The sequence below is a fragment of the Aythya ferina genome (assembly GCF_964211825.1).
Source record: "Aythya ferina genome assembly, chromosome: Z".
Lineage (NCBI taxonomy): Eukaryota > Metazoa > Chordata > Aves > Anseriformes > Anatidae > Aythya > Aythya ferina.
Window position 1 is genome coordinate 74,298,134 of NC_140299.1, and position 63,219 is coordinate 74,361,352.

Consider the following 63,219-nt stretch of genomic DNA (forward strand, 5'->3'; position numbering starts at 1 on the left):
GAGGGGACGGCATGGAGCTGGGACAGGGGAGGGTCAGGATGGGGGCTAGGGAAAGGGTCTGCACCCAGAGGGGGTCAGGCACTGGGACAGGCTGCCCAGTGCAGTGGGCACAGCACCGAGCTGCCAGAGTTCAGGAAGCATTTGGACAACACTATCAGACATCTGGGTCAGATTTCTGTGTTGTCCTGTGTGGAGCCAGGAGCTGGACTCAGTGATCGTTGTGGGTCCCTGCCAAGTCAGGATATTCAGTGATTCTATGATATCCAGAGAGCAGAGGGCCGGTGTTGTGAAATCAGGTCTCTTTTAAGGTAATTTCAATTTCTGCACACTGTAACTAAGCAATTCAAACAATTTTTATGTGGCCATTTTCCCTGTGGAGAAGCATATCCTGACTGCAAAGATTTTATTCATATAGAAAGGGCACTTTAAGATATGACTAAACACAGGAAGCGATTATTCAATACCCAAGGCAGACTTATGAGGAATATATCTGGGAAGGGAACTTCCAGGTACCAAATAAAAAGCCTAGAGGCAGAAGTATTTCACTATCATACTGATTTACTGTCATCTGCTGGGACACGTTTATGGATAAATGCAAAATTGAGTGACATCTAAGTGGGATTAAATTGGATCATTTCTCGTATTAAGGCAGTATTGTTGCTTCTTGATGGGCTCTCTACCAACTGTTCTGGGTTCATCACCCCTGTGATTATGAAATCACTGTCATTTAAGTCGTATTTTATCACTCTAAATGCAACCCTTTTCCATGCATTAACACTGCCTGTTGTTTTGGAAGTGAACCTGCAGAAAGCCTGAACTACTGTTAGTATCAAGCCATGCTATTGTATAACAAATGCTTGTTATACCTGCTCAAAGGCAGCACAGCTTCTCATTGCAAAATGCCCAGTCACTGTATGAATACATGTTCAAAGAGTCTGGCCTGTTTGAAAAATATAAATCAGCCCTGCTGTGATAATTACTGGCAGGGATGTGGGATGAAAAAAAAAAAAAAAAAAAAAAAAAAAAAGAATTCCCAGGAAAAAAAGCACAACTGGCCAACAGGATCCCAAACTAACTCACTCAAACAATAGTACCTATTCTCAAATGCTGTTGGACTCACGAAGAGAAAAATCTTTTAAGAAGGAAACAAAAATAGGATTAAGTTTTTGAACAAGACAGGGCATCACCGCAGAGACAATGTGCAGCTAGAATTTCCCACCTACCTCGACTCACACTAACCTCCTGTGTAGACAAACAATGGATAAACAACAGTGCTGTTAGAGAGTCACTGTACATTGCTGTGGCCATACTAGGAAACATTCTTGCAGCTACTGCTTTCAATCTCCTCATGAAAATGCACAATGCATTTGTCTCTATGGACTCTCTCTCTCTGTCTTAGGTGAAAACCTAGGAGCAGATTCTAAACTAATGTAAACACATATCATTGCACTAAATTTGGAAAAAACAATGCTAAATGACACTGGGTGGGAATGCTGATAATTCCATAATTTCATGGGAATTTTATGAAAATCTGGGAAAGAAAGCTGAACTCCTCAGAGTATCTGATTATGTCCAATTAGAGCCTATTTTTCTGTAATAAAAAAGAAGTATCTGGCAGATTAAGGTCCTGAAGAACAAAGGGAGCAAGGCAGTATTTAAAGGAACTGGATAAAGCCAGATTTCATTTAGCCACACAACACCTATATCATCATTCTGAAACATGCTGCATGATCATACAACAATCTTACTCGTTTGCCAGTATGAGGCTGAAATGCTATGTTCCTGCCTCTCAGGAGGTATCTATAATTGCTACTTATTTGTCATTCCGCATTGACCTGGCTCGGTTTTTGTGAGCTTGAATTAATATTTCGGGTTATAGGAAAGGACTGGCCAATTGTACATGTGGAAATAAAAATATCCAGAATGAGTCAGAAGTCACAGGAATGCAAACCGAAATGGAACTTGCTAACATCTTCATTAGCCAAGAGCCAAACTGAGTAGGTCATTTTACACAGTTAAAACAGAAAGCTGAGAACTGGCTTCTACCACCTCTGCTTCATTGTTATGTTAGGCTTTATTCAGTGTACTGGCATAGCTGATCTGTGCCCATAAGCTTTAAAAATCATCATCAGGCTACTCTCAGCCATTCAGCTTTCTTTTCTCTTGTCCCAGGATGGCTGTGGAAAACACTTTTATATGAATTATCACTAAATTAAACCATCCAGGCTTAAAAGCTGCTCAGGAAAACCAGGGCCTTTGGAAATTACCTTCTCCTGTGAACCGTCTTTATTGCTACAATCCTTTTTCTGTTGCTCCCCAGCCTGTAAATTATTTATTTTATACTTGTGGGGAGAGGGGGAAGGGGAGGACGATGACACGACAGAAACTGAATGTTCCCACCTATGCTGTGAAATTGTCTGTACCTTCAGACACTTCTAAAGTAAAATAGATTAAAGAGAAGAAACTCCACATAGACATATATACAAATTACACATATATAACATATGCAGTATTTTACCACGTGCTGATTATGTAATATGGACACCAAGGAGCATAAACCAGCTGCAAGTGACAAACACTAACCGTGCTGCCTCAAGGTGGGAAAACACCAATGGAAAGTCACACTTCCTCATTCAGCTGCAAGACTCCAAGGACAAAGGCAGCATTTCTGGAAAAACAAACACAAACAGTGCAGGGCAGGGAGTGGAGCAGAAGAAAAAAATGTAACTTCAGAGCAGGTTCTCCTTTCGGTGACTGTAAAGTTGCCATTTTTGTTAAATTCAAAATGGAAATTGCTACATAACAGCTATGCCACAAATACTGTCGTCAACCTTTGCCTCCTCAGACCTGCCCCCTCTGACACAGCTGAAAGGAACAAGTGTCTGTGCATCCACAGAGTCATTTCTACTCTTGCCAGGAGCTGCAGTTGCAGAGGTGATTTTGCAATGCTCTGACACCTGTTTCTTTCCACTACAGCTCAGCACTGAGATCACCAACTAATTTCACAGAGTCCTCAGAATGTCACAGGAAGGCACCAACTCCATCCTTGAAAGCAACTCAACAGGTTTATCTCTGTCCTGTAGAAGAGATTTGCACAGTTTCCTAGGAATGCCATCACTGGACAGAAACAATTCCTTCTAAGCTGGAGATCATGGGCCTACCAGCTCATACTAGACTCTGGTTGAATTCTGCTGGATATGGCTCTGCAATATAATGGAAAACCTGGGAACAAGAACAGTGACTGGAAACAGTTAAAACTGACATCACATGCAGAAATAAGGAGCATACCTGCCCACATATCTGGTCCTGTAGGCACACAGAGCAGATGTTAGCATCGCGATTTATTTTATTTTTTAACCCACACATTCAGTTAAGTGGGTCTTCTGTGTGATTCTGTGTGTCCTGGAAGCTTTCTTCTGATCTAAACTTATTTTTACATGGAAAGAAAGTGATCAAAGATGATTTAAGCAACTACATTTAACACCCATTTCCTAAAATGCAATTGATTGACGCCAGCAACACTGAAAGAAACAAAAACGTCCAGATGGCTTGTTGACTGCCTCTATCCTGCCCAGAACACAGAAATACAAGCAGAAAGATTAAAAGGACTCATAAGTGACATGTAGCAGGAAGCATGCCTTATAATAATGTTTTTTTCTTTGAAACACCATCACAACTACACGCAGAAATGCTGCGTTTTTACAGGAACCTGCATGTTAGCTTATCATTACATAACAACAGATTAAAAACCTGTTTACCTTGAACTTACACAGAGTGTGTTACCCAGTGCTAACAATTTCCTGCTTCCTCTGCAGAGGAAAACACTTCCCAGATAATGCAAACATTCATATATATCTGAAACAGTTGCAAAATACAGCACCATGAACATCTAACAAACCAGAAGTAAAATCAACACACATCCAAAGAATCAAAGCAAAAAGCAACACAAGTAGTTCACTGTTAACAGAAGGAACAGCAGTTAAGGATCATTAGAAATGTCTCCTAAGCCTCTTGAATTGTAAGGGCACTGTTATGTCAGTGCTGCAAATAGATTGGCGGGGGGCTACATATAAAATTCAGGGCGGCTGTGTCTCTCCATGAATTTCATTATAAGGATTATAAACCCGAATAACAGAAGTACCCCTGAAGACATATGCTTTTAACTCAAAAGCCCCATTAAAAAGTGGCATCTTTTAGGACTACCTTCTGAGAGGAATTATTTTTGTAAACTCGCTATTATCTGATCAGAAGCATGGAAGTTCCTACTTGCAGTGAAAACCTTTCTAGCATAATGGCATACTTCCTCCTAATGGATATACCAGAGCGCTGGCCTTCATTAGCAGTGCTCTTAAACCACGTTCTCTTTATTGTACAAGCCTGTTTCCATAACAGACAAAAATAAGTATGGCCAGTAAAATTTCATGTTGTCTTTTTAGTCCATTTCAGCAATAGCTGTGCGTGGAACTTTTAAGAACCTGCTTATAGCTACTTCTTAACTTCCCACTGTTTAAACCACTTGCATTTTCCTGAAATATACTAAAAAGCATTGGAAAGTTTGGTCGCATCAGAGGCTCTTACGAGAGAAATGTTAACACTTAAAAAAATTATCTGAAGAGGGCAATGCTAAATTATTTTTCTCTATGCTTCCAACACTAAATTGTAACAGATGTACGTGGAAAAAAAGATAAGTACACAACAGACAAAGACAGGCTCCCAGCCAGAGGTAGGGCTGCCAGGAGTGACAAGGGAGGCAGAGAGAAAGAGGAAATCTTGCAGGGCTGTAGCTGTTTTGGAGAACTTCATTGGCAGGCTATCCTGCCTCATCGCCTCTCCTTTATCAGTCTACTCATGGACGTTAGTATGATGCACCACTCTACTGTGCAGAGATGTCCAAATGAATCATTAAATACAGTATGTAATTGCTAGCAGAAGTGTGGTGGTTTACTAAGAAAGAAGACTTGCTCTGACAAAGCTCATATCCTGAAAAGACAAGCTAGGTAGAGATTAGAGAATATTTGCCCAAGGTTACATGAAGACCCCCAACTTTCCAGACACCAACAAGATGAACTTCATGTTCCTGGTCCAACACAACATACGGTAACTGCTGGTCTTAGCATGTGTGCAAGAAGTTTTCATTCACAGAGGATGGCGTGTCATGTCTCTTTTAAATTGTCTCCTGCCTCTTCAGGTCTCTCTTATTTAGGAACAGCTGCTTATGAATTCCTGCTGGACAAGAGTGTCAGGAAAATGAACCATAATGAAGTGCTTCACTTTATACAGCTACACCAAACCTTGGCAATCGAACCCAGTGAGAAAGGGAATTAAGAACAGAACGTGTGAGAATGAATTCCACGGGAGAAACCGCAAAATTAAGTGACAGTAGCCCAACAAGAACAGTTTTGTTATTCTTTCTCAATCGGTTTAACCCTTTATCACTAATGCACACAAAGGCATTTTTACTCAGCTGCCAACTACTGAAAACCTACTGACTTGATGGGCAGATGTAGTAATCAGTGGAAATGGTGGATAACAGAAGTAATACCCATGTATTGCTACTGCCCTGATCACAGAAAAATATTCCTAGCTATTTGCAATTTTATGTTAATTCCTCTCTGCTTTGCCAACTACAAAGTCTGCTGTTACACTTTAAAATATCCCCTTTGAACACCAAAAAAGAAATTATACCACCCAGAGACTGCATGCCTGAAATAAGTAAAAATTCAAAATAAAAGCCAACAGGAATCAGAAACATTTAGAATTCCAAAAAGGGATATCACATATTCAAAGTGGTGAGACACAAAACATAACTTCAAAAAAGTGACTAAATTACTAAAACTCAAAACTTCTTTTTATTTCACCAGTTAACAGAATGTTTTTTCTAGTATTACCTCAAAGCATCTTCTGAACAGGAGTGGAAGTAAGCACAGACAATTGATTCTTTCTACAATTGATTCTTTCTTACAGGAGGGAGAAATATTATCTGGGAGGATGCCATAGGAAATTGGTTAACTGTACTTTATCAACTGACTTTAACCAGATGTTACATATCTGTGAAGAGAATGATTTTTATATCTTTATTCCATTGAAATTATCAAACAGAGATGAATAAAACTGCACTTAACACAGGTAGCTCTTGATTTAAAGTAGTTTCACATGACACTAAAGCTACTTTTTCTTTTTCTTTTTTTTTTTTTTTTTTTTTGCAACTGCAGTTTTATAAATTGGTGCACTATTTGCGATCATTCCTAATTGCCATGAGCAATGATTGCAATACCTACGGAACATGTGTTGGTGACACTATTTCACGTGACAGCTTCACTCTGTACTTGTTACTGAAGTAGCATTACCCACGAGAGACTGATGAAATCTACGTTTTCATTTGGAAAGACAGTAGGCACTTAATCTGAGGTAAAAGTTGATCTGTGTTTTCTCTCGTAATGGGTCAGTTTGTGTGTCCTAAGGCATCTGAAGTAGCAGTTAATCCTCAGACAGTCTCAGTTGGATCCGGGGATTATTCACGTCATCAGGTATGATACAGACACTTGCTATCAGGCATCCATGTGGCGGGAATAGCTAAAGCCTGTGGCCGACACATGAGATGCATGCTAACGTCTCTGACACATCTTTGTGACGGAGGGTTTTTCTTTACACACCACACTGTCAGAAAACAAGGGGACGCAATAAAAAACTCAGTAACAAACACATTTCAACTGTCAATGCTATAGCACAGGTGTGCCTTACAGCTACATCCTGACAGGTGTTGGCTTTGGTAGGGAGACTGCACTTTCTCTATGCTGACTTTGAGGGATAACACATTAGAGAAGAGAGACATTTTCAGTCTCTAGGGACGACGATGCAATCCTGGCTTGTGTCATATCCATGGTAGCAGATAAACGTACACCCTCGCAGGCTAAAGCAGCAGGTGGGGAGTGCACTGCACTATGCAGATAAGATCTGAAGAAAGAGAGAAACAGCCAGTTAGGAAAACAAAACAAAAACCAACCAACCAAAAAAACCTTGCAAATAAACATTTAAAACCAAAGCACAGCTCTGACACAGAGCTCGTGACACTGAAGGGGTAGACCACATTTTCTGAAGTTTTGGTGGGTTTTCTCTGAAGACCTCAGCTGCTGGTATCATTCTGAGCACTACAGCTAGCATGTGGTAAGTGGAAAGCTTCCCCATAGTGTCAGATGACTGCCTGACCTAGGTTAACTTTGGCAATGACAACGCTCATGCCCAATGTAGATTTTCACAGAACTGAAATTTTGTCCCTGTCCTTATACATCTGAATGGGCATCACATAGTGAAGGAAACAAAGGATTAGGAGGAATGAAGCAAGGTGAATGTGTGACTAGGTATCTCAGTAATAACAACTAAGGGCTAATACACTTACTTAAATGAAAAAAAAAGTTAATAATATTTAAGGACATGAACACTCAGGCTGTGTACTTTGTTAATTCAGTGCCAGGCCAACTCAGTGAGGATCAGTTAAAACTTGTCAGCAACCATGACAGTAGGAATTCATGACCTGTCCCACTGCAGTAACATGATTCCCGAGACAGCTGACATGGCAAGCTGGTGAGCACCTGAATACAGAGAACCTGAGTGACAGAAACTGCAGAGAAATCAAGCTTACAGGGACCCCAAGAAATAATCCGAGACCATTCAGCTGACCCCATGGCACGACCAACTGCAGTCATGTCATTCCTGGCAAATGTTTGTTTAACCTGCTCTTACAGGAGCCAGAGTTTCACAGCATTCACAGCAACCTAGTCCCCTGCCTCCCTCTCCTACCGTTCAGGAGTGCACAGGAGCACTGTGGCCTTACAGCTGGACAGGGCAGGAGGCTGACTTTGCATATTTGTTCCACCTACCTTTTTACTCAGAAACGCGTTAGGCTGATGCTTGTTTAAAACTGAAAGAGTACATGTTATTTATGGTCACTGCAGCTACTTGTGAGCACTGGAACGTTCATATCACAAATGTCACCTGGGTTTTCCATCCTCTGCCTCCCACCGTGCGTGTGGCAGCTTTGATTTCTGCCAAGGATTCTGTCTGATCTTCTCTGAAACAGGCAAATGCTTTTGAGACTTTAACTACACTTGGGAACAAGGGCCTACAAAATACCTGATGAGTTACCAAGTCCCTGCCCCCACAGTGTGTAAACACAGCAGCATAATCTCTGTCAAATGTACTTAGCTCCTTAAGGATGTCACTTTTTTTTTTTTTTTTACTTTTTTTTTTTAGTATTATTTTTGTTTTTCTCGTTACTTTTAAAGCAAGGCTGAAATGGAAGATCAGGACCTAATCTTCTCTATACTCATTCACAACTTGTTCATACTCATACACACACAATTCTTCTAGCACTGTCTGTTATCTTAAATAGCTCCCTTCCCACAGTGATACTAATTGACTGAGAATGATTTTTAAAAGTATTTTAAAACACTTGTCACATTTTTGTTACAAAAACTGAAATAATTGAGGAGCCTTTCAGACCACGACAGATGAGGGGTGTGCTTCACACTGCAATAAGCCCTCTGCCAGAACCTGCAAGGTGAGACACCAGGACAATAATAACCCCAGAAGCCTTTAAGGCCAGGTTGAATTGGGGTTTGAGCAAGCCAGTCTAGTGGAGGGTGTCCCTGCCCATGGCAGCAGGGTTGGAATTAGATGATCTTTAAGGTCCCTTCCAACCCAAATCTTTCTATGATTCTATGAAATCCATAAATTCCATGCATTCCCCAAACTGTAGGCTCCTGACCATGCAAGAGACATAAATTGGAAGAATATTCTTGAACATATTAAAGCAACAACAAAGACCTGCTTTGTAGGCAAGAGAGTTTACACATACACAGGCATACACAGTTGCTGAAAGGCTCCCAGTTGTTTTACCTTTGAAAGGAGAAGTTATAAAGTCATTGCTGAAGGATCACAAAATATAAAGAAATCAATCAGATTTCCAAAATGCTTTTATCGTGTCCTTTAGCTAAGACTCAAACACCATTTTCCTTGGCATATTGAAGGAAGGTGGGAACACTGGAAATTGGCTCTTTAAATAAGTAATATACAGCAACATTTCTGTTGGCATGACTTCACTTTTGGAGTAGCACACCTGACAAACTTTTAGTTACCATTAAATCAAAACATATCTGAACAAAATTCCTCATGCTCTTCACTTTCTGAATCCTTCCTTTACTATGAGTCCGATACTTTTCAGATGTTTCCCGAGTGATTGCAAAGATATAAAAGGCATCAATTAAGCCAAGTCAGAGTAAGAGGACACTGAAGGAATTCTTCATAAAACTGATAACCCAGTCAAGAGGCTTTAAACAAGCAGGTTGGCAAGAAAGACTACCTGAAAAGCAAAACATGTAAGCCTTCTGGAGGAAGGCTTAACTGGAGTTTATACGTACCGTGCTGCTGAGAATGACAGGAACAGTATAAGGCAGACAGCAGCAAGTGACCCAAATACAACAACAGTCATGTATTGAAGAGTAGGTGGTAAATCTGAAAGAAAAATATCAAATAGATCAAATGAACAAAGAGCAAGTAATGAAGCTTCAGTCTGGCGATGGAGCTACTGAGTCTGCTCAAAGCTGGAGCACTGCAACAAAACTCCTGTGCTGGACTTGCCAGGCCACCAAGCAGCAATAGAGCTGACTATTCAGCAGCTACCAGACTGCTGAGGATACAAGATTTAACAGTGTATTTCTCAAAAATGATTATACTTCTCTATCCATCAGTTTTCCACTTTTTTTTTTTTTAATTAGATATTTACTGTCCACATTTTCCCCTCTCACCACTGGCAATTTCAGTCTAAATCCTTCAAGTTAGCCTCTTGTGACAGGAAGATCTCATGCTTAATTAAATGGCTTGATGCATCTCTTTCAAAGTTTTTGTAATCTGGGCGTGGATTTCCCTTCCCCATTCTTTTTTCTTCCCAAGTGAAAAAAGAACAAAACAAAACAAAACAGAAATAAACCTGGCAATGATAGCCTTATCCAAGCCTATCTTACCACAAACCACTGAAGGACAGAACAGAAGGCTTGTAGTGATTCACAACTGAAACCAGAATTACTAAGAACTATCTGCAAAGGTTCCTTGAGAAAAGAAAATTCAATCCTTTCCAGCTACCTCCTTCCCATTTTCAGTATTAGTCAAGGGTTACCCATTTCCTTCTCAATTTCCCACATATATCTGGGATAATGGATTTTGTTCCTGCAAGATTCCACAATCCTACTTGCTGTTAAAATCTTGCAAGCACAAGTATTTAATGTCTCACCAAGAATTTAAATTCTTGCAGAAACAACACTCAGTGAAATTGCAGTGTATGTCTACAATGAGAACCTGACTGCCCAAACATCAGAAAAGCAATTTCTGTTACCTAAGTGGAAACCTTACTTTAGCTCATCTGAATGTACCAACACAAAGCTGGCTGGGCATTGACCCCAAACATCCTCAAGAACTCATCTGAAGCACAAATAATCGTACAAATCCGTAAGATGCACTTGATCAGTTAACCGTCTTTGCTCATGTCTCCTCAATAAAACACGACTTGTATCTGAGTGGCAACTCTCACCTGCTGGTTGAAGTCTGGGAAAATAATTTCAGACAGAGACCCTACGAGGGAAATCTGTTCTACCTACAAGCACGTTCGGTTTTGGTACAAGTTACACCTGTCCTTACATCACTATAATGCTAGTTTCCATATGTTAGTTACACAGAACAGATGTTGACCCTCCATAAAAACGAAAGACTTGCCTTCCCTACACATTGTAGTCTATTTTGTGAAAAAAAAACTCGAAATCTACTTTACTCAGACAACTATTTGTAACAGAAGTAAGCACGCTTGCAATAGCTTTCTACCACTTTTTATGACAATGATTTATCCAATGATGTATACCTTTGTCTATGTGGGAGTTGAAATCTTTCAATTTAGTTTACATTTAATTTACAGATCTGCCCTTCACACAGGTTGAGTTAAGTATAACTCCTTAAAGGTTTCAGTAAGCCAAAAATACTCTCAGCTTCTCCAACTGCAGAAGTACATTAGGCCAAGGACACTGCTTGGCTGGAAGCCTGTACAATACAGAGGAAAATGCATTTACAACAGAAAACCAAAGGCCTATCCTACTCCCACATGCCATTGCCCATTCTTTTTCCCAAAATAAAAGCCACCTACACGTAAGACCATCTCTGACAATGCTCCAGAAGCTGACAAAAAACAAGTTCAGAGAGGACAATTTTTTTGCCTTTTCAGAGTTACTTTACAGCTCTTGCCTTTTTGGACCAGCAACAGAGCCATCAAGCCTATTGAATCTTTGAGCTTATCAGAGTATCTCATAACCACAACTGCCTAAGTGACATTCTACGTGTGGTGGTAAACGAACCAGTCTGAGAGTAAACCACAAAAAAAAAAAAAAATTAGAAATAAATAAACACTTGTCATTAGGAGACTAGTAGTAAGAGTCAGATGTGTTTTTTGATGAACAGTGGGGCAAATGCAACACAAGCACCTCATTCTAAGGCACTATCTCACTCTCCAGTGCCACTGAATTTCCAAACACCAGTTCATGAATCTTTCAACTCAAAAGCAGAATTGAAGAGTTTGTAGGAGTGTCTTTTTTTGGTCGGGAGAGGCAAGTGCTTGCTTTTGCTGAAACATGACAAAATTAATAAAGTACTTTCTACTATGGTGGAAAGGAGAAAAACTTGATTTAGAGCTGATTCCAAACTCTCCTCTGAGGTAAACTCTTTCTCTGAAACATTTTACAGTAGAAAAGAAAAACAAGGAGAAAGCTACACTCTCCCACTGGCTTTTTAAGTTTTGCCACTATACCTTCTGAAATTGTACTTACAAGAACAAAAATTATCCATATTTTTCAATTCTGCATCATGTCTTTTGTTTTCCTAAATTCACAAAAGGACTTAATCCTCCAAGGACTACCAAGGTGGAATTAACAATGCATTTCCCGATAGACAGAAGATATTAAAAAAAATAATAATAATCTCAAAGCCTATGTAGAACTATCTTAAAACTAGTTTTTCAGATTTCACTTCTATTCTTCAAGTCCTTTGTGCACAAATGTTGCTGTAAGGTTTAGATGGGATGCAAAGAAAGTGTAATATTGTAAAACAAGCAGAGAATCCATTTCAGAACATCATAATCCAGATAACAAAGTGAAAAGTAATTTTTTTGCCTCTAACCTCTCCCATCCTCAAAGTCATCCAATTATTACTGGAGAATGAAAGAACAGCCACAGCAATTATTTGTTTACACTGCCAAGCAAAGCCATAATACCTTCTATTTTTTCACTAAAGGAAAACTTGACTTACTTTTAATTTGTGCCCATACAGCACAGGACTGCGTTCTCACCTGAAAATGAAAGCATAAAAATTACTCTTTCTCATGAGAGAAATTTATTATCACTTACACACTCCGCAAGAGCAGTCATCCACTACATACTGAATTTTATTACTTTTATGAACTTTTTTTTTTTTTTTTTTTTTTTTTTCCCCTTGGTAGCAGCCTCTATGTTGCCTATAAATTTTATAAGCTATAAAGATAAGATTAGAGATACAGCTTCGATGAAAGCCCAGCTCTAATTTTTCAGATCATCATTCTTCCTCTCTTTCTACAACCTATGCAGGTAAATGTCATCAAAGGATCTTTGAAGCTGCTTAGATACGAATTCAGAATTTATGAAATGCCAAGATAAGGCTGAATGTGCTGTGTTAACTCGATCCCCATGTAGCACATATACATTGAAATACTTACTGACATGGTTTTCAAATACTACATCACTCCCCCTTCCCCCATATCCACAGTATGACAACTTGCTCGGTAATTTTAAAGTATTTTTATACAATATTTACATTGGCTGATGTTTACAATAGTTGAATAAATGTTTATTAAGGGTCTTCTTTTGCAACTCTTTAACAAGTTTGCTTTTTCCTCTAAGTTTTGCTCCCTGTATAGCTTTTCCCCCCTGCACTTCACACTTATACTCATACAAGAAGACTCCCAAGTGCCACCTCTGTTCTAATATCTACTGTCTATTTTATCATCACTGCGAAGTCTATTTTTGTAGGGCTTCTGCACATATTTTCCAGCTAAATGATTTTCACAGACCTTCTTAAAATACATACACACAATTTTTTGTGTGTTTTAGCAAAATACATATTATGTTGCTCTGGATAATGACATGTTCCTATGAAATTGAAGGCTACGTTTTGAAGCATTTGCATAGAAGGACAAAGGTGCATTTGTATGCATTATCTTCCTTTTGTGTGTTGGCATGAAGAAGTGTGGAATTTCAGTGCTTCTCAAAATACTTTTTATATAGAATTTTCTGGTCATTTAAAATGACAAAACGCTATCAAAAGAAATCCTATTAGGAAAGTCAGAATAAATATTAAGGGGTGGATTTAAAAACTCAACCAAATGCCAGATTCTGGCAAACATTCATGTAAGTGCCATCAAATTGAGATAGCTGCCCCTGCCACATACTCTGTTTTGCAGGAAATCAGTGCCCTCCTGCCTGTGAGAGAAGTTAGAGAGCTGCCATGAATCCCTGCTGTAGCGGGTTTATGTGGCAAGGTTTTGGTAGCAGGGGGCCATAGGGATGGCTTCTGTGAGGAGGATCTAGAAGCTGCCCCATGTTAGAAAAGGGCCCCACTGCTGACCAGAGCCGAGCCAGTAAGTGATGTTGTTTTGTGCCTTTGTGAGAGCAGATTTAAGACTGGGAAAAAAAACGCTGTGCCACACAGCAGCTGGGAGAGTGAGAGGAGTGAGGAATGGCCCTGCAGCCCCCAGGTGAGTGCAGCAGGAGGCAGGAGGTGCTGCAGGCAGGCAGCAGCAGTTCCCCTGCGGGCTGTGCAGGGAGAGGCCCCTGGTGGAGCAGGCTGTCCCCCTGCAGCCCATGGGTCCCACATGGAGCAGATCTCCACGCTGCAGCCCCCCCATGGGTGGAGGAGGCCCCGGTGGAGCAGGTGGATGTGGCCTGGAGGAGGCTGCGGCCCATGGAGAGCCCCCGCAGGAGCAGGCCCCGGGCCGGAGCTGCAGCCCGTGGAGAGGAGCCCACACAGGAGCAGCGGGTCTGGGGGGAGCTGCCGCCCACCCGTGGGGGACCCGTGCTGGAGCAGTTTGCTCCTGGGGGATGGATGGACCCCGTGGGATGGAGCCGTGTGGGAGCAGTTCCTGAAGAGCTGCTGCCTGTGGGCAGCCCCCACAGGCTCAGTTCGTCCTTATCTCAACCCTTGAGCCCTTTTCTTGGTATCTTCTCCCCGTTCCTCTTTGAGGAGGGGCAGTGAGAGAGCAGTTGTGGTGGAGCTCGGCCACCCACCCGAGTAAAACCACCACACCTGCAGTGAAGTTCAGTGATCTACACTTCACACTAAATCAAATTACAATCTCCTTCTTTGTTGAATTAGCAGCTGGTCACAACAGTAAACCTCAACACCCTTCCAGAAAATTATTAGTCAAATTACTCCTGCAAATACTCAAGCATTCACAGATCTCAAAGTCCAGATTTCAACCTTGGTATTCAACTTTCTACACTGAAACTTGTTAAACTGGGGATAGGATCTCCTTTCAGAGATGGATACTTAAAAAGACTTCTGGAGAAAAGAGAAAACATCTTGCACACATACACTTTTCTTGGCTTATATCTTATTGGGCTAGTATTAACAAACTTTTCTGCCAGCAGAGGCCAGTTTTGATTAATTAAAAAAAAATCCCTCAGATTTTTATTGAAAATACTGCATGAAGAAATTAATCTCAGATAATTTTAACCTTGAAGCACCTTTTTAGTTCTGGCCCTTCACTTTCAGACTTGGCTCTTTGCACAGCATGGAATCCATAAAGTAATCACTGGAGACAAAAATAGGTACCACATGGGGCTGAGCTATTTAATTAGAAACATCCTTTACAGAGAACAACACTTCCAAGGGTGGAGAATTTGTTCCACTTCAGTAGTGTTTTTTCTTGTTTATTCTCAAATCATCCCCTTGTCTCCATCATTCCTATATTCCTATTGCCAAATTCACCAATATGAAAAATGGTAATTTCTATTATCTCTGACTTCCTAACTGATTTCCTTTTACATTCCCAATGATCTCATCAAATATGATTGGTCTTTTAACACATCTGAATGTCTTGCACAACTGAAATATGCATTTCTAGTCCTCCACCTTGAAAAATAAACAGAAAGTAAAAACCACACAGCAGACAGCTTTCTCAGGGCCTCCAAATATGAGAAAACGATAAATGAAAGTGAACTCAATATGACAAAATAGCTTACTTGTCTTTATCGTGTCCACAAGATTTTATCTGAACTGATTTTCCCAACTATATTACAAAGAAGATATATTGGGTATATGGATGAATAATGGCAATAAAAAAATCACAACCTAGCCATGATTTTGTAGCATGTATGATAAAAAAATATACTGTTCTCATCGTGAAGGGACCTGGAGCCAGAAGGCACTTTGGCTGTATTCAAGCAGAAATGTAGGCATAGAATTACAGAATGGCTGAGGTTGGAAGGGACCTCTGAAGATCACCCAGTCCAACCCCCCTGCTGAGCAGGATCACCTGCAGCACGTTGTGCAGGACAGCATCCAGGTGGGTGTTGAATATCTCCAGAGAAGGAGACTCCACAGCCTCTCTCAGTGCTCTGTCACCTCACAGTAAAGAAGTGCCCTGATTTCAGATGCAATAATAACTGAGGGCCAAGTAAAGATCTGATTTTATAAAGATTTTTAAATATGCAATTTTAGAGTCCAAATTAATTCACTTTAGTAATTAGACTGTAAGGAATTCTCAGCACCCAAAAGTCTTCAGTTTAGAATTCTGAATTCTTGGAACTTCTCTAATACCAACAGTTGTGCAAAATATGGTGGTGTAAGAATTGAAGACAAACCAATACTTTTGATTCATTCACAACAAAAAGTTCCATTTCAAAGAAGAAGGGACGAGAACCAAAGTTGTCTGGTCTTTTCAATCCCAGTGATGATTTGTAACTGTTGTAACTTTATGTACTCTATTTAGTAAGAAAAGACATACAGGAAAGTGTGTATTAGGGAGCTAATGGCTTCCTTTCATTACACAGAACACAATGTGTGTGTGTGAATGTGGAATCAAAGGAAGCCAAGAGTGACTTCTACAAATAAAAGTATTAATATTCCATTAAAAGGGTGGCCTAGAAAATATGTCTGGCAATGCTGAAGATGAAAAAACACAGGAAATATTCTGTATCAAAGAGAATAAGAACAACTTAGAAGCAGTTCAACAAACAGCTTGCAGAGCTGCTTAAGCAATCTGCACTGTCATGTGCAGAAAAAGCTTCAAACACAAATAATAATAGGTAATATTCCCCAGTAACAGAAAACATCAAAGGGAAATAGCTAGGGAAACCAATACGAAAACCCTACCATGTATAAACTGAGTTCAGACTTATTTAGGAGAGCTTAGACAGGCTAAACTTTTATATACTTCAGTCAATAACAATCCTGTTCCACAGAGTAAGTTCTTCTAAAAAATACAGTCTGACATCCAAAGTCTGGAATATTTTGGGCTTATTTCCTATGAACCAAATGTCTTTAGATGTCATTTCTCTACTTACCGCCTCACACAATTAATTAAAAATTTATGACAAGTAACAGACTTGTATCAGGATCAGCAACCAAGTTGTCTGTGCTATAAAACTTCCTGGGATATTATTAAGGTAGATTGCAAAAAAAAACATGCTTTGCACTGGTTAATAATTATCAGCAACAGCTCTTACATGTACTTGCTTTATTTCACTCAGTTTGGACTGAAACAGCTATATTTTTTACCAGAAGCTGTATTCACTTACTCTGATTTGGGTGTAGGCTTCCAGAAATTCCCAGAATTATTTACAAGTGACTCACAGATGAGTTTGTGCCTCTTTCCTTGCTTCGTGCTGCATACACAAGGCCCCAGAACTCTATTTTCGTGTTATGGACAGCAGGCTGAGACAGCTTTTAGGTGTTTTGGGTATTTTTTGTTTAGTAGGCGATGGTTTATTTTGTTTATACATTTGACATTCAGGAACTGTACGCATGTCAAAATTACAGGGCATGTGAGAAAAACTACCTACTTCTGAGACCGTAAGATTGACAGCCCCTTGACCACTGAGATGGGTAATGACTGGAAAACTAGTGCCATAATGACATCGTGGGAGGCGAGACACTGAACAGCTGAGAGAAACCTATAGTTAAGAAATGTTTTGTTTCTAAATAAAATACATATTTACCTTAAAATGTAAAAAAAAAAAAAAAAAAAAAAAAGGTAGTAGCATTAGTAGCATGCTTTTTTTCCAACAAGGTTTCCTCAAGAGAGATGGAGTTGACATTTTCTGTTGTTCAGAAGGTAACACACATGACAAAATACACTTTTCCCTTATCACTTGGAGAACTGGAATATAATTTACAATTCAAAACTGAGAGAATTTTTCTTTGCTCAGGAGAGACTTTCAGATTCTCACACCAAGTTCTGGCCCAACAGACAACCTCAATTGTGCAGGGAAGAGATGGCCCTTCATATTTAGCTCTTTCTATTGTTTGCCTTTTAACACAACGCTAATATTTTCCTTTTTTTTTTTTTTTCCTCCCAGCAACACTTCATTCAACTGGTATAAAGAAAAGGTTTTAGAACATCCATTACCTTATTCCACTCGCTTATTATTCTCAAAAAAACACAGTACTCGTTTCCCAGCTTTAAAGGAGCATTATAAAACTTTCCGTAGTAATGTCTGTCTCCAAGAGCAACTGGCATGTTATCAGCAACATCCTTTGCCTGAAATTCAGCTGCTACGTATCCCTTAGTGTCCGTGGTGTTGCTAAAGAAAGTTGCAGCAGCAAAGGACTCACAAATAAAAGTACTTTGCAAACCCAGAGGAAGCACAATCACTTGATAAAGACTAGAGTGAAACAAACAAACAAACAAAAAAAAGTAAACATTAGCCCTCAGTTCAATATTATAAATAACAGATATTCATTGTTTTCATATTATTTCTTCTACATATAGCCTCTTAACTGCTTTTTATCAATGTCCAATACAAACTCTTCTTGTACTGAAATATTTCTCTGCATGTGTTCCCTTGCATTTTGAAATCAATGCATGCACAATTTAAATCCTTGTCACATGCAAATGAACACGTCCATTCATACTCAGAAGAGCAACCCGAATTATTGCAGGCTGCCTTTTGCTTCTCTCAGCTTACACCTAAGTTCATCTGTGAAACAGAAGACATTGCTGGCCTCTAAAAACAATGCCTAATTTCTGAGAAGTAATTTTTTTTGTTGTTGTTTAAAGGAGAGGACAGATACCATTTGTACAGAATTAATTACATCTGTCTCCAAACCTCTCAAAATAATGTTTTGTTTACTGTATTCAAAAGTAGGAAGAGTCATTGTTACAGCTGTTACACTTAGTCATTTCCCAATATATTATCAGCTTTCAAATGTTTTCTGCTTTACAGAAAATATATATATTTTTGAGCTACAATTACCTTCTCTTTCTTTCACAAACAGCACTTAGCAAGATATAAAGCCTTTTTCTCTAGAAATATATTTTGGTAGTAATACTCTAATGTGAAAGTACTACTTCAGCATACGCATAAATACAGACTGTTCTAAATTGCCTCTGTGTCCTAGAAAAAAAAAATTCTGGCTGCACGACTTCATTGGAAAACAAAAATTACAGGGGTTGTATTGCTCTTGGATGCATCAATAAAAATGTAGTGTGACTTAACTGTGGATAAAGGGAAAAAAAGAAAAAAAAAAAAAAAGAAAAGAAAAAAACATTGAAAACTCAGAATTATCAAAACCAGAATTTTGGTCCAGAAAGTACGGAAGTCTTTGGCCAAATATTCTGCTAAGGGAGGCAAAACTGGGAGTTACAGCTTAACTTTTCTCCCATTACTAACAACAACAAAAAAATCTAATCCAAACAAAAATTTCCAACATGCAAGTAACATAAACCTGCAGAATGTTTCTTAAAAGGGTAATTAGTGAGTGCTCATAGACAAACCTGATGGGCCCATTTCGATCTTCTGCTTTCCGGAGTCTGAGCAAGGGTGCAGAACCTTTTGCTGCAACAAATTCTACATCTGGGAATGGGGGATCTAAAAAGTAAACAAATACCAGCACTTCAGAGAGGTTTTAGAAATATTGCAGGCATGAGGGTTCCCAGTTACTTCTTCCCCCAGACTTCCTCCATTAACCAAACTTCAAACCCCAATGGCTACAGCCTGCCTGGTCAAGAAAAACACTGGGCAAATATGAGTACAATGGAACAGCAACAACCCTAACGCAAACGCCTGCATTGAATTACACGTGCCACTTGGGAAGAACAGAGATGCAAAGAATAAGGACAGACTGCAAAGAAGAGGAAAGATCTGTAGGAAGAAGCAGTATTATTTATTAGACTAACTGAAGTGGTCAAGGAGAACTAAAACATAGATCTTTGGGCACACAGCCCACTAGGAGGAATCAGTCAGCATGAATAAAGGGGAATCCATGAGAGCCAGAAGTACTTTCAAGAAGGCAAGTTCTGTAGTTACTGCACACAATCAGCTAGCGATACCCAGCCCCTTAAATTGGATTTCGATATGGGTACCGTGCTCTAATTTGTTCTAGTGGGAACTTGCATCAAGGCCAAAACTGAACAAACACTTTCTGCTGCCAGTTTTAATGGCAACAATGACAGCTGCAGGCTGACAGAGACCAGCGCTATGGTAATGGAAATTACCACTATCAGCCTAGAAGCAAAAATGAAAAGAGCTTCAATGTGTGCAACTGGGGGGGGGAGGGGGTAAAGTGTGAAGTTTGGATACTATCTACCCCAGAAAACCAAAAGAGCTAGCATGGATGTTTACAGGTATGGTTAGGCTGTTTGAAAACTGGCCTATCAAGCTGTTTACATGACTTTGAGTAACAAATGCAGTGCTTGTTTGCAGGAAAACCAAGGCTTCAGAGTGCCGTTTGAAAGAATAATCAACGTCACAGAGACAAACAAGAAAATCAAGGCACATTTGTCAAAGTTAAGGCACATCAGGCAAATCCTTGCGGACTTTTCAAACAGCTGGAATAGCAGCAGGTGTACCTACATTTTGACATACAGAAAATCATCAGTACAGCTGGAAACAATGAGGGTTGGCAGAAAAACTGTACATTTTTTACAGAAGAACTGGTAAACGGGGAGCTAGAAAAAGATAAAACGTTGAGGGCAGAAGTCCTGGTGTGCAGAAAGATCACGACAGTTCCTCCAGGACTAAATGCAGTGAGTACCAAGACTATCATTTTGTTAACAACCATGGTGCAAAATCCGGGCGTGTAGAGATGAGCATGCTGCTCAAACAGTGCTAGACAGTGTAAGACCAAAGCAGTGTGGGGATGTTACGCAGGAGGAACTGAATGAACTTGGGAGCTGTTATTCTGAAGAAAAGGGATGCAATTCAACAGCATAACGTGAAAGGCAGATATACATGGGGCTACGAACTTTTGGTTGTATTTTCAAAGTTTGCTTGGGTAGCAGGAAAACCACCTTAGAATGACTGTTAGTCACCAGGTCACCAGAGTGGTAACAGAAAAGAAAAAGAAAAAAAAAAAAAGAAACTGCAGCTTAAAAAATAGACTTCTGTAACAGTAGAATAATACCAGCACAGGATTCAAGTGTGGTAATTTCACAGCGGTCTGCAGTTCCAGTCAGTCCAACATAACTAAACCGAACCAGCGCAGAGAATGACTGGTACTGTAGAAATAATGAAGAAACTGTCTTACAAGACGGAACCAGAAACTTGTCTCACACCTTTGGAAAAGAAATACGAGAGCCTACATGATCTCTGCTTTAAATAGATAGCACCACGATGGGAAAGGAACAACGTAAGATTAACATGCTCAAAATAAACACAGCAGGCCAGACATACATCCCTATGAAGGAAAACCCTACCTTGCCCTTGGTAGCAATCATCCTCAGGAGACCCTCCTGACAAAGCTACCCTTTGGCTAATTTACCTAGCTAAACTACTTGCTCTGGCAGTTCCCTTTATCAGGTCCTCTTCAAAACCAGGCTGTGGGTAAACTGCCCATAAAGAAGGCAGTTATGAGTGATTAGGATTGAGATGAGAATAAGATCTGCAAAGTCTGAGTGCTTTGCAGGAGCTTCACTGGGAATGTCTTCTTTAATGCCGGGTGGAAAGTTCAGTGCATGCAATGGTTTTGCTTTTTTTTTTCAGGCAAGCATTGATTGCAAAGGGGAACAGGCAGCAAAACCACTGCTGGCTCAGTTCATGACAATTATATGTTCCCAAACGACGGGAAAAATGCAGTATATGAAAACAAACAGACATCTACCACTGACAGCCCTAGAAGGGGGGCAAAAGAGAACAAAATCTGCAAATTACTGTGGTTTTAGCACTCAGTGTCTTCCGCTATTTTTAGTTGTTGGTAAGAAATACAAATTACTACAAACATCAAGCACAATTAAGACAACTGTCTGCTTTAGCAAGAAGAGCAAACAGCTTGCAACAATACAAACTAAATACAAAGTAATTATGATATATGAAAGGAAGGTGTTTCATTTTTGCTTCAGTAAACAGAAAGGAAACTCTGAAGGAATTACTCTGTACACAGTATTTGGTCACTAGGAATGTTTAAAAAGAAACATCCGTCCAGAAATTTAGCATTTGCCAAAAATACCTGCTCTAAAGACATCATACTGTCCAGAGTTAAAAATCCACATGGAAGAACTACTGATTTAATACCATATAGAAATGGTGGAGGGAAAAGGGGAAGACCATCAGCAGATAAATACTTGTACCAGGTGGATTGCGAGAAGAAAGCAAGATTCTCCACCATGTTCAGGTGCTGTTGCCACCTAACGTTTGTAAAGGTTTTTTTGTTGCTTTTTGATGGTGGTAGTTGGTTGGTTGTGTTTTTGTTTTGCTTGTTTACTTTTTACTATTCACCAAAAAAACAGACTAATGCCTGTAGCAGCATCAGGAAGATGCAGTAAAACATGGCAAAAAATAAGTCCAGAGGCAGTCCCGCTCTTAGCACTTATCACAGCAGTGCTGGGCTTCGAGTGCTTGGACATTTCATCGCCACACTAATTTTCTACATTAAGAATCAATGCGCTGAGTCTCCCTTTGAACATGAAGCCAGGCTGCAGGAAACAAGTGCGCTTGCTTTCTCAAGTGCCCTTGCAAAAGCACAGGAAAACAGCACAGGCCTCAATGCTGGAGAAAAAAAACCTGTTACACCGTAATCATGCTCTTCAGAAAAAGCTAGCATGCTGTGGGCACTTTGCTATTAGTCATCATGAAAGTGTTTCACAATGGAGCGTGTACATTTACCCGTAAAGATGTTCTAGAGAACAAGTCTTCTGAGGAGCAGCTGAGGGAGCTGGGGTTGTTTGGCCTGGAGAAAAGGAGGCTCAGGGGAGACCTCATTGTACCATGGCCTTAAAGGAGGTTGTAGTGAGGTGGAGATCTGGCTCTTCTCCCAAGCACCAAGTGATAAAATGAGGGGAAATGGCCTCCAGTTGTGCCAGGGGTGGTTTAGGTTGGATACGAGGAGAAACTTCTTTATTGAGAGGGTTTTTTGCCATTGGAAAGGGCTGCCCAGGGAAGTGGCGGAGTCACCATCCCTGGAGGACTTCGAGAAACATGGAGATGTGGAACTTAGCATCAGGGTTTAATGGTGGACTTCAGTGCTACGTTAGAGGTTGGGCTGGATGATCTTGGAGGTCGTTCCCAACCTGAATGATGCTATGTTTCTACGATTTATTTTTTCTCTAGTCTTGGAAATTGCAAACTGCTGCAAAATGAAGAACGTGGGCAGTTCTATGGCATTCTCCAGTAGTGGTAACAGGAATATTTAAAGCTTTTCCTGCCATCTGACCTTTGCACCTTTGGATATGCAATGCCAGCAAAAAAAAAAAAAAAAAAAAAAAAGCTGTAGCACTGATCTGTCCTCTACAGACATTTCAAAAATGAATGCACAAATCCATCCGTACACCATGCTAAGTAGGTCTACGTGTAAAACATATGAAGCTGGATAATTTGTTTCTTATTAAAAAAGCTTTGTTTGGGGTCAGCATAGTCCTGTTTACTGCTTCCCTTCATAATTTTCTGCTAGTGATACAGCTTTAAAAATAATAATGGAACTAAATCACAAAGTCCAAAACCAGATGGTAACTCTTCCCAAGTTCAGGGAAGTCAAACCAAAGATCCCTCTTAAGGCCAAGTTATAACTGAAAACAACCACTGCTGAAATTATGCCATTTGTGTGATCTTATTTATTGCAAAAGAAGGGTTTTGTGGTTTTATTTTTTTAATGGTTATTCCAAGGCCGTATGTCCAAAAACATTGTTACTGAATTTTAAAACAAGGAAGTCAAAAACACTGCTGTAAAATGTACACAGCAATAAGACAGAAGTACTGATTCAATAGAAAAGGGATTTTTATATATATATATATTTTTTGTTACTATTTATACCGCTGTCTGAAGAGTAACTAAGTTTATTGTATATATTCCAGTATAATTGCTTTAAGAAAGAGATTTCTAGTTTGGAGAAAAAACATTAATAGATGGAAGGCAAGAAGGGAGGGAAATAAATCAAGACTACATCCACAGAAAACGATGACAAATCTTCTTTAAATATTGTATAGTAGAAAGAGAAATAACAGCAGGTTGTGTGTGTGGGGACTTTTCTGGTATGAGATGATGGCTGGATAGGCCTTAAATCTACCTTCCTCCTCAATGTAGCTTATTCTTGATTTTTAACCCTTTTCAGTTTCATTCATTTTAGAAAATATAAGTTAATGACAGGAGAAGAGGGAATGGTCTTAAACTATAAGAGGGGAGATCTAGATGAGATGTGCGGAATTCTTCTCACCACTCAGAGGGTGGTGAGGCCCTGGCACGGGCTGCCCAGAGAAGCTGTGGATGCCCCATCCCTGGAGGTGCTCAAGACTGGGTTGGATGAGGCCCTTTGCAGCCTGATCTAGCGGGTGGCGTCCCTGCCTATGGCAGAGGGTTGGACCTGGGTGATCTTTAAGGTCCCTTCCAGCCCGAGCCGTTCTGTGATATAAGTAGGTTTCATATGACCTTATGCATTTGAATAGTCTTTGCATAAATACAAAGCACGCACCATGGGATTTGTATAGAAATGTTTACAGAACCAGTAGCTAATTTCCTCCTTACAAAAGAACAATTTTCATGCTCAGGCTTTATTCACTGCCTTTTCCCTGCTACAAAAGCCAGAAGCTCCTTTGCAATACTAGTGCTGTGAAGCAGCTCACTGTGATGGACTCTCTGGAGGCATATAATTTGCTGTCAGAGTAAGAGCTGTCAAAGCACTACTTCTCCAACAGTCTTTTACTTCCTTACTGGAAAACAGATTTGATTTTCCCTCTCCATTTCCAGACCTTAAAGAACTCAGAAAGAAGGCATAAATCTTTTCCCATCACACAACAGAGCAGAACAACAACGTATCCTTTATGTACATCCCTGTACGCCCACGGGCACACTCACAAACCAGCCTCCTCTACCTGATCTCTAATGGAATCATTTCAGCTGGAGAAGACTGCCAAGATCGTCAAGTCCAATTAGTACCTTCTCCACATATGAAGGCCGAAGTGCAGGATTCCAGAAGACCGCACTCAGTACATTATGAACCTCATTCCTCTAATTCAAATCACTCTCTGGACTCCCTGCTTGTGAATTCCAACTTAGACGCTCATAGGAAGAGAGAGAGGATACACCTACAAGAGCATGTGGCCAGCAGATATACCCTGGACTAAAACGAAGGGAATAGTATTTGAGAGACAAAGGAACTCCTGCTGTCTGAGATGCATACATAGGCTATATGGCAAACCTACCCAAAATCAGCAGAAGGTGCGTGTACTAATAAGTAAGACGTGGCAGCAAGTGTGAACAGTAACCGTACTGCAAATTCAAAACATACTTTTGATTTTGAGCAAAAAAATGAGAGTAGGAAGGGTAATGAGACACTGTCACCAAATATATTATGAATAATTTTACAAGAACGAAATGCAAGACTTCCCTATTTAGTAATCCAGACACAAAACAGTTATTTCTAGTGTCCAGAAAACTTTGTCTTACAAATACCATGTCTTGGGTCACAGTGACCATGTCTAAATCAAAGAATATTAGTCAGACATCACAAATAAGCAGGCATTAGCAAATATCCCAAAGTTTTGTCACATGCCCATGGTAAGACTGTAGCCCAAAGCAAGTACCAGTATTATTACAAGATATCTCAACTGAAGAAGTTACTCTTATTGAGAATATTAAAAGTGAAAGCACTTGCATTAACTCTTTGTCTATTATCCTCTTTTTCAACCACTTAAAAGCTGTTATAAAACTCAGTTTTCCTTCGTTCTTATGTGAAAACAGATAATGAAACTAAGAAGAATGGCTTGTTTCAGCATGCCTACGAATAATCTACCAAAAAGAAGAGCAACATAACTGCTTGTAATTATAGTAACCCTGACAGAAATTATGAAAGACGAGGTACACCCGGAAGACATGCTCCTTTTCCTTGGAAATAGAAAAAATAAACTCCCTTCTGGTTTAGAAGACAATCTTGTTACCATCTTTTCACATCTACAATGTAATTGCTGCCTAACTACTTTTTATAATTGACTTAATTTCTTATCTTGAGTAGACAGGTGTTGAGAGCTTGTCTAAAATAAGCTAAGAAGAAATAAAAGACTGTGTGAGATGTCTGTCACTGGAAGTATGAAAGGAGCAGAATTTCAATGATCCACCAAGCATTTGGTAGACTATATTTACCATCCACAAGATGATTGGCAAAAACAACTATGTGCTCAGCACAGAACTATTTTTAAAGGATGCTACTTGCCAGCATGAGAAGCAGGCTTCTGAGTCCCAAACTTTGGGTTTTTTCTTCCTCTTAAGAAATACTACGAATATAATACATCCTGGCTTCAGATATATGAAGCAGGTTTCTCACGCATTTTCAAGTCCTCTTTGGAAAAAAAAAAAATCACTTCTTGCTAGCATTTACATACTTACTGTATTTTGCAACACTCCCAAGAGTTTATACACATTGTCAGAAAACTAAATCTTCATCCAGCTGTGATATTTTTCTTCACAGTACTAGAAACTCTGCAGGTATGATTCCCCAAACACTCAAAATACAAGAGACGTGTGGAAGTCAAGGAGATGCAACACCTACCAGACTGTGGATTTGCCCCCAGCTGGGGAAACAGACCAACTGAATGTGCATTTGTTAACAGATGCTACATGAAACTTTAGACAATAAACCAGGCCACTTCCAACATATTAACAGTAAAACATCTGTGCAAGTCTCAGCTTCTTTCATGCTTCTGTGCTTAAGGCATATCTCGCATTTACACGGTACTGTTTAGCCAGAAAACCACGAGAGACAGACGACACTTTTCAACCCTAAGCTGGCAGAAAAACTGAGATCATTCCACCCAGTACAGAAACACAACCATCTGGTCCAACAATGGACATAATTACAAAATAACTGGACAAATGAAGAAGCAAATTATACACCTACTCTAAAATTGTAAGTAGTTATTATACAAATTAAGTTGCTTGTAAAGATAATGCAATTCCCCTCCCATACAGAAGGCACGGAAGTCAAAGGGATATTGCTGAAAGAGCTATTTTAACTGTTTCCTTTTCATCTTAAACCAGATGAAATAGGAAAAAAAAATTAGTTAGATTCTCATTGTTTCGTGAACTTTTTTGCGTGTGTTTTGTGAACAGCCTGATCGCTGTTGGCTTTGTAATTTTCACTCAATTTCAACCACAAAAAGACCCATTTTGACTTTATGGCTTTCATTAAAAAAAAAAAAAAGAAAAAGCACGATATAAAGTGTGTGTGCGTGGCACACTTCAGGAAGAGATGGCAGAGCAATGCCCACCTTTTATTGCTCACTGGAAGAAGTAACCATCAGATGTAACATAGCTTGTGGCAGGATCTCCCTTTGAAATGGAAATGACCTAACTTTTATGCGAAGATCTTTTCTGGGGGTACACAAGTGTGTTTGTTAAGCACTAACTCAGTGGAAGAGGGAAAACGTGCCAGCTGCCAAGCCACAAACACTGCTCCATGCAGCACCTCCTGCAAAGTGTTCTCTAGAGCTCTTTCCAGTAAGTGACCTGATGCAATCACGTAGAGTTTAGGAAATGTGACAGGATGACAGAGAAAAGAGGAACGCCTTTACTCTGAGTGTGTATTCATAATTACCTCAGTCAGCCAAATTCTTGAGACAGCTTATTAGTTTTTACAAAGCTACATGTACTCATGGATGCTAGCTCTGAGTCACAGCTAGGCAACTTACAAAAACCAATTACCAAATCATTACTGCAACTTCATTGAAAAGAGAATCCACATCATTGTATACCCTACACAGCACCTTTAGGAAACATGATGTTCTGCCTGTCAATCAAGATTAAAAACTTTAGATTTACTTCTGAAAATATCGTAATACTATGAATTTCAAAAACTGTATTGCTAGTTCTTCATCTGCAGCCGGAAGAGAACTGGTTCCACCTACAGGTTGAAAGGGATACATACACCCAGAGAGCTTTACGGTTTCTTACCTACCTGTTCCAACCAAGCAGGAAGGATAGGCACCAGCACCCAGCACTGCATTTCACAGTGTAACAATCATAACCTAATACAGGAAGTCTGACAGTACAGGGATGGTGCAAAACTGTTCTGAACAATGAGTTGAGGATAATTTTTTTTAATCACAACATTTTAGTACCATACACATACCTTGCAAAATACTGAAGCTGACTATCTCCCTGCAGTGTGCTTTTTGATCAAATGCCTTTTATGTTTTGTACTCTACTAATTATAGATGAAGCGATCTGTCTGCAGGACTCTTTGTACTTTGGACCCTTGTAGACTTCAGTGATATCTATTCTGCTTTTATCTCCATGGTGGAAACAACTGGCACTGAAAGAGTAACTCACTTAGCATCTAACAGGGCAGGGAACTGAACCCCGCTCCCCTAGATACTAACTTTGTGTCTAGCCCACCAACCTATCTTTTCCCTGCTGTGTAAAAACAACGCTTCAGAAACACTGCACCCTATTTCACTCCTCTGTCAACCACTGGATTGTCAACGTGTTAAATCCATGAAAGCGAACAATGATGAAGAATTGCAAGCACAGAAACAGCCCTTTTGATACTTAACATGGGTCCTTTAGTAAACACAAAACATAAACGGCAGGACCTACCTGTGATTCGCGTTGTCATGGAAACCATCAGTGAAAAATTCAAAGCTACCATGGAAATGTTAACAGAGTAATTGGTGCCTGGCTGCAAATCAAAACAAACTTCTGGAGCCTGCTTGTGTGTGGTAAGGTTGAAGGTCATTTCATGCAAGAATTCCTTCTGATACCAACGCTGGCCTTGCACATGGAACTGAAACCAAACAATCACAGCATGGAAATCGTAATGGGTTAATAGATCACTTGCATTCATTCATATCTCTAAATCAGAGGAAACAGCAGAAAAACACATCATTGCATACAGGCTGCCAAAGCTACTGGCACTGACAGTTATTCTGATTCAAATGCTTCCAAAATTTTACAAGTGCAGTCTCCTTCTTGTTGATCAGCTCTGACAGCGTGCAAGTTCTTTCACCTGTCCTCCTCAGAGTCTATCTTCTTGTCTGTTAAAACCACAATTTTCCCCACGTCTTGCTTGCTTCCTAACACACGGATTTCCAGTAATGGTGCACTTTCATCCTAGCATATCCTCATGGTGCAAGGCGATGAGCTACGAAGGTAAGCTCAGTAAGTCAAACCAGAGATGCATATATGCATCTCTGGTTTGACTATGAAAAGTAAGTGAAAATCAAGCCATTTTGATCTACGTCAAAATGCCACGTAACCTCAGGTTTCTGCTGATATGGTTCCAGGGAAACTTACAGACCCATTACTTTTTTGTTTCAGTTGGATTTTTGGTGTGTTTGTTTTGTTGTTGGCATCCAAAACAATCACAAAGTTATTAACTTAAGGCCTTTCCTGATCATTCTTCTGTTAATTAAAACTAACCTGCTTTCTGTGTTTCAGCCATGATTATTTTCCTTTAAATGGATCCCATGCCTTTAGATAACCTCTGAGCACTCTGACCCCATGGAGATGTGAGATAACAGCAGGTGGTCAGAGTCCAGGCAGAGGTAGTTCACACAGAAAGGACCTGCTGGGCTAAGGGAAGGTTGGAGGCATATCACAAGGCAGAGTGTGCTGACCCTGTGGAATTGGAACAGACTTGTCTGGGGCCTGAATGTGACGAAGCTGAAGGTACAGATGGGGAGGCAAAAAGTACTGATAGGGAAGGTACAGACAGGTAACAGTACGACAGGGGAAAGAGTAAGTAGGAGACTAGAAAAGAACATGGTAGAATATTTATTTTTGAAGGCTGCTATGAAGCTTATTCCCTGGCTTTTTATGAGAGTATTAGAGTGAGGAAGACTGATGACAGTAAGTGCCTCAGAAATTACAGATTATTCACATACACCATTTATACCAAGTTGTTTTCTAGAAAGGTAAAAGAATTTTTCATTCAAAAATATGGATTATCACTTACAGAGTATCTGTCTTCTGTTTCAGCTCCCCTTACATTTCTCCACCATCTCAAGCAGGTGTCATTAAAAATTAACACATTATTGAAAGCTTCCTTTACTGTAGAAACAATAAAAAAGGGAACAATTATTACAAAGACTTCACCCTCTACAACAAATCAAATGTGAGTAGATGAGAATAAAGGAAGATTTTTATTTTAATTCTATCCTGAGGAGGAGGCAGAACCTCATATCTTTTAAAATGAATACAGTAAATAAAGCAAATATTTTTTTCCCAAGAAAATGGCTTTTGGGAAAGAACAAGCATGCTATTTGGAAAATTGAGGCAGGACTTATTTGTTTCAGATTGAGGGAGGATGTAATGACAAACATCCAGTGGTTCAGACCCTCTGATGAAAATTCAGTTATCACAGAATCATTGGTCACAGCTGATGCCCTTTAGGAAAAAGCTCTTGAGGGAAAAAAAAAAATAATAATAAATTTTGTGAATTCCAAAGATGATTATTTCTCAAGGTCTGTCTCATTAGAATTAGTGTTTCAGAAGGCAAGCCCCGAATTTCCATGACCAAAATATTACAGAACCCTGCAGTTAGAACGTGCCTTCTCTACAGTTACTGAAAACCTGCCAGAGCACTGCTCATCAGTGCTAAACGTAGGAGCATTATCTATAATGCTCGCGTCACTTAGATCGGTATCACACAGCTCAGGAACAGCGACCTCTCCCACAGAACTGGTTATGGAGGCAAGGAATGGAAAACAGTGAGCACTGTGCCACGGGCTGAAGTTCTGGCACGTAGCCAGCAGTGGCACCACGTCCTGCTTTAGTCAAAAGACAAATCCTGAAGCAGTCTGCCAAGGGCACTTACGGCCACAGCTTTGTTTGATCATAGATTAAATGACCATGGTGAGGATAAGGAAAAGCATCTCTCCTGAGGAAAAAGAGGATGGTGGTGGCAGCTACATTTGTGTACTGAGCATAAAGAAAGACATGCTCTAGGAAACAGCCTGTAATCTGGTCTGCACGGCTCCAAACAACTCTGCACCACAGCAAGCTCTACAAGCACAGCGAACACAAAACAAAACCTACCCTTTGTTTGAACTGCTACTGTAACTGAGACACTGGTGTTTGTGGAAGAGATGGTAGTGATATTCACCACGTAGTTACTGCCAGAGTTGAGATCTAAACACACCTTTGGGTTATCTTCACTCGTAGTGATGTTAAATATCACATCCTCTGGGAATGTCTCCTCATCCCATCTTTGGCCAAGTATATGGAACTATTAAAGGATTAAAAATAAAAAAAAGTAATATTGCAATTGTTTGTAGCTCCCCAAAATTCAGAACACTAGTTCAATAAAGCCTTGAGAATCTGGGTAACACCTGCTTTAGAATATCAGCTCAACTGAAAAAATAGGATTGTGACCCACTGTTCCGGTGCAACAAGATGGGTTCGTAAATTAGATTGTTAATTTCCTCTGGATGTTAAAGCAATGAGTATGTTTTGTTTACTTCTACAACAAATAGAACGGATCTAAAACATGGACACCTCCAACACGCGAAGCAAGCTGTAAGCAAATATTCTTGTGTACAGCAATACAGCTGGACACTACATTTGCTCACCATTTCCTGTTCTTTGTTCTGTTTTTTTTTCACCCTTGCTTTACAGAGCAGCATTAAGACTGAGTGCCAAGCAACGATAAAAGCCTCTGATCTTCTCAGTACTGTGAATTTAGAAACCTGGTATTTGTACGAGGTGAAGGGACAGACAAAGCTTATCTAGATGAGCTGGGGGCAGTCCAGTCCAGACTGTGTTCTGAACTTCACGGCATGCATCTGTGCGTGCATCATCCACAGTTTTGACTGATTTCAGGCAGAAGCTGGTACACAGATCATATTACAACAGAGATCCACAGTTTGACATTTACCACTGGGTACAATGAAAAGCATTGGTTTTGAACCGTTAAGATAATTTGGAGCTTGTCTTTTCCATCTCACTGGTGCTCAATAAAAGCCCTCCAACTACAGCCACATTGGTTTATCACACAGCAGGAGGAAGAGAGGTTGTTTTCCAAAATCATCACCCAACTTCAGAACACAGTTTCCGTATTAATCTTTCAGCCCTGGAGATCCTAAGTAATCCCCTTTTTATTTTTTTCATATTTGGCCTCAGCACAAGAAGGACCTGGACCTATTAGAATGAGTCCAGAGGAGCACCATGAGGATGAATGATCAAGGGGCTGGAGCACCTCTCCTGTGAAGACAGGCCGAGGGAGCTGGGGATGTTCAGCCTGGGGAAGAAAAGGCTCCCGGGAGACCTTCCAGTGCCTAAAGGGGGCCTACAAGAAAGATGGGGAAGGACTCTTTGTCAGGCAGTGTAGTGATAGGACAAGGAGTCGTGGCTTTAAACCGAAGAGTGGTAGATTTAGATTAGATGTAAGCAGGAAATTCTTCGCTCAGAGGGTGGTGAGGCCCTGGCACAGGCTGCCCAGAGGAGCTGTGGATGCCCCATCCCTGGAGGTGCTCAAGGCCAGGCTGGATGGGGCTTTGGGAAGCCTGGGCTGGTGGGAGGGGTCAGGGGGTTAGAATTAGATGGGCTTTAAGGTCCCTTCCAACCCAAACTAGTCTATGAATCTATGATATTTGGACATGCTCAGAAAAACAGTCTGCCTCTGGGCTGTTGTTATTCCCAAAACATGGGAACTCTTCTTGCATTGTTTTGGGTTACAATAACCGAACTATTTGTTTCTAAGAATGTGTATCTTAACTTTTATTCTTACTTTTACAGACAACAAAAATAGTAATCATAAAGGTTGCTTTCAACTTCTAAGAAAAACAGTTCTAAAAATGTTGAAATATAGGATGGTTGAATCTGTTGAGCAAGGCACAGTCTATATATGTACCCTGCATCTCTAAAACAAGCTACATCCAGTATCTGTAAGTGATAGGCTGTTTACTTGAAATGTTTGCCTCACGGATAGGGACAGAGACCACGTTGTGCAATGTTTTCTATGTCAATGTGACCTCCAACTCTACGACGGAATTTCACTAAAACACAAACTTGTGCTGAAACGCTTCTTGTAGTTTCAAGGAGATATTTAGATACTTTAGTAGTTGGAATCAGTTCCCAACAGCTTTTGAGTCTTTCAAGTAACATTCAGACAAGTAGATGTTTCTTTCCTAACCCAGTCACCGTTAGGGTTCAGGGAGGTGCACTGGAAGAGTGAGCCAAACGCTTACAATACAAACCAAACCCACAGAAATTACTTCCACTAATGACTCACACCAAAACTAACCAGGACAAAACTACTCCCAGTCTCAAACGCTGCCCCACTTACTGTGTAAGTTTCCTGCACTCCTCGTCTTCCAGTTTTTCTTTGCCATTTCACGCAGGTTTCGTTGAAAATGGACAAATTACTGAATAATTCCTCCTCTGTGACCAAAACACAAACACAGAATAAACACAGTGATTATTTCTCACACAAATTTTACTATATTTGGAGTAACAGTTTATTTACTCCTTTTCCCTGTTCTTTTCACAAAGGACAAATAAAACCACGTAGGTGGGAGTTCTGTAGCAAGTCTTCCCTTAACTATTGCGGCTCCTAAAATTAAAATACAAAGCTAAGCAAAGAAGCATATTCTGAGCTAATGGCTGCAAGCTGCTTAAACAGAGCCAACATTACATGAAGTAACATGAAAAACAAAACCAAAAGACTTTGCTTGGTCTGCATTTTAATTAGAACTATTTTAATCCTAGCAGCTTGATAGATCTTGAAGAGGATGTTAAAACTGAATTACAGTATCCTGAAAGCAAAGGAACAAGCTCATTCACTCCAGCAGACCTCTGATACGTTTCTGCATATCAAAGTACGTGTAAAGAAGCAATGCCCCAGTTCCAATACTGCTGCCACTTGTTCTGTGCTCTCCTTGAATTTCGGTGCCAGCATCTTGACCCCGTGAGATGCAACAGTCTGCCTTTTTAAGAACAAGCCATTCACAAATGAACAAGACTTTGTAGACAATTGAATTTCATGGATTAGAAGTCATGTTAAACTGCAGACAAAAACTCAAACTGTTTTTGAAAGATCTGTCCATAAGAAAAAGAGACTACCAATAAGCCAACTGAAAACAAGACAAAGCAAATCACTCCTCTGAATAAAATAACCTGCATTAAAGCATTTTAGGAAACCTGTACTAGACTGGAAAAGAGGTTTTTGTTTGTTTGTTTGTTTTAGCTGAATGAACATTTTAGTTCATTGTTTGGGCCTCTGTTTTAAAAAGCTGTCTACATTTTTTCTTGTCTTATAATAAAAAAAATTAAATGGCATAGCTACATGAAAACTTTTCACACCAGACACTAGATTAAAGGAATGAAACCCACAGAACTAAGCATGCAGTGACTACAGTTGTAATGACCAGCAACAGAATCCTCAACATACCTGTGTTAATTTACAAACTGTTTGAGATTTGGTTTGTGTCTCAGAGAAAGAACACAGCCAGAAAGATCTACTCATCCATTCTTTTTTTAGGCAGCTCTCTCACTGCTGTCATCAGACACGGAGCAGTTGCCTTCACATGACAAGATAATCAAATATCCTCTCATAGCTAAGAGCGGAGCTCCTTCTGGTCACAATTTAGATTGACAGCAAAGGTATTTGCTCCTCTCCTTGCCTTTGCTGTCCTTCAGATACACCATTTCTTTGTCCTGCTGCTGTATTTTCTGATCTCATTCACCACATGGCCAAGGTCATGCAAATCCAAGCTCATACAGATTCTAAACTAAAAAGCCCTTACTAGCCACTGAAAATATGAAGGGAATTTATATAACAGCCTGGGCTGATACTTTGAAAGTATCACAGAAGTATCACTATCAACACAGAAGTTGATGTAATGCCCTGGAGTAAAGGCAGACACAGCTCTGGGCCCCCGTCCTCCATAAGTACACTTCATTACCATTTCATAATTGTGTTTTCATAAACGTCCCTCTTCTGCAGAACAACAACAAAAAAAGGATCTGCACGCCCTCTCAAACAATTTCCCTTGCAGTTGGCTGTGTGATTCATTGCATTTAAATGCTTACTCCTATTACTTGTTTCACAGCAATGACTAGAAACTCCACAGTATTAAGACTGTTGTATCAACACAGAACAAAAGAATATGTTCAGTTATTGTATTCTTTAAATCAGACACACTTTCATTAAAGGACTGGATGGCAACAGTGCCTCGTTAGAGAGCAGCCCGAGGGAAAATATTTACATATACATTAAATTTGAATTAAAATGCAAAACAACTTAAAAAAATATTTAATCTCTGAGATCACTCAGCAAGAAAACCAAGCATTTGATTCACGAGTTTATAAAATATTCTGTAAAAATAAGAAATTAAAGAGCTAAAGAACAGAAAAGTGACTTTGCTAGGTATTCAGGCATAAACAAACCTTATACAATGGCCTTCTTGGAAGGGAGATAACAGAGTCATTAGCACTTGTTCTGTAATGACATCTCTCTGTTCTGCCTTGCTTTCTGCACCTTCCCAAGGAGAAAGTCACCATACATTTACCACACATCCCCAGCATAGATGGCAGATTTTTCCCAAAAAGTTCGTGCTCTGAGTGGGTAGGAGTGAGAGAACAAGGAACGCTGTAACATGCACAGAAAGCCCAGCACAAAGAAGCCCTGGGCCTTCTGAAGAGACTGATCCTCCTCCTTTACTATGATCACACACTCTTAGGTTGGATTGTCAGATAGACAACAATGCCTTGATTAAACTTTAAAATAAACACAGTATTTAGCAACAGCACCAAGGTAGTTATAAAAAAATATTCTCTCACCTGGAGAGAGAAGCACTATACCTGCCTAAACTCTGTGAGATATCTTAGCAGGCGATGGCATCCTCGTCCTCAGCAGATCCCATTTTAATCCACGTCTTTCACTCAGACTCACAAGTGAGATGGGAGAACAGAGAGCCTCAATTTTGCCGTGCTTCATTCAGCACTCAGAAATTTCAACTTGCGATTAACCAAGAAGGCCGCTGGATGCCACTGTTGCTCAACTGACCTCCAGGTTACCTTCACAACCCTCATCCCATCTCAAGCGAAAGGGTCCTAAAAGCAGCGTGCAAATGGATGGGGATCAGAGCAGCAGGGTGGGAAAAGATCCTGGATGAGACAAATTTGGGAGAGGGCTGAGACGCAAATAACACCTGGCTGTCAGCTTCCAGGCAAGGCAGGTGCTGTTAAGCAGAACACGAGTGGGAAAACAGAAAGCAAGCAACGAAGTGAATTGTCAGCGCAGTGAGCACTAGAGGGGGAGGAATCATGCTAGAAGACAAGAGAAACTAACTCTAAGAAGAAAAGAAGGTTAATGTCTTCTTTGCTCCATTCTTAAAAGCCCTGCTGGGAAGAAGGGCCCCTTTGTGTGCTCGAGTGCATGGAAAAATGTTCAGATTAATTACAGCCAGTGCATAATCACCTGCACTGTGGTGCTGTCCTGCCCTTGCCCTGTGCTGCATGGATCAACCTTCGTCTTCAGCTTTTGTAAGTTTGGGTGCCAGTACTCAGGACTATTATATGCTGAATCAGAATAAAAATTAACACTCGGATGACTGTATGTCCAAACAGTCACTAGAAGCACAACTTCTTTCTGGAAAGAGTCCAGCAGAGGGCCACACAGATGATATGGGGCCTGGAGCATCTTCCCTATGAGGAAAGGCTGAGAGACCTGGCTCTGTTCAGCCTGGAGAAAAGAAGACTGAGAGGGGATCTCCTCAATGTGTGTAAATACCTGAGGGGTGGGAGACAGAGGGATTTGGCCAACCTCTTTTCGGTGGTTTGTGGGGACAGAACAAGGGGCAATGGCCACAAGATGGAGCCCAGGCAGTTCCGCACCAACATGCCAAAGAACCTCTTAAGGGGGTGAGTGATGGAGCACTGGGACAGGCTGCCCAGGGAGTTGTGGAGTCTCCTTCTCTGGAGATATTCGAGGCCCGTCTGGATGCCTCCCTGGGCAGCCTGCTCTAAGGAACCTGCTTTGGCAAGGGGGTTGGACCCGATGATCTCCTGAGGTCCCTTCCAACCCCTGCAATTCTGTGATTCTTTCACATACACCATTCATTCATTAGTCCTCAGCTGGAAGAGCACTTGACTGCCCTTGACCTGAGCTCGAGATATGTTTTACCAGTGAAGTATTCTGAACTTGCATGGAAAAATGCTATTTAACAGAAAGCACAAAGAACCAGCTCTCATCTGTCATCTCATCTTTTGCAAGAAGCTAAAAGAACATCCACACAGGCGAATTCATGTGCAGAGCTTTTCCCACCCGTCCTTGCACATACACACAATTTAGAGGAAAGAAAAAAAAATGTTGTCTTTTTTTGTATGTTTTGTGTTTTCAATCCTGTAAAAGCTGTGAATAATGCTGCAAATGCCATCTGCTACTAACATGCAGTACACATATGTTCAGACACAGAAATGAAATGTCTGCAAGTGTATTTCAAAGGGAACTTCCACCCAGACTGTTTCAAGGCACCTGTTCCGTGGCAAACAGGCAAATTCATCTTGCATGGTACCTTTTGCAGGCATTTTTACAATTTATTTTACAAAGAGGTATCTTCAGTGTTTGTACGTTTTAGGACAGCATAGTTTTTTTAAGGTGTTCTGTCACTTTTGGTAACACACTTGCTTCCAGTTTATTTAACATTGAAAACTTCAGCAGGTTTCCACCTTCTGCTCCTAAGTTTACATAGAGGAAACTCACAAAAAAAAAAAAAAAAAAAAAAAAAAAAAAAAGAAAAGAAACAAAACATCAAAGCTGCAGGCAGGGACAATCATTTAGGAAGAAGCAGACAGATGATTTACTACTTCCTTCACCTAAAAATGTTACCAGGAGACAATTAGGAGTACAGTAATTGAACCAGATTGACAAAAACATACAGAGATACAACTGTAAGCACGTGTAAAGGAAAAATGTATTAGTCAACGGTGACAGATTAGATGGGATTACCTGGACTAGTTCCAGTCCAGGTAATCCCACACAATTTACTCCCTAGGTGAAAGAGGTTCTGAGGACTGCTATTTACCATCACAAACTGAGAAATAGCTAGTTTGGTTTCAAACAAACAAAAAGACTAAATAGCCCTACTGAGCAAAAAGCTGCATTATTTTATTTTATTTTATTATTTTTTTTAACATCATTGGGGTTCCATCGCTTTGTTGTAAGGAGCAGCACCTACTAAAACACCGATTCCACATGTGCTTTTTCCAGGCAATTAAAAAAATTATCAGATTACCATATATCTGGATTTAACATATCAAATTAGCCCTTTACAACAACTCAGGCCAATCAGGTCCTTTTCACTGATGACTACAGTTATCCCAATTGTTTGATGGGGTCCTTATTCCTCCTGGGTTTTGAATCAATGCCCACAGACGTGAGTGACACCTTTTCTATTAAGCCTGCAACTGTTGACATGAATTATTTACACATGGCTGGAAACAGAAATTAGTAGGACAGCGATCATTAACCCATTCACTGATGCATGGAAATTACTGACACTGCCACCACAGAAACATCCCAGCTATTTTTCTGTATCATCCCTACATTGTACAACTGAAAGTGTAAAACCTGACATCTAGCTAGAGGGGAAAATAGCCATTGAGATTAAGGACAAAGCACAGGAGAAAAAGGGAAACTGTAAGCAAATGAAAAACATCTCTGATTAAAAAGGAGAGTAAGTAGACCCTCTCAGTTGCATGGAAATTATCTTTGTTTTGGGTCTGCAGTTAAGTTACACCTCAGAAGATGGTCCTGCCCTGTTTATTCCAGGTTCAGATTTTGCTTTTGATTTCTCTCAATATGTTTCACAGTATAAAAGTATTCATTTCCTCTTTTGCAACATTTTAAAGTGCACAGTATGGACAATCTCTTGTCCCTTCTCTGAACTGATTCATCAAACTGCTCCTCCTTCTAAGCCTTCAGAAGTCAGAAGAAGCATTTATAAGAAATCTGCAGGTATGTAGCAAGTATCCACCATCCATTAGGATTTTCAGCGTTGGTATACAACATACATTTAATAGGACCTGGCTCAAAAACAACACTTATTCCCTTGATGCTTTTAAGATATTCATTATTATCGTAATATTCAAGTTCCACGTTATTATTTCAACACGATTACCAGAGGTGAAGACATGCAGCTAAACTCTGTTTGTAGATGGAGAGCCACAATACAGAGAAATGAAACAGAAAATTAACCTTCAGTGAAAGAGAGACTGTCAGTATTGCATTGAGTAAAAAGCACTGTGAAAAAGAGCATGCACATACAGTTAAGACACTGAAGAAGCTCCAACATCAGGATCAGATGCAGTGTGTACTTGCCTAGAGAACAGGGGAGGCTCCTATTTGAGTTCCTGGATCACAACATCTTGGGACTGAATCATCTCATCCTCTGTGCATCAGAATCCTACAAACTGCTGTCAGCCCTTACTGCTTATCACTGCTTTGGAAGGCAGCTCACAGCTGATCAGTGAGAAACCTGTGCTGTCAGACTTAGCATCACAGTGACACAGAGGCCACATTTCCCTTATGACTACCAGAAGCTCTCTCGTACTGTGGGAGGTTTGAATACTTCACCAGTAATGTGCATCACCTTCCCACACAGGCCAATCCACTCTTTTTACATACCCAAGTATTTTTCCCACCCATGTACAGCAGTTGCTTCTAGTGCAAGGACGGTATTTCACTTAACACATCCAAGAAGTTTTAGTCAATACATTTCTAAAAATATAGAGAATGGGGTTACTGGAAACATATTTAAATACTGAGAAGCTATTCTTTAAGGCACACTTGTGTTTTCTTTTCTTTGGATAAAAATAATGAAATTGGGTAAACTGTCTTCCTTTCTTAGGCACTATCTTGTCACTACCCACACCAAAAGTTGCTAAACATAGCACCGAATATTAACAACCTCCACAGAAAACAGACAGAGAGAAGGAGTTTTCTGGGATCAGAATAATGAAGAGCAACTAACCCAACATATGTGGTCAAACATTTGCATCAAAGCTCACTAAAAGACAGAAACAACTCCTTTTACACTTGCATGTCAAATAACCCCGTTTCCTCTCCCTGCTTTCTCAAACAGATACCCTTACAGACTTGTTAACAACATACACTGCATTTGCAAGTGAATATTTAGGAGTAAGCATGCCAGATGCATGAACAAGGCACGACTGACCTTTTTTTTTTCAAGCCTTCTCACAGCTACGATCTATCTACCTAACAAGGAAGAACAGAGTGGCAAGGTTTCATTTGATACATTTCCCTTTTACAAAAAATGCAACTGTAAATCTAGTGTTACCTTGTGTAACATTTCCTGCACATACCCAGAGCAACCTCTGCAGGTCGTAGAAATATTACTACCAAGAAAGCTCAGGTTTGACAATTTCTTCTCTGAAAGTCACAAGGTGAAAACGAAGTTTCTTGTTTTAGACTATCTTTTACTCCACTGCTGCATGCTCTCATGCTTTATAGCCAAAGCCCTTCTGTTACACAAGCAGAATCATTATTCTCACAAGAGCATCTTATTTTCACTCTATAAAAAAATTCCCAGATTTACCAAGGAATTTTCTTCTACAAAAATAGGTGAAACCATGCATTCCTACTCTACAGAGGAAATCAGCAATTTTATTTCATTTGGAAGACACTTGTTACTGCTAATGTGTTAAAAAGATAGTAGTTTGAGAAGTTGGAGACTTTTGTATTAATTTTTGTACTAATTTCTTATTTATGATTTTTTTCAAATATGTCTGGACTAGTTAAGCTATTTTATTTTAAAGCACTTCCATTCTACTTGTCCATAGCTATGACCTTTTTTTTGCTGTCTGATCCAACAGCTAGAGCTGGAGTTCACCCTTTGGCCTCTCACAAACCCCCTGCTGAAATCCAGAGTAAACCTGCAAGTGCAGTCTGCAGGTTCAGGCCCTTCAAAGCTTTGCAGTGCTCAGTGCGTTCAGAAAGAAGAGCAACGCAAATAAAGTATGAATCATGACTTCTAACATCAGCAATTCCATTTTTATTAGGGCACTATAAGAAGTGAGAGACCTGTTTGTCTGTGTGCTCATTTTAAGTGATGTTGCATGGTTTACATTTGCAGTGAGTACCCAAGGCATCAAGTAAGGCAAGAGAGGCCACGCTCTGCGTAAAGGTCTGGTCTGTGAGGTGGTAGCAGACAAAGTGGTCAAAGGGACACTTCCAGACCCTCTGGAAAACATATGGCTGCTACAAAACCATGGGAGCATTATCACCTGCAGAAGACAGCAATGCTACTTAAAATCGAGAGATGGACGGTCATCGAGATAGCTCTTTCACACAAAACAATACTGAGGAGCACAGCGGCCACAGCCCAAAACATCTGCTAATTCCCAGCTATTATTAAAATGTCATTACAACCTGTTTTCAAGCCCACAGCATGACAGCACCTCCCTTACAGATCTCCCTTCTCAGGATTTGTTCTTTTGTAGGACAATCCTCCTGGATTGAAATTCTGAGAAGCCAGAGATCCAGGCTGGAAAGGTCCCCAGACAAGCTCCAAACAAATTTTACTCTATGTATCAGGAGAGAAGGAAAGAAAGGAGTTTTCAAGTCCACTGCCCCTACTATAAGATTGAGTACAACTAGTGTATCAGGCCCAGAAGAGAATATTGTTAAATGCCACCTCCTTGACCAATGATGTTCCCCTGTCCTTCAGAGAATGATGTTCTCAGTGCAGGAATCAAATTCCATTTGCATTAGTCCTTTTCTGTTTGAAATAAAAAGCAAGGCAGATACAGCAAGCTCTAACCATGACATCCCTTAGAAATCACTGTATGTTTACCATTCTCTTCCTTGCCTTTTCTGTCTGAAAGTAATATCATGTTCTCTACACTGCAGATTAAAAAGGCATTTCTTGCTTTTCATCTACCCTACCTTCAGAACAGGAATTAGAAACTATTTAAATAGCACACCCCTACAAAAATTTCCTACCGTAATACTTACCTTTGCACACGTAAGTAATATTCTCCCACTCTTGGTCCATTGTGCATTCTGAAAAATTCCTGTCTCCATCAAAATAATATCCTTCTTTACACTGATAGTACACTCTGCTCCACAGACGGGTAGAGTTATCCCAGATCATTTCTGTGTGTGGAATCAGCGAAGGTCTGCCACAGTCTATTTCTGGAACAGAAAAAAAACATTATAACAAAACCTGAAAATGGAAACAAGGATGGCCTGTCAAAGAATTCAAGGAGATGTGGGTAGTCCCAGAAAACACCACCACATTTTTTCACTTCCTAATGACTTCTAGCAGTCAGGTCAGTGTTTCAGAACCTGGCATAAATTTTCATGACTTGAAAATTTATAAAAAGGTGAAGCATTTATCCTTCAAGATTAACAGTAAAATAAAGCATCATCCTGTTTTTGAAATGGAGAACAAGGATCTCTAAGCAAATTTTTAGAAACGGAGCCACCTTCCCACAACACTCCACCACATTATTTGTTTCTTAATTTTTCCAATCATGAGTAACAATAGAGCTGAAAAATGGTACATGGTCCAAGGAGAGACATGGAAGAACAGCATCAAGAGGCTTATATCCCCTTGCCAGTGGATTTAACTTGAGCTTTGGAAAAAAAAAAAAAAAAGAAAAAAAAAAGAGGCTGCTACAGACAAGCAGAAATAGTTCTTCTGGGGGAAAATCTGGCTTGTTCAGACCTCTTGAGAGGTAACTAGAAAGATATAGTAACCTGCTTCAAAATTACTTCATTTACTTGACTGTTTTCAGGGAACTATAAGAATAATAAAAAAAAAGAATATCAAATCAATGGAAGAATATTATTTGGGGTTAAAATTCCCTTTCTAATTAATAAGGAACCTTAAATCCTAGTTCTGCATTGCTTCATTTATGAAAAGTAAACTATGTAAGAATTAAAATCTTATCTTCACTAGAGCTTAAACACAGAACACAAGGCTTTTAAACATCTTCAATCACTGACCTTAAGCGATTCTGAAATTCTACATTAGAAAAAAGGAAAATGAAGTAAAAAATGAAGACTGTAGAGTAAAAGTTAATCATATGTATTGCAGTGTGGAATACATCTACCATAATGACTACGTACCTTTCCATATGTCAATGTGTCTGAATATGTGTATCAGGTTACTAAACATCAGAAAAAAGCTTTAGAATAACTAATTTACATGTGTAGAATGCTTAACATATAGAAGAACAGTATGTGATGAGATACAAAAATGACTGCTCCTTAACTACAGCTCTCTGCCTATAGCTATCCAGTAATCAAGACTGAAAAGCAGAAATGCAGAAGTACGTATATGTGTAACACAGACGACCTTTTATTTGAAGTGGTAACCCTAAACCAGAATATTAAGAAGATTTTAATAGTAGAGAGTGGCTGAAACATCATTAAAAAAAAAAAAAAAAAAAAAAAAAAGACTATATTTAATTGCAATGAACAGAAGACTTGGCCTCATGAGACTGAGCTGATGAGACATTAATTGTCCTGCAAATGGAATGCTGAAGTCGTGTCAGTGTGAAAACTGACTAAAGACTGTACTTAACCCCAGGTCACACAGTCATTAATATTAGCTCAGTAGTAACCATACACTAGAAATTTTGCTGGGTAAAGCACTTTTTTTTTTTTTTTTAATGTTACTTTCTGTTACTTTTCTTTCTTAACAAGGAACTTGTTAGGCTACATTCTTCCAAATTTCAAAAACAGAAGGGATTTATGAGTTATGTCAAGTAACAACAGCACGGTTCAGCAATCTTAGTCAGCAACTGGAAGATGTACTGGAATTTTAAGGAGAGGCTAGCTGCTAATAATGATTCCATTTCTGAGGAGTGGCTTTGACCACAGAATAGATACTAAGCTAGGAAAATAGCAGCAGTTTTGGCTGAATTTTCATCTCATGGAAATCCCAATGTCTAACATGCAAACAATACTGAAAATGTAGCTTTTGTCCTGAGAATGTTAATATTCAAGAATTATTGCAACTTCATTAACAACACAGATTAAAAACTGCTTAAAATATGGCTGTTGCTTTGTGATTGTACTTCATATGCCACAAGACCATATAAACCATACTCCCACAGAAGGTGTCTCTAACTGATGACTGTGTGACTCCTATTTATAGTGATGGCTGAAACAGCATCTATCCTAATTAACACATAGGCAGATTTGATTTACCTTTGCATACCAAATCAGCACCATCCCACCGTCCGTTGGCATTGCAGACTGCAGTCTGATTGCCACTTGCAATAAAATAACCATGAACACAATTGTAAGTAACTTTACTTCCATACGTGGTCTTGCTTGCAGATGCTGGACGTGCATTTAGGATAGAAGGTGGATCCCCACAATCCACACCTATGGAGAAGACATAAGAGGAAAATGAACTGTTCTGTCCAGAAGTAATGATGGCTGCAGTCATGTTTATCAGGTTATTTTGCTGTTATCCATTAATTCTCTTCTCCTGCAGTCACCCAAATCTCCCTCAAGTCCTCTGCGCCACTCCCACTGCAGCTGACAGAACTCCATCTACTCCGGAGCTGCTTCCAAACTGAGTGAGTTCTGTTTGCCCTTCCCCTCAGCATGTCATGCAAGTCTCTGACTCTTCCCTCAACCTGGCTGCTAATACAAAGAGAATGCCTTGGGTTTTTACTACCCTTATGAATCTCCTGCTGTTGCCAACCAGATTACAGGTGGTCTTCTGATTCAACACCATTTGCAGTGAGTCAGAGGGAGGCAGACAAGCAGAAACTCTTTAGGAACTGAAATTTTTAAAAGTGCACGGAGACCAGAGAAATGCAAAGCCATAAAAAGGTTGCAACACATGAGACAGAAGCTTCTTCTTAAAGCAAGAGTCTACATGATGTTCAAAACACACTGCAATTAACAGCTGCTCTGTTCACAAACACAGTAAGTTGGCATTTACAAATGCACAAAACAAGAAGTCAAAAGCAGTACGTTTGCTACCATGCCCATTTTTCTTAAGTAAGCATCTGTCTAAAAGGCTTTCATGTTAGCGTGACAAAACACCATTATTCAACAGTTTAACTATGCCTCTCCACACACAACACAACTTCCCAGAAAACTAACCTTTCACCTCAAATTTTTGTTATTAATATTTGAGGGAAGCTGTGCTCTTAGAAGACACATTTTACATATATTTAAATCAAAAAAGGGGTATGTGCCACTTTCATTGTCTTAATGTGAGGTCAGACACCTTACCAAGTTTGGCCTAGCATCAATGATCAATTTTATCATCACCTAAAATAAACTCCTAAATTAGCATAGGAAGGAGGACAGAAGACAAACTTCTTGATTTTGCTGAACAAGACAGCATTACACCTGGCCAGGAGAAATCTTCAGTTAGCTGTGATAAAGACGCCATCAGAGAAACTGTCAGAGCTTAAGGTGCTGATATAAAGAAAAGAAAAAAAAATCAGGCATGCTGGTTTTACAAAAAGAGAAGTTCTACTTGAAATGCAGGAAAAGAGCTTGCAATACAAAGGGGAAATAGTTTGTCATTTCAGACCCATGGGTTGTTTCCTGGGTTTTGAGGTGTTTTATTTCATTTAACAACTGGAAGTGTGCTCAGAAAGTCCAGCCTGACCTACTGTTTGACTGCAGGAATTCAAAAAATAACGTGATCAGAATACCAATGAAAAATATTTATAAAAAAAAAACCAACACATTATCAATAATTCACAAGAGCTATATTCCACAAGCTTCATTTAGGGACCTTTCGAGACTTTGGGCACTTCCTTTTTGTTTTTTAATTCATTGTCCTTATTTGGGGGAAAATATCATTTCAATTAATTTATTTTCCATGTCAATGCATTTTGTTACTTAGCAGTAAGGGCTACTAATAATTTAATATTAAATCCTTTAACCTTTTCTCTCTCATGAATTTTCTAGTGCTGTTTAATATTTCACTTTTTCCAGACACCCTCCTTTTCCTTATTCATGCACAGTTGCATAAATACTACATTCTGTCCACTCTGAAAAAATAAAGCAAGCAGGGAAGACCTGTAGACCACTCTCTTCTCTAATTGATCATTTTCAGGATGACAATCTTCCTCTCCCCTGTAGAAGCTGTCAGAGAAATCGTGTCTTTGCCTGAAAGGTCACTGACACCTTCCAACTCGGTGGCCTTTCCCACAAATTGCTAGAGCAGTCTAGATGTTTGCTAGGCCTCAGCTCACAGACACAAGAACATGCTGTAAAAATGCAAGGGCCAGTATTGAAAATGTCCTTACAGTAACAAAAAGAGGTGGCATGATTTTACTGTACAATTACTAGAAAACAAACCTGCTCTTGTAAAAGACCTTTGTAAAGAATCCTGACAGAAACAGTAGTTCATTGTTGATGCTGCAAATGGTATATTGACTTTGAAGTACACTCGAATTCAGAATCTACTGAATATGAAAATAGGTTCAATAACCTTCCCCCCCTTTTTTATTTAAACTATCTCTACTGCCTTTCACAAACACACTTTGCCATCCACATACCCCTCTAGCAGAGAATTTATGAAAGATTTAAAACGACAAAAGCTCCTCTCACCTTTACAGCGCAAAGTGGCAGGTTCCCAAGCTTCGTTTGCAGTGCAGTATGAGAGCTTTCCCTCATCGCTGTAAAACCCTTCTTCACATTCATAATGAACCGTACTGCCTGGTACCAAGCTGTAGTTTCCTACAATGTAGCCGTGCTCCATTTCAGGAGGGGAGCCACATCTAATTTCTGCAAAAGATTGGGTTAAGAGCCTTCACAGCACAAAAATCACAACAGACAGCCACTGTAAGAGCATCATACAGCAAGATAAAAAGTGCAGTTTATTCATGCAGGTGGCAAGTATGTAACAGATGGGTAAATTATTATTTTATTATTCCTCTCCCCTAGGCTTGTTTTACTCACTTGACCTTTCTCTCAAGCTATTTATCCTCTCTTCCTTTCCCTTCAAGCAGTGTGATTACACAGGCAAGTGGATTATGCCACATTGCCTCCCTGCTCAGAAACTAACTATGTCACCTTTATGGCACTATTAAACTTCTCTGACGCTGCACCTCTGAATGACTGCCGAGAGTCTGCAGCAATCACATCCCATGGTGACTCTAACATCTCGGTATTACTGGAGAAAGTTGAACACAAGAAGAAGAAAAACATAATCACACGACAGTGGAGAGGGCTTCTGTCCTGCTGCTTAAAAGCACAGTCATGGCAGGTACTACCAGATCAAGTCAGATTCAGTGTTATCTGCTTGCACACACAGCATCTGAGGACTCTCACCTTGGCAGGAATCTTTGTTCCCATCTGGATGAAAGGAGTGTGCTCCACTTTCTAATTTATAACCATCATTGCAATAACACTTGTAGCTTCCTTCAGTATTTACACATCTTGCGTTGTGACCACACAGCCCAGACTCCTCACATTCATCTATATCTAAAAGTTCAGAGAAAAATATATGCACGTCATGCCAGATTTTTAAAAATTAATTACCATAGCACCCAACTTCAAAACAACTACAGCATTCCCTGAAGAGTTCTATGTAACTCCTGTTTGCTCTTCTGGGAAACAAAGGAGCTTATCATGCCTGGTGCTCAAGCATCTGGAAGGAGGAGACTCTCAGAATTTTGTAGCTAGCTGTCTTTTAAATGTTATTTTTGTTTGTTTGTTTGTTTGTTTTTTTACCTGAAAAATAGTTTCAAATACATTTCTTTCAAATACATTTTTCTTTCCAGAAAAATTCAATTGCTGCAAATATCTTAATCACAACAGCCCATGAACTTAACAAGGAGCAGACTAATATCCTGCATTAAACAAGACAAGGACATTCCAGAGGGAAAGATAAGTATCATCTTATTTTCTTAATCCTAGATTCTTTTTCTGGAGATATTATTGACTGAGTGTGACTTTGAAGCAGTAATTTAGAGTAGCAGAACAAAGAATGAACAACTGAACCAATTCATAGCTGTTAGATGTCAAGTAAGTGTTTGCATCACACAGCCGAAAGTACTCTGTCAGGAAGTAAGTTCTAAAATGACAAGAAAGTCTTGTGCAGTAGGAAGTGAAGTTCAGGATTCCTGGTGATCAGGATTCCTTGTGTGTCTACCTGTACAGTTCGTGCCATCGTTGGGAATAAATGTCTTGTTGTTGTTAGAGGCCCGGTATCCATCGAGGCAAACACAGTAAAAACTTCCATGCGTGTTATGACACAGTGTGTGATTTCCACAGATCTTGTTGGCTCCTATCTGGCATTCGTCTTTATCTACAAGCAGATTTAAAACACATCAGAGAGATATTCAGAATTAGAATACCCACCTCATCTCGCCCATCCTTATGCAATCAGACTTCCCCTTGTTGTTTTTCTTTCAGGGTTAATTGTGAGGTGAACACCGCTTGAAAAATGGAGTATTTAGACCAATAGAGGTTGTTGTCCCTGATTGAAACTGTGAATGAAGTTTCGGGACACAGCTCAAATTGACCTAAGGGCTGTTGAAATCAGAAGGACTGCTCTTCTCTCTGCTTCCTTCCAGTGTGCGCTGTCTGCAGCACTTGTGGAACTTGGGCTGACCTTCCTCCACTCACAAAATGGGCAGAGAATTAACGTGGCAAAATAAGCAGCTTAATGAGATAACTGTGCCCAGTGGGTGTCAGTGCTTGTGGAGAAGGGGAAGAGACAGAGTGGAAGGTATCAGAGGTTGAGGACCTTCCCCTCTAAGCAGTGGTAAGATATTACATTCACTCAGACACATTATTTGATGTCAGCCTCTGATTCACACACTGATTTGGCATGTATGAGATAGTACTAAAAGGAGGATATAAATTACAGCCATGGAAAAGTGCTAAACAACACTCATCATGCAAGGTATTTACAATTAAGAAATCTGTGTATATAGGCACACTGTTATTACGAATAGACCTTCAGCTTATAAAGCTAATTTTTATTTGTTCTGTAACCTGAAATAACTGGAAAAAAATCAGTGAAGAATGCTAATTTTAATTGTCAGCTTTATTGTCTAGTTCTCAGTTCACAATGATTGAAACAATGATTGAGAAGAATATTGAAGTGGAACCAACTTTTTTTTTGTTTAGAAGCTTGGATAAAAGATTATTAAATAACCCATTCCAATACACTGCATATTGAAAGCAAATGTTTGATAAAAGCCCACATTTTCTGAGACAAAATGAATTTACAATTCTTCATTATAGACTAGAAACTGAATAATAACTCAAAAGCTGAGTACAAAACAATACTTACATTCAGTACGTGTGAAGTACTGCTCACGGCTGGCCATTAAAAAGAAAAAGAAAACACGTGCACACAAAAAAAACAATCCACACATATTCCATGTTTTGGAATTTCTGTCACGAAATCAGAAATTTCTTATTGTGTTTTGAAGAATTCAGTGATACTGCCCAAGAAAGGACATTTTAAGAATATACAATTTCCTACCATTTTACTAACACACAGCCTACCTTGACAATGGGTTCTTCCATTCCCCACAAATCCATAGTTACAGATACAGACACTTTTTCCTTCAACTTGATGACATGTAGCATGAATGTGGCAAGTCGCGCAAACATCTGGAACTGATCGGTTCACAACTGCTTTAAGAACAAAAATAAACAGTTAAAACAAACAAAAAACCAAAACATAAAGTTGGTCTGCTGTGGGTAAGTGGTACAGAATTTGAAGTGGAGGTAAAATCCTGATCAGAAGACATAGAACAAAATCCTATCTCCTTCTACCTCACTTTCTAACAGGCAGGAAAACCATAGCCATATTATTCAGCCTCACCAAAAACAAACAAACAAACATATATATACATATATAAACAAAATATCTATACTGGACAGTTTTCTCCATCTATTCTTTCACAACAAACCAACCAGCTTTTCATGACAGTTGTTAGCAGAGCTTATGTGACATGTAACGAATAGCTCTATTCATTCCCCTTTTTTGGTTTTCTTTTCTTTTTCCTCGTTTGTTCCATCTTTTTTTTTTTTTTTTTTCCTCTTACTTACACATGGATGTTTGGGCTACCTGTTGGTCTACTTACATCATCCATATGTATATGTTATATAAGCTATTCATAAAAATGATGTTGAGAATGCTGCTAGCACAGCAGTGACTTTATTAAAATCATCTTAGAAATTAATTTATCTTACTAGTAATTTAGCAGCTTATCACACAATACCTAAGTTACATACTTTGATAAGGCTGTAAACATTCATGAAACTAGCATAATATAAGAACATACTCCCCAATTTCTATTCACACTTTTTGTGCATTATGTGAATTTCTGCTTTTTGTTGGTTTTGTTTGTTTGTTTTGTTTTTGCTAAGTTGTTCCCGTTATCTTCAGACGTGCACTCACTTTCCAAGCAACAAACCTCAGAACGGCTGGTTTGAGCGCAAACAGAAAGTCTATATGTATTTATACCTGTTTTACGTTTCTTAAAAGTAACACACGGTGCAGAGGTTGATACCGTCTCAGCACGCTGGTCGCAGCAATAGGGACCTTTTACTTTTCTAAGACAGCCAGGACTGAGACGGATGGTGTGGTTGTTACAAAACACAAATCTCCCAGCGTATGTTACACCTCTGACAAGAAACCGTGTGTTTCTACATAGTTTCCAAATACATAAACATGACTGGAAGGAGAAGGCAGATGAAGCCTCTTAGCTAGCTTTCTTTCTGCCCCAAATTTATCAGAAGGGCAGCTGCCCTGTCCACGTGCGCAGTGTTTTCGTTTCCCAGCTCCTGCAGGCACTTTTCTGTTTGTGCTCCTGGCGAGAACAGAAAACAAAAACCTGTCAGCACCTCAGGGCAGCCAACATCGATTAGGAAAGCCACCCTCAAAAACAGCCACGGCAAGAACTCCCTCGTGGCGCTTCAATCTTCTGATAAGAAATGGGAGTGTCTTCCTCAGATTGCTGCTCCGGGAGATAAAAAAAAAAAAAAAAAAAAAAAAAGCTTTTTTTTTTTTGTTGTTTTTTTTTGGTGTTTCCACCTCCTTACCTCTAAGAGACGAAGCCTCAGCCCCACTCCCCTCCGCAGCCCCCAGGGTCTCTCTGTGGGGCACCACAACCCCCGGGAGCCCTCCTGAGGGCACCGTCCCCGCAGGACCCGAGCCCCAAACCCACAGCACGGCACCTGCTCGACGCCACGGCCCCTCGGAGGGTGCCACCACCCCGGGGACACCGCGGGGACACCACTGCGGGTCCCCAAACCCTCCCCTCCCGTCCCCTCCTCGCCCTTCCCGGCGGCTTCGGCTGCGGGACGGCGGCACAGGGAGCCGGGCCGCACTTACCCCGCCGCCGCCCCGCACAGGGAGCCAGGACCAGCACCAGGAGCAGCGCCAGGACCACCAGCAGCAGCCCCGGGGCTCGGCCGCCCCCCAGGCTCATGTCCCCGCCGCCTCCGAGCCCCTCAGTGCGGCGCGGCCCCGGCGCCTCCGCATCCCCCCCGCCGGCCGCCGCCGCGCTGCCCCTAGCGCCTGCCCCCGGGGCGGCCGACCCTTATCGCCGCCCCCGGCCTTCCCCTCGGGCAGGCCCCTTTCCTCCCTCCCGCCGAAGAGCCCTTGCCCACAAAACTTTTTTTTTTCTTCTTCTTCTTCTTTTTATTATATATATATACATTTATTTATTTTTTCTCTTCGCTGGCACAACCCCTTCCTTCCCCAGGACGCCGCCTCTGCCCCAGGCGGGCGGGTGGCAGCGCTGATAAGGGCTGCGTGGTGGTGGCCAGCCTTCGGGGAAGCGCAGGGAAGGGGTTGTTTATGGCTAGGGGGAATGGGGTGCAACGCCTCGGGATGCTCACAGCTCGCCCCGGCTGCCAGCCCCGCCATGCCCCCGCCTGCCATGGAGCCCCCTTGCGAGCCCCACACAAGGGGGCACAAAATGGCGGCACCGCGCCCTGGGTGATGGCGGCCTGTGGGGAGCGGTGGCTGCAACAGCTCTTGGGGCACCAGCACATCAGGTGCCATAAATTTATTGTGAAGGATACACCTGTACTTGGAATTGAGGAGAGCTTTTCCCCTTGTAGGCCTTCCTCGGCGTACAGCACTGTCCCCAGATGATGTTTGTAATCAACACCAGCCATGCTGCCTGAAGCAGTTTCTGGTGTATGACCAATAATTCTCCTAACGCTCATCACTGCTTGGCACTTCACCAGTGCCAAGGAGAAGATGGGGGGACCCTTACAAAAACAGGTTTAGGCAACATTTATACACTCTAATGAGCTTCCTGAAGGAGTTTCCTCATGCGCTGTGTTGGCTTTGCATTGATGCCACTAAGGCAGTCAGGCCCGCCATCAAGACTGAGTTTAAGTAACATAAACTCATCTTTCACTGCTGCATCTGCTGTGTTACAACAACGGAGACCAAACTGTGCATCTGATTTCAATGGAAATAAAATCCAGTTTCATAAAACTACCAGTTTTATTATTTTGTTTTTATTTATATAAGGTGATCACTTCCTATATCCCCAATTACTGTTCTGTCAGCTTAAGTATGCATACATTTTTAACCAGTTTCTGCTACCCTTAGTTATCTCAACCAGGACACAAAGTGACTTGATTTCCTGGCATTGGCCAAAGGCCTTACAAGTGATCCTGCTTTTAGAACAACATGCTATAGATGCTGGTACCACACATTTCGTAAGCTACTAGAGCTGAAGGCACACATTTGCAGTGGTGGTAAGTAGTTTATCACTATAAGAAGTGATTCGGAGAGGAGATGTTCTGCTCAGTGTATTGGAAACGTTTTGCAAATGACATTTTTTCCTCTCCCTTAGTAGCTGACCAAGATACAAATCCTCTGGCACTTCAGTTTCTACCGTTCCTTTCATAAAGAGTAGTAGCAGCAACCTCTAAGAATTATAAACACTTTACGCAGTAAAGAGGGAAGTATTATATTAACAAAGAGAATAAATTAAAAATATAACATATAAACATTCTCTGAAGAAAGTTACAAGGAAATGTATTGGTTGAAGAAAATACAAGACCTAGACTGGAAAAAAAAACTTGTTTGCTGATTAGTTTAAGACACTTCAGAACAAAATAATCAAGGCTACTTTAATTACATCTATGTTGTTTATATATTTACATTCAAAGCACAATCATAAGAAATAAGGGTCAAAAGGATGTTAGGTCATCTAATCCATTTTTCTGCTCTAACACAAGCTGGACTATATGAAATGATTCTTGACATTCTTGTCTATCCTGATCTTTACCATGACGGTGATGTTGGATTCACAGCATTCACATGCAATCTATTCCAGTACTTTGCTCTGTTTGTAATCCGAAAATGGGAATCCAAGTTTCAATTTAGCCTGTAGTTAAAATGGTAAGTCTCTGTCCTGTCCACAACAGACTCCCAACAGTCTTTTTAATCTGGATCCAGAAGTGAATCAGATACTGAAAAAAATCGCAGATCACATTTGGTCTGTGGTCACCTGCCAAGGTGCTGAGTTACTTTATTTACAAAGACAAAGATTCAGGAGAGTAAGGTAGATCAGTGTCACAATATGCTGATCCATACAGCTTGGGCAAATTTAGCATATTTAGTACAAAAATCTGTCTCATGAAAGTACAGGAGAAGATACATAATTTCTGCTCCAGAGAGCATAAGATTTTTAATCTTTTCCCTGTCAAAGTTAAAAGATCTAGTTTGTAATGTTAATATTTCTCTTGACCCTAACAGCATTACATCTTACTACCCGGCAGGCAACTATACCAGTATTTGCTTCCATTTCTCTTTGTGATAAGAAAACAGTTGTGATGGTCAATGTAATTGAATTCATCCAGAGACACATGGAAGTTTCCCGTGTGGCTTTTTCCTTGCAGCTGTCTAAATGGAGATAATCAAAAATCAAAAAAGGCAAGCAGGATTAAACACCTTCTCAGTTGTCTGTATTTGTTCTGTCTTCTTTTCAGACAGTGAATGTCACTATGTCATTTAAATCACATTCGTTTTGTAAGGATGTTTAGCATAGATTACACTACTTATTCTGACATATAAAGACAAAATATTCGATAGTAATGTCTCTTTCATCAATCAGATTTCAAAAAACATGGCAAACATCTTCAGCCAGACTAAATAAATATAATTCATCCTTGCTAACAGATTACTTAGCTTTTCATAAAGCAGTTGCATTCTCTAACAGCTTGCTTTCTAGCACTTCTTTCCAGCTGGCAAAGAAGAGAGCAATGGTAACTTGACAGGAGTTTTGTTCTGCCTTCCCAGCCTATTTAAAAATGAGTCAGATTAATAACTGTTTTCTGGTTATCCACTTTATTTCCAGAATAGGCAACTGCAGTTGTTGAAATGGAAATAACTGAAAAATTGGCCGTCCCCCTTCAGCTTATAATGGAAATGCTTTAGTAAATATTGCATGGAGGAAAAGCATTGTCCTGTAATGCATTTTGCTACAAAGCAAGTATTACCACTCAAGTTGTTTGCAGTGTATCTGTGTGCACTCTCAGGTGCCATTTAATGCCATTATCTTTGCCATTGTCTCAAGTCCTGATGAATGAAGCCAAGACCAAAAAAAAAAAAAAAAAAACAAAAAAACACAGAAATGGGATCTTTGTGAAAGAATTCAAGTGCAAGATACCTGAATTTGATCAAACCTTATTAAACCTTAATTGTTGAATACTTCTGCAACACTTCCCTGGATGATAGGCCTTGGATGAAATAGACATCAGAGCATGCCACATACATCTCATAGCAAGAGCATGTTAGTGATAAAGCCTGCTGACCGTTGCTGCTAATCAGAAAAGCAGTTTTACAGAGCAAAAGGGCTGCTATCTGTGGGTTTTAGCATAGAAGTTGGAGCCCAAACTGAGCTTTGCCACAAGCTCACTGTGACCTCAGATAAGATAACCCCTTTCTGCCTGTCTTGGCTTCTCCCTCCCGCCTCCTCTGTGAAACTGGGAAAATATTCCTACAGGGGTGTCCCCAGGGTTAATATCCTAAAAGTAGGTCTGGGGTAGCAGAATGTAAGCTATTCTGACAGAAGCTTTGATGTTACTACAGTCTGCCCCAGTTTTTAACCTATAAGGACAGATAGAAAGACTTAGGCTCAATCAGTTTATGTGGAAGCACACTAGTGTTGCTGGGTCTAGGAAAATCATGCAAGAAGGCTGCTGACATGACACTGCTGCTGATTGTTCCACGTGGTTGTATGCGAGTTGTGTCATTTTGACAGCTATGCTGACTGAAGGTTAATAGTTAGGAGGAGAGATGGAGAGCCAAAAAGTAAAAGTAAAGAACAGAGTACCGTGCAAAACGGCACTCCCTTCGTGTGTCGTTTCAAAATTAAAAAACACGGTTGTGATTTCTAGAGTTCCAGATAGATGTACAGACATCTTTTCCTTTCTGATCCTGGAATACCAGGTAATACTGGAAGAGAAAGAACGGAGCAATGATCTTAGTGCTCCTTTTGCCACGTTTCCTGAGTTCACCCAGAAGAGTTTTGCTTTGTTATGCAGCTGTGCAAAACTTGGTAACAACTTCTAGTTATGGCAGCAATTCATGGTAATTTCTTTGACGGGTACAGGAAGAAAACCAAGACCCTTTCATCATAAGTACTATCCTTCTCTCTTAGCATTAGCTTTGCTGCATTTAAAGGCAAGATCAGTGTGTAAGTGCTACAGTCGTTAGATGGGGTATATGACAACTTACCAAACTATGTTATCCATGAAAAGACATGCATATGGGATTTTTGATTATGAGAAAGGAAGACAAATATTGATGAAATCCTACAAACCAAACAGTTCTCTTCAGGTATCTAAGGATTCCTTTCCTACAGCTGCTTCTTTCCCAACAGACCAACTATATTTTGTCACCAGGTAGTTTATTTGCATCAACACTTTGTACAATGGAAGAAAGAGGGAGGAATCTGATAACCAAAGCTTTCATAGTAAATACCTTGGCCTTTGCTCTCAGAGTTGTTTCATAAGCAATTCAGCTTTCAGATACTCCTTATCCATTGTAAAGAAACCTTTGTTATCGCAATTAGAAAGCACCTCAAAGTCACTGTATTTTTAGACTCTGGCAACACAAAGTCAACAGGATGACTTGGAGCCTCAGATTCATAATATTATGGATTCTTTTTTGGCATACAAAGAGAGAGCGCTTTTGTTTGGTTAAAACAACAACATGAGCTCTGCTCTTTGGTCTTTCAAAATTCAATTAGGTATAACTCTATTATTTCTACATTTACTGGCAGTCAGAAGAGAAAGAGACCCTGGGTGAGGACATTCATGTGTTGTCATAAATTGTAATAAAGATATAAAATTGACGTTTCTAGGGAAAGAAAAGGTCACCTAGTCTTTTTTTGATATTAATTGCAAAACTGAGATCCTTGTTTCAAATACTTTATGATATTCCCACAAGACTCTTCAAGTCTATCAGCAATGCAGCTATCCAGAAATTGGCAATAAGATACCATTTATCACAATATTAAAGGCTGAATTCTATCTAGTAGTGAACATTTGTTATTGGACCACAAAAATACGATAGCTAAATGAGAAAATCATTGATCTTTATTGAGATTTTGCCTACTACCTGCTTCTTCCCACCAGGAAAAGTACGTATTAATCAGTATTACCTAAATAAAAGCTAGTGAACAGAGATATGCTTAAAGAGGATGGAAAGGTCTGTATGGAAGCAGAAGAAAGTATTTTGGAGATAGGTGTTATCAGTCTAAATGGCCCTAAAAGTTTTGAAGAGAAGACAAACACAACGACACTGGTCAGTTATTTTTTACAGACCTGAGATTATGGAGATTATTGTACATCACTGCTGATAAATTTGTGTCAAAATACATTTTAATGTACTGCTTATAAAATTACCAAAACATAAGCATTTAATACAAGTATTTGTTGGCTTTCATAGTGGTTTTTTTAAAGCATTGCCTAGGATTAAAATATGAAGATAGTACCAAAATTAAACCATTCTTTAATTGTTCCTGGCACAATCTCAAAAATTAGGCTAGTAAGTGTCACAGTAGACGGCATAATAGCTAGGAAAACCATAAAATGTATTTGAACCTCATACCTTTATAAAAATCATAGAATCATAGAAAGTCTTGAGTTGGAAGGGACCATAAAGATCATGCAGTTCCACCCCCCGGCCACAGGCAGGGATGCCACCCACTAGATCAAGCTGGCCATGCCCCATCCAGCCTGAGCCTGAGCACCTCCAGGGATGGGGCATCCACAGCCTCTCTGGGCAGCCTGTGCCAGGGCCTCACCACCCCCTGAGTGAAGAATTTCCATCTAACCTCTAATCTAAATCTTCCCTCATTTAGTTTAAAACCATTCCTCCTTGCTCTGTTATTATCCGATTAGCAAAGAGTCATTATCCATCTTTTTTTTTAAATAAGCCCCCTTCAGAATCACGGAATCATTAAGGTTGGAAGAGACCTCCAAGACCATCTGGCCCAACCATGCCACTACCACCACGTCCCCAAGCACCACGTCCAGCCTTTCCTTGAACACCCCCAGGGACGGTGACTCCACCACCTCCCTGGGCAACCCGTCCCAATGCCTGACTGCTCTTTCTGAGCAGAAATGTCTCCTCATTGCCAACCTGATCCTCCCCTGGCACAACTTGAGGCCATTCCCTCTGGTCCTATCACCGTTACCTGTGAGAAGAGGCCGACCCCCAGCTCCCCACACCTTCCTTTTAGATAGCTGTAGGAGCAATGAGGTCTCCCCTCAGCCTCCTCTTCTCCAGACCAAAGAACCCCATCTCCCTCAGCCGCCCCTCATGGGACATGTGTTGCAGGCCCTTCACCAGCTTCATAGCCCTGCTCTGGGCAAGGCTGCAATGAGGACACCCCAGAGCCTTCTCTTTCCCAGGCTGAACACTCCCAGTTCTCTCAGCCTTTCTTCACAGGAGAGGAGCTCCAGCCCTCTGATCATCTTTGTGCCCTCCTCTGGGCCTGCCCCAACATCCCCACACCCTTCTGGTGCTGGGGGCCCCAGAGGAGGACGCAGCACTCCAGGTGGGGCCTCCCCAGGGCAGAGCAGAGGGGCACAATCCCCTCCCTCCTTCCCCTGCTGCCCACCCCTCTGTTGGTGCAGCCCAGGACGCAGTCGGCCTTCTGGCTGCAGGCACCCACTGCTGGCTCGTGTCGAGCCTTTTGTCCACCAGAGCCCCCAAGCCCTTCCCTGCAGGGCTGCTCTCCAGGAGCTCTTCTCCCAGTCTGTGCTCATGGCTGGCATTGCCCCGGCCCAGGTGCAGCCCCTGGCACTGGGACTTGTTGAACCTCATTAGGTTCACGTGGGCCCACTTCTCCAGCCTGTCCAGGTCCCTCTGGATGGCATCCCTTCCTTCTGGTGTCTGACTGCACCGCTCAGCTTGGTGTCACCTGCAAACTTGCTGAGGGAGTGCTTGATCCCACTGTCTGTGTCACTGATAAAGATAATAAAAAGTACTGGTCCCACAATGAACCCCTGAGGTGTCCATCCATATCTTTATCAAGCCTTCTTTTTTTCCCCCACAGAATTATAACAGGGCAAATTCCTACTTATTTCTTTCTGCAGGAGAAAAAAATCGGGGAATCATCACAGATGACAGTTTTCTGAAAAAAATGCTAAACAAAAGTGTTTTTGATTTTTTTTTTTTTTTTTTAAATAACTTACTGTGTGGAGTCCTGCATGTGATAAGAAGTTCAATGCAGAAGCACTGCAAGGAGTTGAATAGAAGAAGAAAATAAATATATGTGTGTAAGCTATTGCTTAATTTTGATCAATGAATGGTGAAATGTTTGAAGAAAAACAAAGAAACAAAAAACAAACAAACAAACAAATGTTGTCAGGAAGACACTCAGAGACGTCTGTGTATTGGAAGCACAGAAACACACAGAGGCATTATTAACCTATCTTGTGTCCGAAGACAAACAGCTATATCTTGGAAATCATGAAATTAGAAGCATCCTACCAGCCTTTATGGTTCTTTTTGTAGCTCTTTGTACAAGTAAAGTGTCCCCTAATGACAGTGGAAGTGTTTCATTGCAGGTTACTATGTGATGGAAATATAGTGCATAACAACTCTGCTTTTCTAAAGGTCTCTGAATTATATATTTGTCCAGCACAGCTCATCTCAGACAGCAGCTCTTCAAAACCTTAGGAATACAGCCTTCTGAGCATATTTTTTTACTCCAAACTACAACCATTTTTGGCTGAATCATCATTATGATTCTATTGTTATATAAATATTATATATTTAAATATATATATTTTTGAATATGTATATATATAACCCAGAAATTCAGCTTTCACTTGGTGATCCTTCTCACTGATGATTGTAAATATAATTATGCATAAAGTGAACACTTTGACCCGTAGTAAATATTTAATAACTGGAATCAAAATCTTTGGCATGTTTTAAACTTTTTGTAGCTTATCTTCCTGAGGAATGCATGGCCAGCTTACATTCTAGAATATTTCCCCCAAATTAACTGGAAAAGGCAGACATAAAAATATGATACATCCACAACTACTGTGTTCTTAGATTACTTTTCTGTCCTTGTTATTACATTGTACTTTAGAGTTACAGAAGAGGCAAATATTTTTTTATTTTTTTTTTTTACCATGTATAAAATTAATCTCAAAACTCCTATAATGGTATTACAGAGGGAAAATTAGACAAATGAGACTTGTTAAACCTTTAAAAAACATAAGCAAGAAATCAGGGTCTGTCTTACAATGCACTGTCATAGCCTTTAACTTTGTAGGCAAAAAAGTCCATAAATATAAGCCTTAACTAGAAAAATAAACAGAAACCGACAAACAAAAACACCCTCTCTCTGTAAAAGAGACCTTGATGGGGGTAAGATATGGCTACTGTGCAGCTCTGTTAATGAGCTGCTGTCACTTGATATTCTTTTTGCCTTCGTGGAGAACTTTCTGTCCACCAGAAGAACTTGAGATTCAAATAATGGACGTCTGTAGTAACTAAATAATGACTCCCTATTTAGTCCTGCACTAGACCGAGTGTTTTGTTTTGTTTTTATTAAACCACCTCATTGTCTAATTACAGTTACATTTTTTTTTTTTTAGTTCAGACCCATTTGAAGTACAACTATTTCATCTGTATCATTATAGAGCCACATAAATCAAACATCCCTGTTTATAACTGCCTTAATATAACACAGTGTGTTATGTGACATAGTATTTAGATCTTCCTTTCAGTCTCCCTAGTCAAAACCAGGGAGTGTTTTAAAGTAAGGCGGATGTTATCACCCGTTATTGGGAGCGTAAGTGATTAGGTATGTAAATTTAAGGTTAGCAGTGTGGTTTTTTAGATTAGATCCTGGACTTCGGAGGGGGAAAAAAAAAAATCAAGATTACTCAGCAGAATTTCTCAACATACATTCAGCATTTTCGTCAAGCCCATTGTTTCTATGCAATTGATCTGCAAAGTTATCAGCATTTTTCCTGTTAGATTACATGAGACAGTAAGTGAGAAAGATATCCCAGGCAAGACAGGATGTTGTTGCTAACGTCTGATGGTTGTACCAGACCTTTCAGAAATAGTTTTGTGCTTATCTTTTTATTTTCCATATGACAAGTGGCCATAATTACTGTAAAAATATTTTTCAGGGACCTTGACTAAAATCTGGTGCATCACAATAAAGATTGATAAACACACCCTTCCCATCTGATGTCAACCCTTCCTATAAAATAAAATTGGGAGAATCTAAGTCCCACTGAGCAACAAGCAGCTTGTATAACAGCTAATGATAAAGATAGGTGGTAGTCAAGCAGCTTCCTCAAAGAAAAACAACTTGCACCAGCAGCAGCCATGGTCCTGCACCAAATGCTAAATACAGGGCTCCATAAAGGAAGTTCTTTATGAACCTTTCTGTGTATTTAAGCATTTATAGGACGTCCTGGAGGTGAAATCGACCCAGACCATCTTTTGGCAGACAGACTGTAAAAGTGTCAATCCAGTGCAAGAAGAGAAAAAAAAGATATTTATGCCATTAAAACTCTTAGCATCAAGAAGTATGGTGTTGTGTATTAAGCTTGATATTCCTGTGGTTGAATTAACATCAAAATCTTTTATTCTGGGAGAAGCTTAAAGGTAAGTACTCAAACAGCATAACCCACTGCTGGTTACTCTTGAAACTGAAGACACTCATGTATCAACAAACTTAGAAACTGAACTTCAACACGGTTGAAATTGGGATCCATGTCCTATCAAAATATTTAACTAGTTTAGTACCTGTTAGACCACTGAAGTCTCTGAGAAAAGCTGTAAATGTGTTGAAACACACAAAGAAAAAAACATGAACAATGAGACCATTTATGCGCTTGTCAAGATGACTAGAGCCTCAGCTAGAGAGAATTTGAAGCTATCCAGTCACTCTGAGAATACACGCCAAAAGGAAAATGATACATAATGCAACCAAACTTTGTATAGTAAGGAAACTGTAGAGCAACTTCTGGTCAATGCATATGATAGAGTACTCAGGTAACAAATCCTTCTCAAAAACTTCATGTGCTCTTCAGCTGAAAAACTACTTTCATTTGTAAATGAGGAACCTTAATTGCGGAACTCAGAAGGTATTTCCAAATTTGTTGACCAGATGAGTTAAATTCGACATAGACAGGAATGGCATTTTGCTGAATGCACTGCGTTGCAGCTACTGAATCTCATATTGCTATTGGGCAACTTGGCCATAGGAAAGAATTGGAAATAAGAGGGGAGAGGACAGGTGAGAAGTGCTGAGAAATCAGCTAGTGACATTCCAGTGCTCTTTTATAAGATCTAAATCTCTTAATTTCCATCTTTTCTCCATGCTAAACTGGAAGTTTTCAATTAGAAAAGAACCCAACTAGAACTGGACAACAGATGTCTCCCACTCAAGATATTTGGGAACGTACCTCTCCTACTGGTATCATTGTTTGAGTCTTATCTGTCGATGTATAGCCAACATAGACTTGGGTTTAAGGGAAATTGCATCTCCAGCTTTCTTCTGTTTTTAGGTCCAAAACCTCTGAGTTCTTGAAAGCTGTAATAGATCAAATGTCACTCTTCAGGCAGATCAAACTTTTCAGAAAAAGTTTAGATTATCTCTTGACCATTAGAAAGGAAATTTGGTCTAAGTGCGCAAACTTTTTAAACACAGACTTGTCGAAGACAGGACAAGGGGTCTCAATCGTGTAAGTTTTGAAGTTGCTACCTTAAAAAAGTCTGTCCTTTTTGTGAGTGGACAATTTTGCATTTTTATTTATTTATTTATTTATTTATTTATTTATTTATTGTATCACCCAAGCAGAATCCATGGTTGACAGCAAAGGCATTGCTCTGGAACTGGCCAAATATATCTGAACTTAACAAAATACAAGGTGGGTGGGTGTGGTGCTCTATTATTTTTACTGTGTGTTCGTTTTTTTTTAAACATACATTGTCTTGTTCCCAACTCTGTAAATGTCTGGGGCTGTAGAGTAGACATTTGGGAAAGGTCCCAGTAGTATAAGATCTTACCAGTTTGCATATTCATGAGTTACTGCCACTTCTGTTTCAGCTTGTTAGTAAAAGAATAAATTCTGGTACTGAAAAGTTTAAAAACATACTGTTTAAAAGTAACTTTCCATTTTCCAAGGTAGATGCTTACCTCTAACTATTTAAGGAAAAACAATTACTTGGGATTATATTCAGAGGGTATAATGACAGTAAACAGGAATTTGAGTTGGGATTCATGTTTTTGGTTGTGAAAGAACAGAAGACAGGTAAGAATCCCACTCTCTACTGCATTTATTCAGAAAGACGTGGTCAAACAAGTGAAGTCAGATTTTGGGGTATCAAAACCTAGCACCAAAATGAAGCATTACACTAGAGGAGTACACTTCTAGCCTTCAGAGAACAAGCGTGTTGCTCAAAGCTGAAATCCCTTCTATAATGAATTTAATTTTCTCCCCTCAAAAGTGCTCATATTCCGAGATCACCAACAGCTTAGTCAATGCCAGATTTGCGCAGTGCTCTAGTCCTGGCCAAGAGACACAGGCAGTCACTAAGTACACATATGAGACTTCAAGGTCTGCTAGGCTTGGACTCACTAGCTGACAATGAAATCCTTCCCAGACTGGCTGAGAATTTTGGCTCAGCAAGGGGGCACCGCACTCCCCTCATCACCCCAATATTTGTATTGTTTAGCCTCCTGCCCGTTCACCAGTATTCCTCGATTTTGGATACATGAACAACAGGGTTTAAGTTAGTGTTGTGTAACACACAGGAGGACAAACAGAAGAGCATTAAAGAGAAGCAGTCAACCAGAAAGTTGAGAAACAGGAAGCTAAAAGCTACATCTCTTTCAGCCAGCATCTAAGTTTTGGAAATTTTTGTGCAGGTGCTACAAGGTTGAATCTGATGGCTACAGAGGAGAACAGAAAGGCTAATGAGAAAAAGAAAAGAAATCTGATTGATGAATCCCCAAGGCTTCAGGTCTCTCATCCCTGTCTCAGAGAATGAAGCAGTCTTCAACTGCTGAAGTGGA

At 40.1% G+C, this 63,219-nt stretch overlaps 1 protein-coding gene and 1 long non-coding RNA gene across 5 annotated transcripts; one reads left to right on the forward strand and one right to left on the reverse strand.

The window, feature by feature from the left end:
* Positions 1 to 5,826: 5,826 nt before the first annotated feature.
* SUSD1 (sushi domain containing 1) lies at positions 5,827 to 51,239 on the reverse strand. Of its 4 annotated transcripts, none has more exons than XM_084504492.1 (16): positions 51,015 to 51,234; positions 49,178 to 49,306; positions 47,811 to 47,966; positions 46,988 to 47,140; positions 46,265 to 46,441; positions 43,886 to 44,065; positions 41,681 to 41,860; positions 32,990 to 33,084; positions 30,742 to 30,931; positions 29,660 to 29,754; positions 28,303 to 28,489; positions 19,061 to 19,154; positions 17,693 to 17,948; positions 12,340 to 12,379; positions 9,417 to 9,510; positions 5,827 to 6,954 (listed from the first exon to the last, which is right to left on the reverse strand). In XM_084504492.1, the coding sequence occupies exons 1-16, from the start codon at positions 51,109 to 51,111 to the stop codon at positions 6,816 to 6,818; spliced, it is 2,262 nt and encodes a 753-aa protein (XP_084360618.1). In that variant the 5' UTR covers positions 51,112 to 51,234; the 3' UTR covers positions 5,827 to 6,815. The 4 variants fall into 4 exon arrangements, 3 of the variants coding, with proteins under 3 accessions (XP_084360618.1, XP_084360617.1, XP_084360619.1); XM_084504491.1 differs by having other exon boundaries at positions 49,178 to 49,309; XR_014687265.1 differs by lacking the exon at positions 12,340 to 12,379 and having other exon boundaries at positions 49,178 to 49,309; positions 51,015 to 51,237.
* On the forward strand, positions 47,148 to 48,695 carry LOC311427256. The gene is made up of 2 exons (XR_014687266.1): positions 47,148 to 47,549; positions 48,074 to 48,695. It is a non-coding gene; the product is annotated as an uncharacterized lncRNA (long non-coding RNA).
* Positions 51,240 to 63,219: the final 11,980 nt, after the last annotated feature.

Coding starts and splice junctions, on each gene's coding strand:
- SUSD1 (XM_084504491.1), bottom strand. CDS start 51,111: ATGAGCCTGGGGGGCGGCCGAGCCCCGGGGCTGCTGCTGGTGGTCCTG. Junction 47,141..47,810: donor CGATGGCACGAACTGTACAG/GTAGACACACAA, acceptor CTGAACTTTTAG/ATATAGATGAATGTGAGGAG. Junction 46,442..46,987: donor GAACAAAGATTCCTGCCAAG/GTGAGAGTCCTC, acceptor AATCTTTTGCAG/AAATTAGATGTGGCTCCCCT.